Source organism: Stegostoma tigrinum, chromosome 11 (genome assembly GCF_030684315.1).
Source record: "Stegostoma tigrinum isolate sSteTig4 chromosome 11, sSteTig4.hap1, whole genome shotgun sequence".
NCBI classification, from domain to species: domain Eukaryota; kingdom Metazoa; phylum Chordata; class Chondrichthyes; order Orectolobiformes; family Stegostomatidae; genus Stegostoma; species Stegostoma tigrinum.
The window spans coordinates 61,834,140-61,906,228 of NC_081364.1; the positions used below are offsets into that span (position 1 = coordinate 61,834,140).

The following is a 72,089-nucleotide window of genomic DNA, read 5'->3' on the forward strand; positions in this document are numbered from 1 at the left end:
GACTTGGGGGAACCCCACTCTCTCTAGCCTACTTAGTGGGACATAAGGATATAGCAGCGACCGGACAGAATTAACCTAATGAGGAGACTAACAGACTGAGCAACTCAATACCAGCGAAAGGTAAACAATTGGGCAGTGTGAAATAAAGCTCTTCATTGTAAAGCATAATTCATAGCTTTGCTGCCTCAAAATAAGGTCACACCCTGGTTCACTGTAGACTCATGCTGTGTAGTCTTGTCAAAGAGAACAAAGAAAATGACAGCACAGGAACAGGCCCTCGAAGCCTGCGCCAATTGAGATCCTCTGTCTAAACCTGTCATCTATTTTCTTTGATAATAAAATGTGAGGCTGGATGAACACAGCAGGCCCAGCAGCATCTCAGGAGCACAAAAGCTGACGTTTCGGGCCTAGACCCTTCACCAGAGAGGGGGATGGGGTAAGGGTCCTGGAATAAATAGGGAGAGAGGGGGATGCGGACCGAAGATGGAGAGAAAAGATATGTGGAGAGGAGAGTATAGGTGGGGAGGTAGGGAAGGGATAGGTCAGTCCAGGGAAGACGGACAGGTCAAGGAGGTGGGATGAGGTTAGTAGGTAGGAGATGGAGGTGCGGCTTGGGGTGGGAGGAAGGGATGGGTGAGAGGAAGAACAGGTTAGGGAAGCAGAGACAAGTTGGACTGGTTTTGGGATGCAGTGGGGGTGGGGGGGGGGGGGAACGAACTGGGCTGGTTTTGGGATGCGGTGGGGGAAGGGGAGATTTTGAAGCTGGTGGAGTCCACATTGATACCATTGGGCTGCAGGGTTCCCAAGTGGAATATGAGTTGCTGTTCCTGCAACCTTCGGGTGGCATCATTGTGGCACTGCAGGAGGCCCATGATGGACATGCCATCTAAAGAATGGGAGGGGGAGTGGAAATGGTTTGCGACAGGGAGGTGCAGTTGTTTATTGCGAACCGAGTGGAGGTGTTCTGCAAAGCGGTTCCCAAGCCTCCGCTTGGTTTCCCCAATGTAGAGGAAGCCACACTGGGTACAGTGGATGCAGTATACCACATTGGCAGGTGTGTGGAATGTCATCTTGGGCCCTGGGATAGGGGTGAGGGAGGAGGTGTGGGGTCAAGTGTAGCATTTCCTGCGGTTGCAGGGAAGGTGCCGCGTGTGGTGGGGTTGGAGGGCAGTGTGGAGCGAACAAGGGAGTCACGGAGAGAGTGGTCTCTCCGGAAAGCAGACGGGTGAGGATGGAAAAATGTCTTGGGTGGTGGGGTCGGATTGTAGATGGCCGAAGTGTCAGAGGATGATGTGTTGTATCTGGAGGTTGGTGGTGTGGTGTGAGAGAACGAGAGGGATCCTCTTTGGGCGGTTGTGGCGGGGGCGGGGTGTGAGGGATGTGTTGTGGGAGACGCGGTCAAGGGCGTTCTCGACCACTGTGGGGGGGGAAAGTTGCGGTCGTTGAAGAACTTGGACATCTGGGATGTGTGGGAGTGGAATGCCGCCTCATGGGAGCAGATGCGGCGGAGGTGGAGGAATTGGGAATAGGGGATGGAATTTTTGCAGGAGGGTGGGTGGGAGGAGGTGTATTCTAGGTAGCTGTGGGAGTCGGTGGACTTGAAATGGACATCAGTTCCAAGCTGGTTGCCTGAGATGGAGACTGAGAGATCCAGGAAGGTGAGGGATGTGCTGGAGATTGTCCAGGTGAACTGAAGGTTGGGGTGGAAGGTGTTGGTGAAGTGATTGAACTGTTGGAGTTCCTCTGGGGAGCAAGAGGCGGCGCTGATACAGTCATCAATGTAATGGAGGAAGAGGTGGGGTTTGGGGCCTGTGTAGGTGCGGAAGAGGGACTGTTCTACGTAACCTACAAAGAGGCAGGCATAGCTGTGGCCCATGCGGGTGCCCATGGCCACCCCCTTAGTCTGTAGGAAGTGGGAGGAATTGAAAGAGAAGCTGTTGAGGGTGAGGACGAGTTCGGCTAGGCGGATCAGAGTGTCTGTGGTGGGGGACTGGTTGGGCCTGCGGGACAGGAAGAAGCGGAGGGCCTTGAGGCCACCTGCGTGCGGAATGGACGTCCGTGGTGAAAATGTGTTGGGGTCCAGGGAATTGGAAGTCCTGGAGGAGGTGGAGGGCATGGGTGGCGTCATGGACGTAGGTGGGGAGTTCCTGGACCAAAGGGGAGAAAATGGAGTCCAGATAGGTGGAGATGAGTTCGGTGGGGCAGGAACAGGCTGAGACAATGGGTCGACCAGGGCAGGCAGGTTTGTGGATTTTGGGGAGGAGATAGAAACGGGCCGTGCAGGGTTGTGGAACAATGAGGTTGGAGGCTGTGGGTCGGAGGTCCCCTGAGGTGATGAGGTCATGAATGGTGTTGGAGATGATGGTTTGGTGCTCGGGTGTGGGGTCATGATCGAGGGGGCGGTAGGAGGTGGTGTTGGAGAGTTGGTGTTTGGCCTCGGCGATGTAGAGGTCAGTGTGCCATACTACCACTGCACCTCCCTTGCCTGCGGGTTTGATGGTGAGGTTGGGATTGGAGCGGAAGGCTGCCCGTTCTGCAGGGGAGAGGTTGGACTGGGTGAGAGGGGTGGAGAGGTTGAGGCGGTTAATGTCTCGACGGCAGTTGGAGATGAAGAGGCCGAGGGAGGGTAGGAGGCCTGGGAGTGGTGTCCAGGAGGAGGACTTGTGTTGGAAGCGGGTGAAGGGGTCAGTGGAGGGAGGGTTAGGTTCCTGGTTGAAGAAGTACGCGTGGAGGTGAAGGCGGCGGAAAAACTGTTCTATGTCCGAACGTGACTGGTATTCGTTGATGTGTGGGTGGAGGGGGACAAAGGTGAGCCCCTTACTAAGGACTGACGTTCGTTCTCAGTCAGTGGGAGGTCTGGGGGGGGATGGTGAAGTTGCGGCAGGGCTCAGTATGGCTGTCTTCTCTGGGGTTGCTGGCTGTGGGCGGAGCGATGAGGTCGTTGGCTGTGGGCGAGGTTCCGGCGGTGGGAGGAGCTGGGTGGGCGGAAGCAGCTGCGGTGAGGGTGGTGTGTGAGGTGTTGTAACTGTAAGTGGAGGCGGTGACTGCAGCAGTGGTCCCGGAAGTGGTATGGCCGGCGGAGGCGGATGTGATGTCATCGGTGGGTCTCCAGCCGTGTCCTCATGGTCAATGGCGGCGGGCGCGTAGTGGGGGAGGGGCAGGGACAGACTCGGGATTTGGGAGGTGCAGGAATCCTCTTGTGGGAGGCAGGAGCCAGTGAGTTTGTTGTACTTAACGAGTTTTTGGTGTCCAGTAAAGCTGAGTGGAACTGGGTGTTAAGTCTGTGGATCCTGCGGAGGATAAAAAACAGCAGAGGTCCTTTGCAGGTCTGGGAGAGGGAGGCTCTGAGCTGGGGCAGGCTGGATCTATTTTCTTAGGGTCTGTATCCCTTTGCTCCCTGCCCATCAATGTACCTGCCCAGAGATAACCTAAAAGATGCTATTGTGTCTGTCTACACGTCTGCTGGCAAGGCATTCCAGACACCCACCACTCTCTGCGTACTTCCACTTTGAACTCATGACCCCTAGTAATTGAGTCCTCCACTCGGTTGGGGGGGGGGAAGCTTATTGCTATCCACCTTGTCTATACCTCTCATGATTTTGTAGACCGCAATCAGGTCCCTTCTCAAACTCTGTCTTTTCTAATGAAAATGATCTTAATCTACTCAACCTTTCTTCATAGCTAGCACTCTCCATACCAGGCAACATTCTGGTGTACCTCCTCTGCACCCTCTCCAAAGCAACCACATCTTGGTAATGTGGTGACCAGAACTGTATGCAGTACTGTAATTGTGGCCAAACCAAAATCTTACACAACTGTAACATGACCTGCCAATTCTTGTACTCAATACCCTGTCTGATAAAGGAAAGCATAGTGTGCTGCCTTGACCACTGTATTGACCTGTGTTGTCACCTCCAGGGAACAATGGACCTGAACACCCTGATCTTGTAAGTTTCTATTAGATCTCCCCTCAACTTTCTAAACTCTAATGAATACAATCCCAGCGTTCATCGTACGTTAAACCTACCATTCCAGGGATCATCCATGTGAACCTCCGCTGGACACGCTCCAGCGCCAGTATGTCCTTCCTGAGGTGCGGGGCCCAAAATTGGACACTACTCTAAATGGGGCCCAACTAGAGCTTAAAGTCTCAGAAGCACTTCGCTGCTTTTATTCCAACCCGCTTGAAATAAACATTACAATATTTGCTTTCTTAATCATGGACTCTACCTGCAAGTTAGCTTTGAGATTCTTGGACCAACACTCCCAGATCCCTTTGTACTTACGCGTTACGAGTTTTCTCACCATTTAGAAAATAGTCCATTCCTGTATTCTATTTTTCCAAAGTGCAAGATCTCGCATTTGCTCACATTGAATTTTATCAGCCATTTCCTGGACCACACTCCAAAACTGTCTAAAGTTTTCTGCAGCCTCCCACCTCAGTACTACCTGCCTGTCCACCTACCTTCATATCATCGGCAAACTTTGCCAGAACTCCCCCAATCCCTTCATCCAGATCATTAATATATAAAGTGAACAGCTGCGGCCCTAACATCGAACCCTGCTGGACACCACTTGTCATCGATTTGCCATTCTGAAAAAGAGCCTTTTATCCCAACATTCTGCGTTGTCAGACAGCCAATCCTCAAACCAAGCCAGTAGCTCACCTCGAGCACCATGGGCCCTCACCTTACTAGGCACCTTACCAAGGGCCTTTTGGACGTCTAGATAGATAACATCCATTGGGGTTCCCTGGTCTAACCTACTTGTTAGCTCTTCAAAGAATTCTAACATGTTTGTCAGGCATGACTTCCCCTTACTAAATACGTGCTGACTTGTTCTAATCCGACCCTGCACTTCCAAGAATTTAGAAATCTCCTCCTTTAACGATGGATTCTAGAATTTCACCAACAACTGAGGTTAGGCTAATCGGCCTGTAGTTTTCTATCTTTTGTCCTGATCCTTCCTTAAACAAATGGAGTTACAACAGCAATTTTGCAATCATCTGGGACTTTGCCTGACTCCAGTGACTTTTGAAAGATCACAACCAAAGCCACCGCTATTTTCTCAGCCACCTCCCTCAGAACTCTAGGATATAGCCCATTGGGGCCAGGAGATTTATCAATTTTTAGACCTTTTAGCTTTTCTAGTACTTCGTCTTGTGTAATGCCTACCATACTCAACTCTGCCCCCTGACTCTCCTTAATTGCTGGGATACTACTCATGTCTTCCACTGTGAAGACTGACGCAAAGTGGTGTCCAGGTAACTCTTCCCCCTCCCGGATGTGCCACAGAGTTTGAAGCCCAGATTCCAGATCGTTTACTCTGATCCGGAGTTCTTCCAGCAACCAACACTGCAGATGTGGTCGCTGCCGTTCACAATGGGATCAACCAGCTCCCACATCATACGGCTACAGCACATCACCTGTCCAGCCATTATTAATTACTTAGTTAAATTCTACAATTTATGTATTAAATAATTTCTAGTACTTCTCTGCTGTGGTCTTATTCAATTAAGGAATTAAACTTCAATCAATCATACGATACACAAAACATGAATTGAAAATCCTTACCTTAACAACACATGAGTCCCTTCTCGGTTAGAGCTCCCGCTCTTCCTGCCTGCTGGAACAGGAATGGAGGGCTCTGCCGATCGAGGTAGGTTTTTTCTAAACTTGAAAACAGACATTCACCCACCAGTAGGTCTCTGATCGTCGCTCCTGCTCTTCCTGCTGCAAGTCTGTGGACTCCTTAATTAGGTTAGAGGAGGAGGATGGGAGGGAGGCCCTACTGTGTAGGACCTGGGGCTTCGAGGTAAGTGCTTAAATAGCATTCACTTCGCTTGTCAACTGCCTGTCTGCTCTGACTTCACCCAGCTCCCTCCGCTCTCTGCTGAAAAAAGGAACATAAAGACTTAAAAAGTTCATACCTAATTCTATTCAAGCAGGAAGCTAAAGGCAGTGTTTTTCTACCTAATTCTCATTGGGCAGGAAGTTTTACGACCGTGTCTGCTTACCTCTGTAAGCAGATAAACAGCATTAATTTAGAGAGAATAGAAATCATTGGGATGTTATCCCAATAACAGCACATTGCGAGTAAAAATGAGTGATTCTAGTGCAATTCTTTCAGCTATATTGTGTAATCGAATGGCCTCTGTATATCTAGTAGACACGTGCATTACCATCATCAAATACTGATTCCTGCCTTTTATTTTAGGGGTGGGGTCCTGTACAATCAATTATGATTCTTGTAGCAGGGTCCTTAAATGCTGGAATGGCTGTTACAGGTGCAGGTTTTATCAGTGCTTGAGGTTTTCCTACTTTTTGACATAGCTAACAAAAGTCAACTATATCCTGAAGTAGTTCAGGCTTGTGAAAATGTTTTGTGTATTTTTGCCCAAATAGAATAAAATGTGCTGTACCTTTTGCTTAAGGCCAGGAGTACTTAAGTACAAATTTTAGATATGAAAAGAGAAATAAAAAAAGTAGGTTCTTTGCTTTAAACTGGCGATTGTACAAGTTACACAGAGATACTAGGTTGTAGTAACTCAGTGCAGGGGCTTTTACATATGGAGCTATGATTGGCTGCACCAAACCCCAGTCTTAACACTCATGCCCGCATTGCTCCAATCCTCCAGTCTGCTCCTCACTGCCTCTCAGCTGTCTCTCTCTAGGGTAGGCTTCCTCTCGGACCTGCTTCCCTGTGCCGGGCTCCGTCCTGGAAAACATCTCCCCCAGTCCCGTCTGGGAAAGCCCAAGTCATCAATTGTAGGGGGAATGCAGAAAGGAGGAGAAAAAGAACAGGCAGAGCAGAGGAGCTCCAGCTGGAGTGTCCAATTTTATATATGAAATGGAACCCCTCTTTCCCACACCACTCTGTTAGCCACATATTTGGCCCTCTTGCTCTCGTGTCCCTGTGCCAATTTGTACGTGACTCAGGTAGTATTCCAGAGGTAGTAACCCTTCAGGACTTGTTCTTCCATTAAGTCCCTGATAATCCCTAAATAGGTCTCCTGTTCTAGTCCTGTCTGTGCTGTTGGTCCAGCCATGAACAGCAACAGCTGGATGCTGTTCTCCCTTTCCAATACCCTTTCAAGCTGGTTAGAGATGTTCCGCAACCCACTATATGGGACTCACGATGCTACTTAAAGGATGCTGTCTATTCCTCTGTTTACAGAATCCCATAGAACTACCATTTGTCTTTTTGCTCCCCCACACACACCCTTGAATGGCTGCCTGTACCATGGTGCTGTGATCAGCTGGCTCATTCTCCCTACAGCCTTATTCCTCCGACACTGGGCAAGCTTTTACTCCTCTTCAATAGTATTGACAGTCTCTCTGCAAAAGAGTTATAGCCTACATTTAAGTTCCAGCGTTTGGCCTGGTCTTTTGGCTCACTTACAAAATGGATTGTGGCACCGCATCAACAGATATGCAATACAGCACTTGAAAATAGTGCTCTGTTTCTTACGGTGGCTCCTGTAGATCATAACACTGCACTCAATTTCCGTGCTAATGTGAATGAATGGTATTTGTTCTTCTTACAGTGAGAAATACAACAAAAAGCTTTCGTTCCTTGCCACAATACACTGCCATTTTGACAAGGATAAGAGGGGGAAAAAATGAAAGATATAGATGAGAGAAGTCTGTCTATGTTGGAGCTCTGAACCACTGTCTATGCCAGGAGTCATAGGTCTTCAGGTGCCATCTTTCACCAGTGCACCGGACCCACCAGAGTCTGAGTGCTCCTCAACTTGTCGATGAGTCTGTATCACAGTACGTGATAGTAAATCAGTGAAAAGTTGTTTTGCGTGTGCTACAGGCAGGTTGTACTGTAGAAAATGCATCAGCGTGGCAGAACAGAGTGCAGAATGCAGCCTGACAGCCACGGAGAGAGAGAGAGATCAAAGTTAGCGTTTGACAGGTCCATTCAGAAGTCTGATAACAGCAGGGAAGATGTCTTTAAATCTGTGCGCATATTCAAACATGTCTTCTGCCCGATGTCTTTGGAGCAGGGGATTGCATTCTTGCAGGAAGGTCAGCAAGCTGCGGAAGTCTGCGGGCTTGGATTAAATGTTGATTGCAAGGCAGTCACCAGAGATGGAGACAGAGCTCCAGGAAGGGGAGAGATGTGTCTGAGTAGCTCAGGGTGAGGACAAGTTCGGCTAGGTGGATGAGGGTGTCATTGGAGGGGGACTGGTTGGGTCTGTGGGACAGGAAGAAGTGGAGGGCCTTTAGGCCATCTGCATGCGGAATGCAAGTGTATCGGGAGTGTACGCCCCTAATAAAGATGAGGTGTTGGGGACCGGGGAATCGGACGTTTTGGCGGAAGTGGAGGGTATGGATGGTGTCCCTGACACTGGTGGGGCCTTTCTGGACCAGGGGAGAAAATGGAGTGGAGATAAGTTCGGTGGGGCTAGAGCAGGTGGAGACAATGGGTCAGCCAGGGCAGCCAGGTTTGTGGATTTTGGGCACGAGATAGAAACGGGCAGTGCGGGGTTGGGGTACGATGAGGATGGAAGCTGTGGGTGGGAGGTCAGCTGAAGCGAGGAGGTTGTGGATGGTCTGGGAAGGTGATGTTTTGGTGGTCGGGGTGGGGTCCGGATCGAAGGGGCGGTGGGAAGAGGTGTCAGAGAGTTAGCGTCTGGCCTCGGTGATGTAAAGGCCAGTGTGCCATACCACAACTACACTTGCTTTGCGGGTTTTATGGTGAGGTTTGGGTTGGAGCGGAGGGCTGCGCATTATGTGGGGGAGAGGCTGAGGTGATCAATGTTGCAATGGCAGTTGGAGATGAGGTGGAGAAATAGGCATGGGGGTGAGGCAGCAGGAAAAGTGTTCAATGTCCAAGTGTGAGCAGTATTCGTTGATGATCAAGGTTGAGTCCTTTACTGAAGGACTGATCACTCATTTCAGTGAGGAAGAGGTCTGGGCAGGGTGCAGGGTTGGGGGCTGTGGGGATGGGGTTAATGTTGGCAGTGGGAGCGGTGTCCTTGATGTTAGCGATCCCGGTTTTGGTGACTACGGTGTGGTTTGCAGTTCAAAATGCAATGTGACTTGTGGCGTCAGTGGGTGATGTGGTTACCACATGGTCAGCGGCGGTGGGTACATTGTGCGGAAGTCCCTGGGGTGGGTGGAAGAGGCCTGTGTCTGGTAGTGGGCACCGGTATGTTAGTGCACTTCAGGTTTTTAATGTCCAATTGTGAGTTGAGGTTGAGGATCCTGCGAAGAATGAAAAACAGGGGAGGTCCTTTGCAGGTGTGGGAGAGGGAGGCTCTGAGCCGGGGTAGGGTTTGATTGTAGGCCCAGGAGATAATGGAGCACTGTGTGTGTGTGTGTGTGTGTGTGTGTGTGTTTGACTACCGAAGAGAAGGCCATTCTTGAAGGATCTGGAATGTTTTGTGTGTAGCGGCTGTCATGGTCAAGGCCAGATTGGGAATGGCCTGAATATAGATTGGAGTCCATTGCGGATGATCAGGTTCAATAGGCTGGTACTCAGGCAATGGGGCTGTAGTACCTGGTTTGCTTACCAGAGGGTTGCAGTGTGCGAGAGACCCACTGAGATCCTTGCGGAAGAGAGGAGGATAACTTCACAGTAGGCATCCTTCGAACAGTTTGGGTTTTGCTCATCTCTTTCAATGGTCTCTAACTCGAGGTGAGCTGCCATTGGTGGAGGGGCCTCATGCACAAGCAGTGAAGGAGTTTGGGAAGATAATGTGAGAAGGCAGCCTCATGGAGAGAGAGTCTCAGTGCACCTCCTTAAAACTGACACACAAATCGTCATTAACTAGACTACCCTGATAGTGTTCCTCTGATTTGTTGTTAGTGGCATTAGCTTAGAAAACAAGTTGCGCGAAGCAGTAGAAACTGGCCCTATCGACAAAATCTCATTGTTAGGAAATAAAACTTCCCAAGGCACCACTCTTGCAGGAGGCGTTCTCTCAGAGAAACTGGTCAGAACACGGTTCCTAAAGACGCACGCTACCGCCACACCATCTGCCCTGCCAGAGAGAAATGCAAGGGCGGTTTTATTTTCAAAGCCTTCAGTCTGTCGCTACCAGTAACTACTCTTCAACTTTGTTTTATTTTGCGTTGTATTAAATTTAAGTGGGAGGCCATTCAGTCATACAGTCCATTTAGTCAACAACTACTGCTTTTAGACAAGAATTGGCTTCGTCTTCGGCTCCCAAATGGGTGCAGTGAAAAGTTGTTGCTGTGGGCCCAACTACTTTTAATCGTTCGTTATAGAATTGCAAGAGTGACAAAATAGTCTAGCATAGGAATATAAAGTTTTTACGAACTACTTAGAATTACTCAAATGTATCTTTTAAAAAAAAACTGAAATGACAATCCTTCTCACTAAGTCATCGCCTGCTAAGGTTCAAAACTCGAGGTCTAGCCGGCGTCTGGGTGAGGGTCAGCTTCCAGGACTTGTTGCTTCCCTTGCTGGGTTCCAGCTTGCAACTTCCTCCTGGACCCGTCTCCGAGATTGGCCTGGACTCAGGCTCGTCTCCTGCTCTGGCGTGGACTGGGACGTGCCTACTCCAAGCTCCGTTCTCTCCTTGTAGGTTGAAGTTAAACGTTGGGGTGGGAAAAGGGGAATGGGCAAGAAAAACTGCAAAGAGAAGGAAGAAAACCAGGAAAAAATAAAGGACCTTTGTCTTCCTTCATCAAAGCAGTGATTAAACATTGGTCTTTACGTTCTTTTGACTAGCCACAGGTGTAAGTGTTTTAAATTAAATCAATGTAAGAACAAACTTCATCTAATGAATATTATATTTTTATCCTTAAATTTTCCCAAAATCAGCAAGGGATTCTGATCAGTATATGCAATAGTCTCACATTACTGGCCACGTGAATGTTGAAATGTTACAAAGCCAACCCCAAAGTCAGGGTCCCTTTCTCAATGGTGCAACATTTCTTCTGATGAATGTTCAACTTACGGGAAAAATATCCAATATCTTTTTCTATGCTGTCGTCTTTTTGCAAGGGTACAGCACCAAGTTGTCTTTTTGCAAGTGTAAGGAAGAATTTAATTGCGTGAGGATATACATCCCAATGAGCAGCTGGATGACAGGTCCTGCCCATAAACAGGCTATTAATTGTTGGGGACCAAATGCAACGTGCGTAATTTTGATCCTGTCAGCTCCTGCTCCATAAACTGTCCTCACTGTCTCATCTAGCGGGACTTTGGTTTTATATTTCCTGCGGTAGGCCTGTCAATTTTGCCGCCCAGGGCTCCTACCCTCGTGGTCACACCAGGTAAAGCCAGGAGCAGCATGGAGGCATACGGGGCAGGTACCTTCGGTTTTCAGTCATGTTGAGCGGTTCTTGCTGCTGCTGGATGGACTGCCTTCTAAACTGTTCCAGGAAATCGGGATGACTCCCCACCATGGGGAGGGTCTCCTTCCTTAAGGCTTTTTCTGCTCTGTTCCTGTTCTTAGACTAATGATCCCCCTCCCCGCAGATGTAACACTTGCCTGGGTGTGTGTTCTCGGTTTTTCCAGGGCTCCCGGGAGGGTTTGTCCCACTTGTCCTGTCCATGGGCCTCGCACTTGGGCCCCTACATCCCAATCGAGCCAGTGGGCTCGGTCACCCAGTTATGTGGTGCCCCACTGGACCCAGTCTGGTTTAGTGTGCTTCAGCATTTTAGAGAGCTCCACTTTAAGCCCGGCCATGAAAAGGAGATTTCAGCGGGCCTATAGTCACAGTTTTTGAAATCTCTGTCATCCTTCACTCTTGGCACCCCTGCGTTTTCCTAAACTTTTCTCCATATCCCAGGACTTCCTCAGTGCGGCCTTTTGGGCTTTAGGTAGACTATTGTCCCTGTAGCCACTGTTTTATTTCTGCTCAGTCACCCTACAGCTCCTGCTCGTATTCTCGAGGGCACCTTTAATTCTGCATTGAGGCAGCGTCCTTCCCTCTCAGCAACACAGTGACAGTCAGAATCTGTACCCCATCCCAGGAATGGAGCAGGTATATTCCCCTTCACCAGTCTCAGCTTTCCCAGATTTTTCTTTGGGTGATGTTTTTTTTTTAGACCACCTGTCAATGTTTGCAGGCGTCGAAGGTACATGTACAGGGTATTTTTCAGGCTGCTTCACTGGAATACCCACCTCTCAGCCTCAGCATTTTCTCAATTTTTACCTTGTTGGTTTTAAGCTACAGATTCTGTACTGGCTTGGGATCTGGGGAAGAAAGTAACAAGACTGTCAGTTCATCTTTCAGCTTTTTATTCTCTTCTAAAAGCTGGTTTATAAGCTCAGCTTTCTCTCTTTTGGATCTTTGCTTCTGTAGCTGTTCATGCATTGCTTTCACTTGACCTTTTAAGATTATTTACTTCTGAACCGTGGGCTGACTGGGTCATGATTTAATTTCTTTGGAGTTGTGCCATCAACATGAGGGATTGTTTAACCCTGGCCGCCTCTTCCTGCTGGGTCCAGACCCCATTTCACATTCTCCAGGGACTCTTGTCCTTTAGGAACGTTATATTTCTGTTCGGTTCTATTTTGGGTCTCCCCTACGATCTATTTCAGGCAATTTTGAGCCTTCTGGCTTTAGACAGGTGGGATCCGAGAAGATAGTTAACTCTCAAAAAGTCTGGGCTGCTTTCGGGGAATGGATGATGACTGAGAAAGAAGCTGCTTGCCTTCTGGCGTCCGTGAGTGGTCAGTTTTGATGGTGTCCCCTGCAGGGCCCCGCCAAGTTGAGATGGCGTTCAACGAACCATTCAATTGAAATTGGAGTGGTGAAAATAGTCTCTTGCACGTTCACAGCAGCACGATGTGATGCGAAAATAGAATCCCAAAATCCTAGCTGAGAAGTATCCTCTTCAACGCAGTTTATGCATACAGCGACACTTTAATGCTTGGTTGAGTGCTAGGCCGTGCCTGTTGTACTGAAGTCTGTCCTGCACGAAATCAGAGTTTGTTTAAACACTTGTACTGCGGTCAACCAGCTCCCCCACCCAGGGGCTGCAATGTCTAATTTCCCTGGATAGTATCTGCCAGGTCTCAAATCTGTTCCTGTGTTCCTGGGCCAGCACTGCTGTTGTTTATTTTTCCTCCTCCATGCGCAAACAGTATGAAGGGGCTTCCATTATTAGGTATTCTCAGTGCTGGTCCCGTGTCAATGTTGTTTGTTCCTTTGAATCCCGTCTTCCCTTCAGGATATCTGTCAGGTGCTGGGCCATTTGGGGAGGTGAGTCAACGCAGCACTGGTTAATATAACACAGACCCAGGAGGTGCCTTCCATTCACAAACAGGTTATAGGCAGTTTGGCAGCCTGTATGACTGTAGTCCGACTGTGGGTCTCCTCCCTCTTCCTGTAGGAGGTTTTCTGCACCAGATAAACCATCTCTTTCTGGGTGACCTGAACCTTTTCGTTACAAGCTTTACGGTCTTTTCATTGCAGGTTATTTCGGAGAGTGGTGAAAATAGCTTCTTTCATTGCACATTTGCGGCAGCATGGTGTGAGGCGAAAATGGAATCCCAAAATCCTTGCCCAAAAGTAGCATCTTCTATACAGAGTTTATGCATATGTCAACATGCTAACGCTTGAGTGTTAAGTAACGGTTGTTGCCCAGGAATCTGTCCTGCAGGAAATCTGAGTTGGTTTAAACATTTCCTAAGTGTTAGCTGTTATTGCAATGACTTTGGAATGTCTGTCTGGTTTGTCAATGCATAATCCAAAAGCGGTTAACTCTGTTATCTCCAAAGTTAGGATGTTGGTAAAAATGTATGTGTAAAATAAAAGTTTTGGACTTATATCAGTCATGGCTGTCCATGCCTTCTGCTTGCTGTCGCTTATTCATGCAGTTTCACAGATTCGTCTATTACAGCAGCGTTGTCAGTTTCATTCACACCTCCATTCGTTTGAAGTCTCGCGTTTCTGGCCAAAGTGCTGCCAGTTTCATTAGGTTCAAGGTTGTTTGTATATGTGACGATTTAAAAACTTAAGGTTTAGTCTAATACCGTAGAGTCTGAAAAAATGTGGCATTTTGCTTTTAATGGAGAGCGCTAATCCAGTTAATCTTTGATTTTTACAGCCGTGCCAGAGCTAAGGAGTTTGGGGATCCCTCGTGTCAGAGGCTAGATTTTAGTAGGAAAAGCACTACTTTTATTGTGGACGTGTAAAAATGTTTTAACCTGTACACAGCGAATTACATGTGATTGCACCTTCTGAGTGGAATATAACTGGATACGGTAATGTGCTTCTGAGTCAGTCTGAATGGGCTGTGTCTAGTACGCAGTTACGTCGTTAATATTACCTGCAGTCGTGAACAGTGATATAGTTCAGAATAATGACATGAATTATGACACCAATGTATACTTTTCTGATGAGTGCGCAAGCACCCCGTTTCTTGGCTAACATCACGTCAAGGGCAGTTCGGTTCTGCAATGGCATATTTCATAGGTGACCATTTCTGCCTTTACTTTGCTGAAAGCACATGAGGTTATTATTGGCCACTTGCTCTTAAGTTCCAGCCACGTTGTTAGAATTTTAAGATACCCTGGCAAGGAACAGGCAAGTTAAGAATTTGGAGCCTGCCTGCCATTGAAATGTCACGTTTGTATTGCAGTGGCATTGTCTGCAGGAGGGATGCTGAGAACAGTGTCGGAACAGGACCACATGGGCCAAGTAACATGACCCTGTTCTGGTTGGGTGTAGGCAGGCACAGACTCTTGTGACTGTTCATAGAGTAGGTGCCCTTGTACAGGACGCATCGGGTAATAATCCACTTTACCAGCGTTGTTACGTGAGGTTCCTGATGGTCAGGAGGGTAGGGCCACCCTGCGTGAGGAGAGACGCATTTAGGGATCCCGTGGTCAAGAAGAGTGCCCTGGGAAGAGGGTGTGTGGGAGTGTTACAACCCTGGGTGCAGATGCTAAATCCCGTAGGCGTTCTTTCTCCATGGTTTTCAACTCTCATTCAGCAGATGGAGCCGTCAGGTCTCCCTGCCCCTGATGTGTTAGTCAATGTGATGAGGGGGGCGGTGCTGATCATTTGAGGTGGTACCATCCTGTAAAAGGTGGTCAGATTATACCCTGCTGTTTTCCATTGTGCCCAATCTTGGTCAGTGTTTACTCAGTACTTCCCACGATTGGTATGATGCTATCCCTATCTCCGTTTTGAGTTATTCTCTTTATACCCATTTGCCTATTTCTGAAGCATTAGAGGGGATGTGGTGCATTGGTATCCCTGCCTTAGAGCACACAGGGATGCGGGTGCAGACCCAACATTTGGAAACATTGTGCCTTCTAGCATACAAGTGTGATAAGTATAAAAACGAATTAACGTTCAAATTCCACTTCTCCACTCACCTATCAACCTTTGATGGGATCAAAAGGAAGAGGTACCCACAGAGGATTAGTGTTTTCATATCTTAATTTCAGCAGTGTTCGTAATTACAGTCTGTATCACTCAACCATATCACATATTTAAATGTGACCTTCATATGTCGCGGTTGGTGTCCTGGGGTTTGAGGGTCCTGTTCGTTGGTGTGTACAGATGAGTCTCTTAAAACCTGCGGGGGACAGAGAGAGAATAGAAAACTAGACTCACCCCATTAACCATTACTCTTAACTGTGTAGGCTGTCTCCATTTACCAACTCCATTTCCATTAATAAGTGCACTTCAGTTACCATAAGACATAGGAGCAGAAATTAGGCCATTTGGCCCATCGAACCTGCTCCACCATTCAATCATGGCTGATAGGTTGCTCAATCCCATTCCCCCGCTTTCTTCCCGAAACCCTTCATGCCTTATATAATCAAGAAGCTCTCTATATCTCTGTCTTAAATGTACTCAGTTATCTGGCCCCCACAGCCTTCTATGCAGTGAATTTCATGGATTCACCACTCTGTGGCTGAAGAAGTTTCTCCTTATCTCCATTCTAAGAAGTCTTCCCTTTACTCTAAGGCTGTGCCCTCTGGTCCTAGTCTCCCCTAGCAATGGAAGCATCTTCTCAACGTTCTCTCTGTCCAGGCCATTCAGTATTCTGTAAGTTTCAATTAGATGCCCCCTCATCCTTCTGCACTCCAATGAGTATAGTCCCAGGGTCCTGAAACGTTCCTCATATGTTATGCTTTCCATTCCTGAGACCATTCTCGTGAACTTCCTCTGAACCCGGTCCAAGGCCAGTACTTATTTCCTGAGAAATGGGGCCCAAAACTCTCCACAGTACTCCAAATACGGCCTGACCGGAGTCTTTTAAAGTCTCAGGAGTAAATATCTGCTTCTAAATTCAAGTCCTAGCAAAATAAATGCCAACATTGCATTTGCCTTCCTGACTACTGACTCGACCTGCAAGTTTACCTTGAGAGAATCCTAGACTAGAACTCACAAGTCTCTTTGCACTTCAGACTTCTGAATTTTCTCCCTATTTAGAAAACAGTCCATACTTTTATCCTTCTTACCAAAGTGCATGACCTCACACTTTCCCATGTGGTACTCCATCTGCCACTTCTTTGCCTACTCTTCTAACCTGTCCAAATCTTCCTGCAGCCTACCCACCTCCTCAATATTACATGTCCCTCCACCTATCTTTGTATCGTCTGCAAACTTAGCCAGAATGCCCTCAGTTCCTTTATCTAGATCGTTAATGTGTCAAGTGAAAAGCTGTGATCCCAGCACTGACCCTTGTGGAACACCACTTGTCTCTGGCTCCCATCGCGAGAAAAACCCCTTTATTCCCACACTCTGCTTTCTGCCAGGCAGCCAATCTTCAACATATAACAGCATCTTGCCTCTAACACCATGGGCCCTTATCTTACTCAGCAGCCTCCAGTGTGGCACTTTGACAAAGGCCTTTTTGGAAGCCCAGGTAGATAGTATCCACTGGGTGTCCACTGCCTAACCTGCTTGTTACTTCCTCAAAGAATTCTAGCAGATTTGTCAGGCATGACCTCCGTGATGAAGCCATGCTGACTTTGCCGTATTTTACCAGGCATTCCAAATATTCAGAAATCTTATCTTTCACAATGGACTTCAAATTCTTAACGACCGAGGTTAGGCTAATCGGCCTGTAGTTTCCTGCCTTCTGCCTCACTCCCTTCTTAATTGCGGAGTTAGATTAGCAATTTTCCAGTCTTCTGGGACCCTCCCTAGCTCCGGTGATTCCACAAACTCTTCAGCTATCTCCTTCGGAATTCTGGGATGTAGTCTGTCTGGTTCAGGTGATTTATCCACTTCACACCACCCCAGTATTTCTAGCACTTTGTTCCGGCGTGGACCACGACATCTGGATTCTACCCCTCCCGCTTCATAATCTTTTCCAGCTGGTCAGAGATATCCCTTATTTTGGCACCAGGCAGGCAACACATCATCCGGAACGCTCGATCCTGCTTACAAAGGATGCTATATATGTCCCTGACTATAGAAACCCCTACAACTACCGCCTGTCTTTTCTGCTCCCCCTCTTGAATGGCCTCCCATACCGCGGTGCAGTGGTCATTCGGCTCATCCTCCCTACAGCCCTTTTGCTCATCCACACAGGGAGCAAGTACCTCGTATCCTGTTGGACAAGGTCAGGAGCCGAGACTCCTCCTGTTCCTGACTGCATGATCCCTCCACCCTCGTCGGTCCCTGGCCACTGACCAAATTTGAATTACTCAGTGTACCAGGTGTGACTGCCTCCTGAAACAAATCGTCCAGGTACTTCTCCCCTTCCCGGATGTGCCACAGTGTTTGAAGCTCTGATTCCAGCTCATCAACTCTGAGCCGGAGTTCTTCAAGCAACCAATACTTGCTGTAGATGTGATCACTGCAATTCACAATGGAATCAGCTAGCTCCCACGTCATACAGCTACATATAATTTATTATAATGAGTTAGTTAAATTTGTTGATAAAGCCTTACCTTACTGTCTCCACACAGTCACTTTCTTTTGGTTAGAGGATGAGAATGGGTGGGAGAGACGACACGTGTAGTATTTTGGGTTCAGACAATGCCCGAATATAATAGTTTACTTCCTGGCTCGTGCACTCTCCACTCCCGCTGTGCAGGACCCTCGGTCCTTGCTGGTCTAATTGCTGCCCACGAAGCATGTGCGTGTGCTTACAGGGGGATTTTAAGTAATCCCAGACTTAGGCGCGCACACGTGCCCACGCCCCGATTAAATCCTGGGGGAATGTCATTGCTTGTCTTGTCATGCACTCGTTAGCCCAGTGTTCCTAGAGTATGTTTCCGTCTGGGACATCAGAATGGCTGGTAGGGAAAATTCATTAATCCTTTTTCCTATCATTGCCTTGTTCGGAGCATTTTTCAGTGTTGTACTCATCATCTCTTGCATCCCCAAACTCTGACACCTTTGTGTTACTCCCAGTAGTTGACATGCTTCCTTCAGGCACTTCACAGTGAATGTATTTGTAGGGGCTGTTTGCAGAATGGACCACTTTGAACCCCAGCCTATTCTTCCACAGTCCTGCCCTGCCAGTTTTCCAACTGCAGCAGCTTCTATTTAAATGTTTTATTATTTCCCAGACCTTTGTTCTGTTCCTACTTTGCACATGGAACATAGAAAAGTACAGCACAGTACAGCCCTTCGGCCCACGATGTTGTGCAGTTGATTAATCGTAATCCAAAAATAAAATAACCTAACCTACATACCCCTCAATTCACTGCTGTCCATGTGCATGTTCAGCAGTCACTTAAATGTCACTAATGACTGCTTCCACGACTACCACTGGCAAAGTATTCCATGCGCTCACAACTCTCTGGGTGAAGAATCTCTCTCTGATGTCTTATGTTTCGCGGTAACCTCGGTAGCTACAGACTCAAGGTATGGTCGACTGGACGCGGACAACTAGGCGCGAGTTGATGCGATCGGTGACACTAGATGATAGCGGACAAGCTCCAGTCCCCAGCTAGAGTCGCACCCCAAACTTACTGACGCAGGAAGAGAGGACACGAGGCCTTTAGAAAAAGAGCTTTTACTGTCTCAGTCCGAAGACACAAAATGGACACAACTCGTCTGTATTTATACATTAGGAATGACCTCGACTAATCAAATGCGGAGTAGTGTACTTAAGCGTCCATCAGCCAATGAGAAGCGAGCTTATTGATAGGCGGTCTTTTCAGCCGGGAAAGCAACATGGCAGAAACGGCGTGAAAATCTCGAAACTCAAACCTTAGAAAAAGCAAACAGTGTGCAGTGAGTAAATGACACATCTTGGAGATGGAAACTTCCCAACACTTACCCTCTTTGAAGACTGTTCGTAACGTACAAGCTTTTGGTTCACCTGGAGGTGCTGGGGCTGACGACGTCTTCGATCTGTCCATCTTTCGGTCAGAGTGCCGGATCAACCAGGGTTTCGCGCTCAAAGTTTGTCTCATCTGGTTCCGTCGCATCTTGTGGTAGCCGAAACGCATCTAGCAACACGCCAAGGGGAATTTTCACCGATGTTTCTGCTGACTCTGCGGCATGCAGCTGGCGAAGTTGGTTGCGATGTCTCGACCAGAGGGAATCACCAACTGCTACATTGTACAGCACCTTCCCTCGTTTTCTTAGAATCCGCCCTTCAATCCACGGGTCGTGCTTCGGTTGGTAGTCACGAACATACATGTGGGAGCCAACTGCAAAGGGAGATCTCTCCGGTGTTTCGGTCTGTTTTGCATTGCTCGGAATCACGGCGTGGTTGACCATTCGCAGGTTTTGACCCGTCAAGGCTTCCACAGGGGATTGATGGTCAGGCAGAGTTTCGTTGGGTGTGGACCGATACACAAGTAGGAATCTCTGCAGTATCTCGACGGACATCCCCTCCACTCGAGCTTTAAGCGGGGTTCGTTTGAAGGTGTCAATGAAGTGTTCTGCTTGGCCATTGGATTGGGGGTGGTAGGCCGGAGAGCGGATGTGCGAGATGGCATGAGAGCGGCAGAACTCGGCAAACTCACTAGACGTGAATTGTGAGCCATTGTCTGTGACGATAGACTCTGGTAAGCGATGTTGACTGAAAATTTGGGCCAGGGCTCGTACTGTCTGCGTAGTCGTTGCGGGTGCCAAGGGGACGATCTCAGGCCACTTGGAAAACGTGTCGACCAGAATCAGAGAGGACCCGCTGTTGATAGGCCCCGCGAAATCCAGATGAAGGCGTGACCATGGACGTTCTGGCCACGACCAAGGCACAGGTGGCGTTCTTGGGGGATTCTTGGCTGCTTGTTGGCACCAAGGGCAGTGTTTGATGAAGGACGTGATGTCACCATCCATACCAGGCCAATAAGCGAAGCTGCGTGCAATCGATTTCATCTGAGGGGTACCTGGGTGGGCGGAATGAAACTGGCGGAGAACACGTAAGCGGAGTGTCTTGGGTACTACAACTCGGTCTCCGAACATAACACAACCACTTACAATGCACAGTGACTCACGGCGATGGAACAATTGCTGCATCTCGTCGCTCAGTGAGTGGGCTGGCCATGTATCTCCAACATAACGGATGGCTTGTTGTAGCATTGGGTCCGCCTGCGTCACTTGTTGGATCTCAGTGATGGTTACCGGTAGACCGCGAATGGCGTGGGTCGGGTGGTGGATGGCACAGACATCCGTCGAAATGACAGCCTCTTCGTCAGAGGTGGGATAGTCAATGAGGTGAGAGAGAGCATCATCTTGGCCAAAATCTTGGGTGCGCCTGTATTGGATGTGAAAGTCGTAACCGAGGAGAATTAGCGCCCAGCGTTGGAGTCTATTGGCTGAGTGTGCCAGGATACCTGTTTTGGAACCAAAGATGGAGAGTAGTGGTTTATGTTCGGTTAACAGGGTGAACTTAACGGCCGTAGACCAACTTGTGGGAACGCTGCACTGCGAAAACCAACGCGAGGGCTTCTTTCTCGATTTGGCCGTAACGTTTTTCTGCAGGAGTTGGAGTCCTGGAGGCGTGCATGATCGCTTTCTCGCTGCCATCAGGGAAGACATGAAGGATTACGGCACCAACACCATAGGCAGAGGCATCAGCTGCCACTACAGATGGTAACTGCGGATCATAGTGTGTTATGAGGAGATCAGATGTGAGCATAGACTTCAGCTGACAGAAAGCTGCTTCACACACACCCGACCAGTTCCAAGGCACGTCTTTTCCAAGCAGGTGCTTTAGCGGCGCTGGGATGTTGTGTAGCGATGGAAGGAACGCGGAATAATAACTGATCAATCCCAGGAGCGAACGTAGTGAGGGAATGTCGTCGGGGTTGGCATCTGGTGAATTGCGCGAATGTTTTCTGGATCAGGATGGCGACCAGAGGCATCGAAGATGAAGCCAAGGTACTTACACCGACCGGAGGAAGAATTGGCACACTTCAGGCCGGAGGCGGAATCCATTATCCTGAATGTGCTGAAGAACAGCTTCGGTGCGACACCGCAACTCTTCGGAGGAACCAGCGATGATCAAGACGTTGTCCAGGTATGCGGCCACACCTGGGATGCCAGATAAGATCGTATCCATTACCTGTTGGAAAATAGCTGGGGTGGATTTGACACCAAAAGGTAGACGCGTGTATTGGAAAAGGTTCCGATGGGTGTTTATAGTCAATAACTCACGGGATTCCGGTGCGACTTCCAACCGGAGGTATGAGTCAGCGAGATCGAGCTTGGCAAAGAAATGGTCTCCGTTCAGGATAGTGAACAGGTCGTCCGGAGCCGGCAACGGGTAGTGGTGGTCTTTGAGGGCTGCATTAAGCCAGTAGAGAAATCAGCACAGATGCGGAGCGAACCGTTGGCCCTTGTGACGACAATAGGTGCTGCCCAAGAGGAGCACGAAACGGGGGTTAAGACTCCCTGGTGTTGGAGGCGTTGTAGTTAAGCGGGAACCTGCGGCAATGAGGCGTATGGTACCGGTCTGTTAGGGTGGAACTGGTGTGGCATTAGGTTGGAGTTGTAGCACAGTTTGTGTGGCGGAGCGGAGTCCCAAGCCGTGTTGGAAGACCGATGTGAATTGTTTCACAATCTGATTGGACAGGACAAGGGGTGCAGCAGGGGACTGCGCCTGGTTGCAAATTGCATTGAGCGGTAAATCAGCCAAGCCCAGAAGGTCAAACCAGTCGAGCCCCGAAAGGTTGAGATTCGACGCAGCGATGTAACATGTGCCGTTGAATGTTTTGCTGCGGAAGGATACGCAGCAGTTGAGGTGCCCACCACAAGCCCTGATGGCAGTTTTGGAGGTATCTCGGACTGGAGATCGCCGGAGCTTGCGCCAAATTCTCTCAGAGAATGGTGATGTCGGATTGCAGTGTCCAGCTGCAACTGGACCGAGTGGCCGTTGACGTTGACCGTGATGTACTTCTTTCAGCCAGGGGCATTGACTTGGAAAGTTGCCAGCAGGCTTCGGGAAAAGGCAGCCTGCTTTGGGGGCTTGGGTGCGTCAGGTTTGTTGGCTTGTCGAGATTTGCACTGGCCACCTTTTGTGACCAACCGTATTGCACTGGTGGCATTGATGGTGCTTGAAGGGGCAGAGCCTGACAAAATGCCAGGCCTTGCAGTGCCAACAGGGGTGCTTCAAGCCGTTGTGAGAGTTCAGACCAGAATGCGACGAGCCAGAAGACAGACCAGAGGAAGATATGCCAGAATTGAAAGGACCGGAATGTCTGGTGGCCTGGCGAACTGCATGAACTTATGAACCCTCTTGGCCCCCAGATTGGACCAAAGCGGTGCCATGCTGCAGATTGATCAACCATTGGTATTCGTCCGTGATGGCGACGAGAGTCAGCGTAGGGTCCTGTTCCAACCGATTGAGAAGGCGCACGCGGATATCTGCAGATTTAGGGATCTGGAGACTGCATCTCAAGCTAAGTGCTTTGAACGTCATCAGTGAGCGATCTTAACTTGAAACGTTCACATTCACAGTTAACTATCCCAACATGTCAGAAAATCACCTGATTGATTCCGGTAGCATACGCTGAACGACGACTGATCACCGAAGTGCTGCTTGAGCAATTGAACTGTGGCATCAAACGACCTATGCGCGGGTTTATCTGGCACGATGAGGTTGCAGTACTTGTCCAGCTCTGCTCGGCCAAGTTTACGAACCAACAGCCGGGCTTTCCATGCATCATCCTGACCAGCGAAGTCGACACACAATAACTCCTCGTAGTGACGGAACCAGGTATCCAAAGTAACATTGGCCTCTGGGTTGTGCCCAAACTCGGTGATGCTGTTAGCGATACCATCAACAGAAGGCGGAATACTAGTAGATGCTGCCGGTGCCAGAACCCTGGTCTGCGCGAGCATCTCCATCAACTTTAACTGCTGTTTGAGTAGAAGCTGCAACTTTTCTGGGTACATTTTTTGAACACCTCGTGGCCAATCTGTTATGTTTCGCGGTACCCTGGTAGCTACGGACTCAAGGTATGATCGACTGTACGCGGACAAGTAGGTGCAAGTTGATGCAAGCGGGGACACTAGATGATAGCAGACAAGCCCCAGTCCCCAGCTAGAGTCGCACCCCAAACTTTCTGACGCAGGAAGAGAGGACACGAGGCCTTTAGAAAAAGAGCTTTTACTGTCTCAGTCCGAAGACACAAAATGGACACAACTCGTCTGTATTTATACATTAGGAATGACCTCCACCAATCAAATGCAGAGTAGCGTACGTAAGCGTCCATCAGCCAATGAGAAGCAAGCTTATTGATAGGCGGTCTTTTTGGCCGGGAAAGCAACATGGTGGAAACGGCGTGAAAAACTCGAAACTCAAACCTTAGAAAAAGCAAACCGTCTACAGTGAGTAAATGACACAGATCTTGGAGATGGAAACGTCTCCAACACTCCAGTCCACTTTTGAGCTCCCCAGAAGGCATTCAAATGTCTAAGTATCTGAAGCCCTCCCTCCTGCACCAGCTGCGCAGCCACGTGTTAAGCTGCACTCGTTGACTGTTCCTCACCTTGCTATCTTGTGGCACCGGTAGCAAACCTGAGAACAGTACTCTACTCGTTCTGCTCTTCAGCTTCCAACCTAGCTCTCTGTAGTCCCTTTTCAGATCCTCAATCCTTTTCCTGGCTATGTCATTGGTGCCAATATGTACCACGATTTCTGGCTCCTCACCCTCCCCCTTCAGCATCTTGTAGACCCGATCGACATCCTGGACCCTGGCACCTGGGATGCAACACACCTTGCAGGAGTCCCGTTCCTGACCACAAAATCTCCTGTTAATCCGTCTAACTATTGAGTCTCCTACGACTAGCTTTTTTTCTACTTTCCCCCCTTCCCTTCTGAGCCACTTACCCTGCACTTGAGGAGGGACCCACCTCCCTGTACATTCTCTCAATTTTCCCTTCAGACTCTCAGATGATCCACAGCCCATCCAGCTTCAGCTCTAGTTCTGTAACTCGGTTTTCAAGGAGCTGGAGTTGGGTGCACTTCCTGCAGATGTGGCCAGCGGAGACGTGTCGTGTGTCTCACCTGCCACATTCTGCAGGAGGAACATGTAACTGCCCTAACATCCATACCCCGCTAATCTGAAAGCTCACATAGTACTAAACTAGGAAGAGAAACAAAAAAAGAGAAAACATAAAAAACGAACCAAGTCTACAACCTCTTATTAAGGTTAGAGGAGGTGGGTGGGAGGGAGACTCTGCTTTAGAACGCACTCACTTAAAAACAATCACTCATTTCCCCAGCAAGCTCCACTTCTTCCCATCTCTGCTCCCGCTCTTACTGCTGCCCGAACTAAAAAAATTTACTCACCTATTTGGCAGCCCTTAGTCCTCGCTCCACAACTGCCGCCACGAAACTGAATATAGTTTACTTCCCAGCTCGCGCACTGTCCACTCCCACTGCGCAAATCATGTAGTTATCTGTTAATATTACCTCATGAGGTTAATCCCATTCTGGCGCTGGTATTTCTCTTTGTCCTGGATGTCCCTCGGTCCTGTTGCTCATTCCTGTCTACGAATTATGTGCATGTGCTCATAAGGGGAATTTTAAGTAACCCCAGACTTAGACACACACATACACGCCCCCACCCCGATTAAATGACAAGACAAGCAAATGTCATTGCTTGTCTTGTCATGCACTCGTTAGCCCACTGTTCCTAAGGATGTTTCCGTCTGGACCATCAGAATGGCTGGTAGGGAAAATTCATTTAATCCTTTTTCCTATCATTGCCTTGTTTGGAGCATTTTTCAGTGTTGTACTCATCATCTCTTGCATCCCCAAGCTATGACGTCTTTGTGTTATTCCCAGTAGTTGACATGCTTCCTTCAGGCACTTCACAGTGAATGTATTTGTAGGGGCTGTGTGCAGAATGGACCAGTTTGAACCCCAGCCCGTTCTTCCAGAGTCCTCCCCTGCCACTTTCCCAGAGTCTTATAACTGCGACAGCTTCTATTTAAATGTTTTATTATTTCCCAGACCTTTATTCTGTTTCTACCTCGCACTTGCCAGAGATTTTTGGTTTTTATTGTGATTCGATTCCTCCCCCCCACTCTTATTTTAACTTTTTTCCTCTTGTTTCACTTTGTTTACTGGCTTTTTTCCCCATCTTTTTTCTTATTTCATGTTTTCTTCTGATTTCACTTTTTCTTCTCTCACTATTACGTGTTGTACCACTGGGGCTCGTAACCCCCTCCCTGTTTCACACATTCTTGCATTATTCTGCACCCCCTCATGCTGGCCGCCCAAGATCTGGCATCTTGCATTTTTGCTCCATTCTAAAAGTTTGTTTCGCTGCCTGACTGAAGCCTCACTAAGTGCCATGGTAGCTGGAAGGAGTGGTAAATAAACATACTCACCCTCTTCACTTCTGTAAGCAAGTTAATTTTTAGTGTAACTATATGCAACTACTTCCAATGTCAGTGTTCTGTAATTTACAGGTTGTGATCAATCTATCTTGTTCATGGCATAAGGCAAGGTGTCACCTAAGACTACATAATCTTCACATTAGCGTTTGTAAGGCTTGTAATATATCCTAGTTATGTATTGAAAACAACTTACACGATTAGAGCATTTTTAGCCAGAAACTCTTAATACGGCTGGTAGTTTCAAAGAGGCAACTGTTTACGACAAAATAACGTCAGCTGTTTAACCTAGCTGCTGCTTAAGGATCTAATCTAGCACCTGATGTTATTCATTTACTGGGACAATCATCCTTTCATGAATAAAGCTGGAATTGGTCATTTATCTGTCCTTAGGCATCCTTATATCAGAACTGCCTCGGGTGGGAACGTAGAGTGTCCTTTCGCTGACCACCTAGCGGTACTGTTCAAAGGTATCATTGTATGTCAGTCTGTAAGCAGGCTGCCTCGTTTTGCTCAGCTTCTGTCTGCGACCTTGTAAGCAGACATGGGCTGCTTAGTGTGGTCAGGTACGGGCCACTGCTACATCCTCAACTTGTATTATCACACTATCACTCCGACACAGGAGTATAGTGAAAAGCGTATGATGTCACCACACAAGGTGCCGTCTTAAGTACAAGTAAAACATAGAATGAAAGAGCAAAGTTAAACACTACAGTAATTCTCAGCTTTGTTTCCTTTTTCTACTTAAACGTTACAGTCTTGACTTCTAATATTTCGAAAGCCACGCTTTTCCCCCCACAGTCCATTCCAGGAAACCCCATACTATGCCACGAAAGAAGCAATAGCTGATCCTCATGGGCTATTGGTTCAGGCTTACTGCGTTGCCACAGCTGACCAGTGCTGGTTGCAGGGGCTGCTTTACCTTTGCAAGCTAATGCCATTATCTTGAGTCCTGCGCTGGGGCCCACCGCCGTCGAAGACTCTCCCTTGCTGGTGCCCCGACTCGCCACTGGACCCAGAGTTGCTGCTTTTAAAAGCTCCCTGAAGGCCCACTCCCTCGGTGCTGGGCTCGCACCTTCCCGAGCAGGCAACTCCTGCACACGCTCAGGAGGCTGGGCCTGCTGTGTGAATGTCGGAAGGCTTTGTCTCCAGGCAACACCAAAGCAGCCAGGAGGAATGGCTGGATCTGTTCCAGTTTGGGCTAGGAGTAGAGCTGGCTCTGGGACTACCTTGGCCAGACCCTTCAGAGAACCAAATTGGCCTTCGTTGCCAGCCCGCTCAGCACTGTCGGGTGCCAACGCTGGGAAGGAGATCATTATCAACAGATAAGTGTAATAAAATAGAGAAACGAGAAGAGAGGGAAAGAAAATTAAAGACAGAAAAGCCAAGTAGATGGAGTGGGAGAGCTCTGATTCCCAACTAGCACTAGCAAATGTCCCCTTCGGGATTTTGGTCATCCTCAGGTTCATGTGCAATCAATCCTCGTTCAGAAGACATCCCAGTGAATCAGAAGTCTGAATCCCTGCCCCAATACCGTGTCCTCAGCCACTCCCTTATTTGCCCTATTTCTCCAACATTCAGTTCTACTATATGCAGTAGTTAAGGGGCTTGTGTGAAAAGGAGGGTTGGAGCAGACCAACAAAAAACAAATCAGTCAGAATGACTCAAAAGTCACTCGAAGCATTGCATAGTTTGAATAAATGTTTAAATCACATAATCATGACATAATAGTAAATGTAACATCATGACAGGAGGAGATTTTGACATTCCTATGTTGTTAAGGCAGGGGCTGAGGGCCGCCATCATTACCTTCAGGTGTAGTTGTCCAGGGTTATAGAGAAAAATAGTTCATCCAAAAGTGGATGGCTGTCGTTAGTTGTCTTCTGGCTGTTTCTTGGGGTTGGCGTAAAGAAGGCATCCAGTTTTTGCTGCTTTCCCTGTTTTCTTCCATGAAGAAGCTGTTCAAAAGATATTATTCCATGAACTTCTACCCTGTTGGATTTTACATTGTAATCATTGTCCTCTAAGGGCTGCAGCTGCTTCTCCATTTCCCTCAGGATAGAGCACAACAGAAGTGGAAAGCTTTTGTGGTGCTGCATCCTGGATTTCTTCATCTCCAGCTTCCACGTCCCCCTCAGTGACAAGTTGTTGTAGATCAGCAATAGAGAGGTCAAGCAGCTCTTCAACATTCTCGCTCTCCACTTCAAATTCGACTTGCTTTGCAAGATCCACACAATGTTCTTTGATTCTTGGGAGCTCCTCTGACAGATAAACACTTTATAAAACTTGAAAAAGTCTGGGAGAAGCTTCCACCAAACTGCATGTAAGTAATCAGTACTGACATTATCCCGAGGCCTTCACGATAACATCAATTACTTCCTTAATGATAAATCTCTTTGAAAATTGATTAACACAGTCCTTATCCATAGCTGCACCTTAAATAAGAAGCTGTTAAAGCTGCAATTGCTTCTTTTTCCCAGAGTTGAAGGAGAGAGGTTGTGTTTGGGGGTGGGGGGGTGGGTAGAAGTAGCATTTTGGTATTTTCAAGCTCACCAGTGGTTTGAGGATGGCTTGGTGCATTATCCAAGATGGGGAAAATCTTGAAATCCTTTTTCTATTTCCTGCCACATCAACAATAAGTTCAGAAAAAATTGCCCTTCAGAGTCTGAAACTTGAATACAGGCTAGGCTAGGACATGGAGGCTTATGACCTGCACCTGCGTGACTAGTTGCAGCTAGGAGCAACTGCATGATGAATGCTCTTGGTAACTTAGATGGCTTCTCAATGCAAGTTAGCACAACAAAATGGCTTCAAGGCTGCTAACTATTAATTCCGCTAGAGTTGCATAAATAATTAAGCCCCAGACAGTTGCAAAGAAAGATTAGCAGATAGTGCGCCCTTAGGAATACAGAAGTAACTTGATATGATGAGGAAGTACTAACCGCTCTGACTGACCTCCGGGTGCACGTGTGGCGGCACTGTGTTGCGAGAGGGGACCGAAGCATTGTGACGTAAGTTGTTTACCAGTTAATATCAATGGACCAAGTAGCTGCCTATGAAGCAATATTAAGCATTGATTGGAGATTGTTTGAATGTACCGTGTGATCACATCTTGTACCCTGCTTTAAGAAAAGTATTAAAATGTCTTTGTATTTAGTTGTGTGTGCAGCTCCTCCGACAAATACCGAAGTGCTCAACTTCTGTGTTTCTGGATGCTCTGTACCCGGCTGTATGAAGAAATGAGAGACTAAAGTCTTAAATAGCCAGACCAGTTGTGAGTGCTCGTTAATCCATCGCGGAACCAAGAGACCTCGCTGGGGTCTAGACTTTCATCTGGTGCCGTGACTTGGATTCTGTACAGCGGTGTAAGAGCCTTGAGTCCTCCACTGTTGAGCGTAGAGGAATTGGCTGGCTGGACGTGAGTATTTTCTCTGTTTGGTTTTCCTCTCATTCAAGTCGCGGTTGACTCGACCCTTTGCCGCCTATAGTCTTTAGTCCAGCCCGAAAAGGAATCGGTCTTAGTTGGGATTTATTGTGGAAAGATTAGAAGGGAGTCAGGGACTCCACTTAAAAGGTCGGGGACCTACGGAACAGGTATCCAGAATAGAGTCGGGGACTCTCATTTTGAATTGAGAGAGGAAGTAGACCGGTCAGGGACCTGAGTATTGAAGACTTCAAATGAGTTGGGGAATCAAGTTTGGTCAAATGGGCGTTGTCCAAATTGATTTCCAAATTGTCCTGTGAAAGGAAGCATTGCGATATATTATAATGAGACTCGGTTCTAGAATGTTGTGAATGTTTTCCGGAAGTTATTAGTTTGCTGTTGGTGGATAGGTTGTTGATGAATGAAAGTTTTCGGTTGAGATTATAAAGGAAGGTTGTTTTAAGACCGGTAATAATATAGATAAGATGGAAGATCCTTCTGCTTAGTTGGTGAAACTGTGTGGAAAGCATCTGGAAAAGTCTGAAGGCCTGTGCAAACTTTCTGGCGCCTTAAGTAAGAAATTAGGTGATGCACAGTGGCCGTTTGGCGGCCCCAAAAATAATCAATTGGTTAAATCAGCCCAACAATTGATTTGGCGACGAAACATGGGCAGGGGCAACAATTTTGTGATGAAAATCACAAAGAATTGGCCTTGAATTCATGGCAGGATTCTGCCACCAAATTGGGAATTGAACTGACTGATAATGGCACCATGAAATCAAATGAGGTCCCCAAAAACAAATGTGCTGGAGTCGAACGTGAACAGAAACAGCTGGCAGCTTTTTCCCCATAACTTCACATTATGGAAGGAATAGCGGTTCTTAAAACCAGCAAACCGGCCACCGCCAGCACTGAAGGCAGGCACATCAGGATTTTCAGTCTGCTTTGTTATATCTTTGTAAATTAATAAGGCTTTCTCCCAGGATGTTTCTTGTTATCATGCTTGCCAGCTTGCCCTGGCCTTTTGTGGGTAACACAGCAGAATTTGCAGACCAAGTGCTGTGCAGAATCTCTCTCGGAAACCGGGAGGGTCCTCGATGCCAGCACGGGGACCCTTAGGACAAAGGTCATGAAATAATCATGTTGGAATCTCATTACAGCCTGTTGAAAGTTTGCATTTTAGAAATACAGTTCCTCTATTCGTCACTGACATTATAGCCAACGGGTGTTGTCAGAACACACATTATAGCAGAACCTCCTGTATTCCTGCTTCCACTAGAACATGACAGCAGTAGTAAGCATTTCGTGAGGTCCTGCTTTTTCTAATCTCCTGCCTAACTTCCTATATTCACGCTGCAGAACCTCATCTCTTTCTCATCCCATGGCATTGATACCGATGTGTACAGTGATCTCCAGCTGCTTACAATGAGTACTAGGTTTTATTGTCTCACGTACTCAAGTTCAAAAGTACAGGAGTTCAGTGAAAAGTGTATAATGTCACCACATGGCGCTATCTTAGATACAAATATTAGGCACTAAAACAAATTAGGTACTAAAATAGAGAAGTAAAACAGCTGGAAGTTGTACAGTACAGTTCTATAAATCAAGAAAATTTATAAAGTTAAAAGGTGGACTGTCCTCCTATAGTCTGTGGTTGCTGTCTGCGTGGGTCGTTCTATTGCGCTGGGTTGATCCCAACCGGAGTTAGTAAGCCATCTGTGACAGGCTGACCATACCAGGCCCCGGTCGGCCAAGCACCCCATTCTGGCCGCTGCCCCCACTCTGCAGTGGCCCGCTTTCCTCTTCTACTTGTATCATTGGTATTTAAGGTTCTTGTGAAGATTTGCAGCTCGAGTTGTGGATGAGTTTGCTGGCCTGCTTGTGGAGCTGGCTGGTTATCATTCAGACGTTTTGTCTCCGTGCAGGGTGACATCACCAGTGCGGCTCAGAGGAAACCATGCTGTTCTGCTCCATCTAATAATTGTGTGATCTGGTCTGTTAAGTTGGGTTGTGTCATTTTTGATTCTGTTCTGGATGGGTTTGTAAATGGACTCCAATTCCACCAGGCCTGTAGGAATCTTGTGTATGTCTGTGGTTGTCTTGAGCTACGACGTTGTCCCAGTTAAATTGATAGCCTTCATTGTCCAAGTGAAGGAAAGTTTGTCATGTCTTTTTGTTTCTAGCTGGTGTTTGTGTGTCCTGATCGCTGGTTTCCCTCTAGTATGGCTGATGTAATGTTTGTTGTAGTAATTGCAAGGTATTTTTGTGTCATGGGTATGGGGTCTTTGGTCCTTTGTAAGTGTTTGTCATAGTGCGGCTGTAGGTTTGTGTGCTACCATGATTCCTAGTGGTTGTAGGAGTCCCGTTGTCAGTTCTGATATGTTCCAGGGAAGTGTGGCCAGTGTAGTGGGGTGCACCTTGTCCTCTTGGCATCATCTGTCTAGTAGACACGTGCCGATGAAGTTGTTGGGATACCTGTTGTTGGCAAAGATCTTAAATCGGTGTTCTTTCACCTTCCCGTGTAGTTGTAGCGTGTTGGCAGTGAGTTGTGGCTTTGTTGCTTATTAAGAGGCCATTGTTAGTTAGCATGGTGATGAAATGTCTGTATGATAACATGCAGGTCGGCGAGCAAGCCAACAACCTCCCCATTGGTATCTACGTGGACCACAACTGAATCTTGCTTCTCTTACAGCACGTCCCTCTGCAGCCTAGTTATCCTCAACACAGCCTTCGGGACTTAACCCTGGCTATGACAGCAGTGTCTATTCCCCTGACTCTACTACCCCTATTGTAATTACATTTCTGTTATTCTCCCCTCTTCAGTAGTTCCCTGTACCATGGTGTTATGGTCAGTTTGCTCATCCTCCCCACAACCCCACTGTCATCCATGCAGCAATCTCAAAGCCATTGGACAAGTTCAAGGGCTTTGAGGCTCCTTCAGCGCTAACCCCTGGATCCTACCCCCCGTCTTAATTGTTATCACAGCCTCCTGTCCCTGACCGACTGCCTCTTAAAACACAGCGTCCAGATGTCTCTGCCCCTCTGTCGCTGTGTTCGAAGTTCAGGCTCCAGCACATCAACTGAGTCACAGTTCCTCAAGAGACCAATATTAGGTCCTCATGTATTCCAAGGTTGTGCAGGTACAACACATCACCTGACTCTGCATCTTCGTTATATTCGCTTAGTTCTTAAGTTGTTATTTTTATTACTTTCTTATAGTCCTTTAGTTGGTAACCTGTAATTATTTCCCCAATATTCTTTCAACCCGGAAGTAACTTGTAATAGTCAAATGAGTAGCGATTACTAACCAATAAACTTAGTTTTCCCGTGAAATCTCCCTTGTCTCTGCTTTACAAGCCGTGAATCAAAAAATATGCCACAAGCATCTCTTCCCTTCTGCGCCGAATTCCCACACTATTTCCAAACGGCGTGACAAGACAGTTCCACTGGAATAGACTGGGAACAGACACAAGCATAGATTGGAATAGTCACACGCACCTGAATGAGCGCCAAACTGAAAAGTGTGTGATGTCATCTCTTGGCGCCATTTCAGGTACAGTGTACCTGGGTGCAGATACTTAGTGTTGTCACAATTGAGATAGTAAAGAAAAATAGTCCAGCATGGGAATACATAGTTTAAATTGTCCAGAATGATAATACAAAGTGTGTTCAAAGTGCTCAAGTCACAGTCCTTTTCCAGAGTCCATGCCCATCAGAACACGAGGCCTCACTGCGTCCACCCACTGGTCTCCGTACAGGATCCAGCGTCCCGGCCAGCCTGTGCTCACTCTGCTCTCGCTGTGCTCCTGCCCCAGCCATGATTTGCTCCCAGCTCGGCCTCTGCTCGCACCGCTCCTGCCCCGGCTGTGATTCCTTTCCAGGATTAGGCCCATGTTCACTCTGCTCCCGCTCTGACTGCGACACGGATTGGGACTAGTGCCCGTGCTCGCTGTGCTCCTGCTCTGACTGCGACACGGATTGGGGACTAGTGCTGTGCTCCGGCTCTGCGACACGGATTGGGGACTAGTGCTGTGCTCCGGCTCTGCGACACGGATTGGGGACTAGCACTAGTGCTCTCTGTGCTCCGGCTCTGACTGCGACACGGATTGGGGACTAGCGCTGTGCTCCGGCTCTGACTGCGACACGGATTGGGGACTAGCGCTAGTGCTCTCTGTGCTCCGGCTCTGACTGCGACACGGATTGGGGACTAGTGCTGTGCTCCGGCTCTGCGACACGGATTGGGGACTAGCGCTGTGCTCCGGCTCTGACTGCGACATGGATTGGGGACTAGCGCTAGTGCTCTCTGTGCTCCGGCTCTGACTGCGACACGGATTGGGGACTAGCGCCCGTGCTCGCTGTGCTCCGGCTCTGACTGCGACACGGATTGGGGACTATCGCTAGTGCTCGCTGTTCTCCCGCTCTGACTGACACGGATTGGGGACTAGCGCTAGTGCTTGCACTGTGACTGTGACACGGATTGGGGACTAGCGCCTGTGCTCGCATTGCTCCTGCTCTGATTGGGGACTAGCCCCTGTGCTCCCGGCTCCGGCTGTGATATGTCTCCCATGTCGGTCTGATGTTGAATTCCGTTCTCCGTGCCCTCCAGGTAGAGTACTTCTGGAAGTTACAAGTCGGGGGTGGGGTGTGCACGGGGAAGAAAAACTGCAGTGATAGGGGATAAAGGAGACAGAGCGGTAGATGCTGGCAAGCAGAGGGACTCTGGCTGGAACGTCTTACTTTGCCACCTTCCTAATCAGAGGACAGTAAATGCAGGACGGCGTAGCCCCAACAATCTTGTCGAAATAATATTTGTCACGTATTTATTAACTCAGTCTAGAAATGTTTAGGAAATCGCTTGAAAAGCACCCTTAATTTTCTGAATTATGTTTAAAGATGAAATAGTTTCTCTTGAAGTAAGAAACTTAATGGTAGTATTTTTTGGACATTATTCCAACAGTTTGTGCCCCTCTGGAAGTGTAGAGTTTCCATACTTTTTCTGTGTTGTGTCTTGTTGAGCAATGATCGTGTAATATAGTCATTCATATTTACTCTGAATGTGGATTATACAACTGCGGTTGGGTCGAGATGGGAATGAGAAAACATTTGGAAAGTATGATCTGTGGGAATAATTGATTGGATGCTTGATTTCTGTTAAAAAAAAAAGTAAAAAGCATTTTATCATGAAAAAAATGTATGCTATTTTCTTTATGCTTAACTTGGGAGATGTACAAACAGAAACCTGACCTTCAAACAGAAATCCGAGTCTTGTCTGGTCTAAAATAAATGGTAGACATCACCTTCCTGCACCACCTCTTGAGCCATGCATTCATCTGTCCTATTTTCCCATTTCTAAACATGCTGCGCATGGCATTGGCAGTGATGCAGAGATTACAACTGTTTTTCAACCTACTGCCAGCTTTTCCAATGCTCATGTCTCACTTAGCCAATACCATCGGTATCAACATGTACTACAATCCCTATCGCCCTCTCCTCCAGTTAAGTGTCATCTCTGACCTGAGCGTCAGGAAGGCAATGCACCATCCTGGAGTTGCGTCTTTGGCTGCCTGTTCCCCTGACTAAAGAATCCCCAATTGCTTTTGCTTTTCCCTCCTTCCTCATTCCCCCTTCCACTGTACAGTCAAGCCACTTGTGGAATCAGAAGCTTGGCACTGAATGCATTCCACCAAGGTACTGGCACCTTCATCAGCTTCCAAAACGGAATATTGGTCAGTGAGTGGGACCCCAGGGGGCTCCCGCACCTGCACTATTTGAGCGTTCTTTCTGGACTGTCTGGTCCCGTTTAGTCCTTGAGCTGTGGTGTGACCATCTTCCTAAATGTGCTACCCATGTGATTGTCAGCCCCGTCGATGTGCTATTATATTTTCAACGCTGCTCAAGCTCCAAGTTCTCTCCTGAGAAGTCATAAGTCTACAATTGACGGCTTAGACTGGAATAAATCTAGATAATAAATAATTTTTTGCCAATTTAGATCCTTTTATCTTCATCTATTGAAACACAGTTTTAATTTAAATAATTCAGCTTGCTGATGGCGTCATTCTTCAATTAATTTTCCATCAAATAGCGCACTATTTGAAGAGAAGCTGTTCTCTTCAGGGCTGGGACTGACTGTTCCCCTGTGACGACTTGTCCGCACGCTATTGTTTATTCTCTCACGATGGTGAGTGTTCCTGGCTCCAAAGCTGACCTTGCCAAAGGTCTGTTGGGAAAGGCAATGGGAGGGGGAGGATGTTGCAGATGTGCCTCTGTCCCAGCTGCCCTGCTCCTGTCCCTCCAACTGCTGAATGTCTTTGATCTGTTTGTCCGTGTGGTAAACCCTTTGAGGCCTACGGCACTAGTCACACTTCACAACTTATCAAGCACTTTTTCACTGAGCTTTGTCACGACCTCCTTGCACTTACGTCAGGTTCGTTTTCGGAGACCCTCACAGACTTGATGCAATAACACAGTATTGACCTGTTGGAAGAACACAAATCCTTTTATTACCAAGCAAGTACAAGCTGTGGAGAATCACTACTTAACCCGGCACAGAGTGCAGAATCTCATAAGTAATTCTCCTCGAGCAGCAGACAGTCCCCACTTTTTATACTTTACTAAGTACATGATACATAAAACAATTTCACATTTCACAATGACATGATACATGAAACAATTATTACAACAGACAAAGACAGGATACCAAACAATTATTACATCAAGAACATAAAAGACCAGGATATCGTATCGATTGCTAGTGAAGTGGCTGCTAATGGCAGGAGGTGATTTCAAGTTGTTATTAGGACAGATTGTAATTTCAAGTTACCAATGTGTCTGGCTGGAAAAAAGTCATTGCCCTGGCCCCTTTGTCAGCGACAGAAGTTACATGCTTCAGAAATCTCACCTTTACAGACGTTCCTCACTTAACCTTATTTGAGACAGTTTAACTGATTTTATTCAGTCCGGAAGCTTAAGACAGTGTCTGCATACCGATGTTTGGGAAGATAAGGAGTTACAAAGTCTTATACTGAATTCCTAGCTGGGCAGGAAGCTTCAGGGCAGTGCCTGCACACCTATGTGTAAGCAGATAAAAGACATTACTTTATAGAAGTGTAGAAATCAATAGGATGTTATTCCAGAAATCAATGGGATGTTATCCCAATAACATCCCACTTAGACACACTAGCGCCGCCACCTTTTAGGGAGCTATCAAAAGGCAGAAGAATGACATTGAGTGGAAGTGGCCGAGGATAGGCGGATTTTGCCTGTGGATTTTGAGTGAATGGTTGGTGCAAATCAGTGATTACACAGATGCGGAAGGATGACTGTCTTTTGGAAATCTGAGCCTAAAGTGTAAGTGCTCCTGGAGACTGGTATGGAGGATTTGAGGAAGGGGGAGGTATGCAGTTAGTGAGTGATCCAGCAGCTGAAAGGATAGTGGAGGCTTACTTCTCATGTGCTGCTAAAGTTGCTCCTCCTGCAGAATCTGCCTTTTCTCCATGGCGGAGTTGACAAACTCAGCAACAGTTGGGAATAGCTGTGGCATGAGAAATCCCATCCGGTCCTTGGATGGGAGCTCCCAGGCACCTGGTGAGTGTGTGAGGTTTTGCTGGGTCTTTTGACGAATCAGGACTGCACAATGATGTCCAACAGGATGGAGAGGTTGCTTCAGCACAATTCTCCCATTGCATCAGGGGTGATATAATTGGCCAACGAGACCAGGCGTTGGATGTTTTGAATAAGTATTGTTAGAATTACAGGACATGCTGATGGAGGCCTCTGTCCCTGGGAGTGTGGAGACAGTATGGGTTGGCACACATTCCCCATGTTTGGGAATTCCCTACCACATCCAGACTTGCTGGAGCTCAGCGATCACCACCGATGGTTACTGGCTTATACAGGAAGGCGAAGAGTGAATATGTTACTCACTTCATTAATATTGCTAGACAATGCAGGTGGCATGAACCAACAGCTACAACCTATTTGCACACCCACTGGGGTCCCATGACATGCCTTGAGTGGTCACAGAATATAAAAGCTTCTATCTCATTCAAGATAGCTGCTGATGAGGACTGATGCTAGCTAGGCATTCTGATCCTCCGCCACCGCCTCTGTGTCCTCAGCATGTTCTTGACGTCGGGTTCACTTCTGCAATGGTTAACCTCTAGAGTTTACGCTTGCTCCATACCCCATCTTATTCCTTTGCTTATCGCTTTACAGCTGTGCTGTCTCATCCCTGCTGGCACAGGCTTGCTGGCTTATCGCGTGCCTTTATCTTACTGGCTCAGGCCTAAGGGCCTGGGGAGCATTGCTCCATCACCTTTTGACAAATAAGACTTTTGCATTACTTCATCTTGTTTTCTGCATAACTTAGTACAAACTGGTTTCAGTCAGCTCAGACCAGTGCCCGGATTCAGACTAACTTGTTTTTAGTTTCACAAGCTGCTTCTTCCTACGTTTTGGCAATTTCAGGTTTTTTCTGCAGCTTCTATTCCCGTGTATCCCCCCGCACCCCAGCCATGACCAGTTTCTTTACTCGCAGCCCCTGGCTAACAGAAGCGGTGGCCACATGCTCTAAGGTATGAATTATGCTTCAATCCTGTGCCTCTAATCTACGTGAATGTAGTGATTGGAGCGAGGTCAGCTCATAGAATATGAGTTCCCTGATTGGAGATGTTAATGTGGTCCACTCAGGGAGCCCTGGCTGACAGGTGTAAAGAAGAGTGTCAGGGGTTCTGTTCACTCTCAGAGCTGGATCAGTGTCAAGGACTCCATACATGTAGTAGAGGGTGGGATACCAGCCGCTGTGCAGTTATTTCACTGCTGACTGGAGAAAACCACACACAACCCTCTTTAAATTGGCGTAGGCATTTCTGGCATCGTGCCTTTATTTGGAAAATCTGGCTCATTTCACCATGGTGTTAAAGACTGTTCCCAGTACGTGGAAAGAATGCACTATATTTTCCGTGCAGACAAAACGCAACGAGTAACTCTCCTGATAACGTGTGGACGTGCGGCTTTTTCAGCTATTGGGAGTCTAATGTCTTTTGAGGCACCAGGCACTAAAACCTTTAAAGAATTGATGGATCTAGCTAAGGAATCGTGCGACACTAAACCATCTCTAATTTTGAAATTCCGTCAGTTTTACGCAAATTGGAGAATGAGGGGAATTCAAATCAGGACTTACGAGGTTAAGAAGACTGGCAGAGATGTGATGTTGGTTTAACCCAAAACGAGATGCTGAGAGACAGTTTGGTACGTGCGATTAATGATGTGATCGTGCATTTGTTTATCGGCCACCCCAATGTGCTGTTATTATTTGGTGACACCAATCAGTAGCTTTTTCTTCTTAAAATTTTTAATCCCACCCAGATAGATTCAACCTTACTCTCCACAGATACCTCCACTGAGTTTTCCTTTCTTTTAACATGTCACAGTTTTCGACATAGTTAAACTCTCCTGCATGTTAATCTGCTTTCGCCCCCAGAAGAACTTCAGTTTGGAGTTGATGAGCTGGAATCAACCTCAAATAGTGGTACATCGGGGAGGGGGAGAAATACCTCGACACTTAGTTTCAAGAAGCTGTCATACTTTGCATAAGGACAGCAGGGTGTGACTGTGGGCGAGGCAGCTAGAGGGATCCTGCAGTCAGAAGCAGAGGAACCTCAGCCCTTGACATTGTCCCACAGGTATAAGGGGTACTTGCTGTCTCTGAGGATGAGGAATAAGGCTGAACATGGAACAGGAGGTCATTCAGGAGTGGGGGGAGCAAAAAGACAGGTGGTAGTTGTAAACATGTTTTGTAAGAAGGATTGAGAGTCCCACATGGTGCGTTGCCTGCCCAGTGCCAGGGTGAGGGACATAGCTGACTGGTTTGAAAGGGCATTGGAGTGGGGTGGGGGGGAAGATACAATTGTCCATGTTGTCATAGTTAGGGCTAGGAAGTACAAAGCATGAGGAACAAAATTAAGCATCGGGTCCTCAAGGGTTATAATCTCCACGTGACGAGAAGTGGTGTGGGAAAGAGGGGTTCCATTTGTTAGGCAATGACATCAGTATTGGAACCGGAGGGATCTGTACCATTGGGACAGTCTCCACTTGAACCAATCTGGAACCAGTGTTATAGTAAAAAGGATACATAGGCTGGTCACGAGGACTTTAAACTAGTGAATAAGAAGTACAATGGTAAGTAGAGAAGAAAGCAGATTAACATGCAGGAGAGTTAACTATGTCAAAAACTGTGACATGTTAAGAGAAAGGAAAACTCAGTGGAGGTATCAATAATGGAGCTGTTAGAATTCAAAAAGAAGGTATAAAAACTGATATAAATGTACTTTACCTGAATGTAGCATTCGAAACAAGGTAGGTGAGTTAAAGGCTAAAATTATTGCCAGTGAGTATGATTTAGTAGGCGTTACAGAGACATGGCTGCAGGATGATCATGACTGGGAGTTAAATATCCAGGGATATCAGACTATTTGGAAGGACAGACAGGAAGGTGAGGTTGCTCTCATTTAAGGGTGACGAGGGCAGTGAGAGATGCTGTAGGTTCTGTGGAGAGTAAGGTTGAATCTATCTGGGTGGGATTAAAAATTTTAAGAAAAAGCTACTGATTGGTGTCACCAAATAATAACAGCACATTGGGGTGGCCGATAAACAAATAAGTAATGCCTGTGAAAATGGTACAGTAATAATCAAGGGGGATTTTAATCTACATGTCGATTGGTTGAACCGGGTCAGTCATGGCAGCCTTGAGGAGGTGCAATAGATTTCTTGACAGTATGTAATGCAACCGACGAGGCAGCACACTATCCTAGATCTGGTCCTGTAATGAGACAGGGATAAGTAAGAATCTCATGGAAAGATAAAGGCGTACAAAGTAGCAAAGACCGGTGGGAATCTACAAGATTGGGAAAACTTTAAAGGTCGACGGCCACAAAAAAACTGAAGAAAACTAAGGTAGATCAGAATATAAAGAAGAGTTTAAGTTTATATAAATATATAAGGTAAAAAGAGTTGCTAAGATTAACATTGGTCCATTCGAGGATGAGAAGGGATTTAAGAATGGGAAATGAGGAAATAGCCGAGCATTGAACAGGTATTTTGTGTAACAGGCCAGTAATTGATGATGAAACTAAGGTGGTTGAGGTACTGTTGGGCAAGCTAATGGAGCATAAGGACGACAAGTCTCCTGGCCCTGATGGAATGCATCCCAGCATACTAACAGAGATGGCAGGAGAAATAACAAATGCACTCGTAATTTTGCTAAATTCGCTGGACTCTGGGGTAGATTGGAAAACAGCCCATATAACGCCACTGTTTAAAGGAGGTAGACAAAAGATGGGGAATTATAGGATGGTTAGCTTAACTTCTGTAGTGGAAAAAATGATTGAATCCACCATCAAGGAAGAAATAGCAAGACATCTGGCTATAAATTGTCCCTTTGGGCAGATGCAGCATGGGTTCATGAAAGGCAGGTCATGCTTAACGAATCTACTGAAATCTTGTGAAGACATTACGAGTGCATTGGCTAATGGGGACCCAGTGGATGTGGTGTATCTGGATTTTCAAAAGGCATTTGACAAGGTGCTGTACAAAAGGCTGCATATGATAAAGCTGCATGGCGTTGCGGGCAATGTATTAGCCCGGACAGGCGATTGGTTAACCACAGGAAGCAGGGAGTGTAGGTGTGTGTTTTCTGGTTGGCCAACAGTGACTAGCGGTGTGCCTTGGGGATCAGAATCGGAGCCGCAATTGATTACAATTTACATTCATGGTTTGGAGTTGGGGGCCGTGTGTAGTGTGTCATTGTTCGTGGATGACACTTAAGAAGAGGGGTAGAGCAAGGTGTGCAGAGGTCTCTGAAAGTTTGCAGAGGAATATTATTAGTTCGAGTGAGTGGGTGAAGGTTGGGCAGATGGAGTACAATGTTGATAAATATGAAGTCATCCATTTTGGTACATCTAACAGTAAAAACAGCTACTATTTGGATAGTAAAACATTACACTATGCTGCTGTGCGGAGGGTAATGAGTGTCCTTGTGCATAAATTGCAAAATGTTGATTTGCAGGTACAACAGGTAATGAAGGCAAATTGAATTTTGTCCGTCATTGCTAGACAGGTTGAGTTTAAAAGCAGGGAAGTTATGTCACAGCTGTATCGGATGCTGGTCGGGCCACACCTGGAGTACTGTGTACAGTTCTGGTCTCTTTATTTGAGAAAGGATGTATTGGCACTGGAGGGGCTGCAGAAGAGGTTCACTAGGTTGATTCTGGAGTTGAGAGGGTTGGCTTATGAGGAGAGTGTGAGTAGACTGGGACTGCTTATTGGAACTTGGAAGAATGAAGGCAGATCTTACAGAAATATATGTGTATGTAGGCAACATGTGGAGGGAATAGGTAAGATAGAAGCAGAGAGGACGTTTACACGGGCGGGTAGAATTGGAACAAGAGGGCTTAGCCTCAAAATGAGGGGGAGCAGAATTAGGATTGAAAATGAGAAGGAACTTTTCACCCAAAGGGTTATGAAGCTGTGGAATTCCCTGCCCAGAGAAGCAGTTGAGGCTTCCTCGTTGAATGTTTTTAAAGCTAGGATAATTTTTGGAACAGTAAAGGAATTAAGGGTCATGGTGAGAGGGTGGGTGAGTCGAGCTGAGGCCATGAAAAGATCAGCCATGATCCTATTGAATGGTGGAGAAGGTCCTGCTCCTGGTTCTTAATAGCCTCAACCAGGACATGTCCTGAAGAGGGTTCATGGCTCAGCCCACAGCAAAACCCCAAAACAAAACCGAACTTTGGACAAACGGCTAAACTTGCCTCAATCTGCGCTTGGAGGCCATTGCAGTTGCTGCTGGTATGCAGACTTGAGACGGTAATAGAGACCCAGTAGGCCCGAAGTGAATAAGAGAGAAATCACGGCGATATCCAGGAGCGTGCCTATCCTGGAAAGCCCACTTACAACTAGTTTGGAACAGTTAAATTGCTCAGCAACATCCAATTCGGAACCAATCAAAATAAATGTCTGGTTAAATGGTCACCCAGTTCTAATAGACATCAACACTGGTGCAGCTGTATCAGTCTTTATTAAAACTCAGTCTGGATGTCAACCGTTAAGTAACATCTCAAGTAGACTGAGAACCTATAATGGGGAACCTTTACAGATGAAAGGTTCAACTTTGGTTACAGCCTCTTAATGAGAAGCTGCTGGCTCAGCTACCAGTAATTGTAGTAAAAGGCAGCCTGATGGGGCAAAATTGGTTGAGAGCGATTCTACAGTATGGATCCAGCTGCTCTCAGTATGTTCCAGTAGGTCTTCCATCAGCTATCTTACTGGTGTGTATTGGTTTTTCTTGGCTGCTATGAATTTGTATTTGTATTGTAAGGATCTTTTGCATTTTCAGCATTGGTACAGACCTTTAATGAGGCTTATCATATACCCATGTCAAATTATTTTCAATGATTCATCTTTGCATATGAGTAATGACCCACGTAGGTACATGCTGAGAGCAGTGTACAATATTGGGAGACCCTACCCCCTACCAAACTACCTGGCAGCTGTTAAAATCCTAAGAATAGTGTTTACAACAGTTAACTACCTGGAAATCATCTTTACAGCACTGAAAAATGCATGAACAAAAACAAGTTGCTGGAAAAGCCCAGCAGGTTTCGCAGCACCTCTGAAGAAAAAAAATCAGTTAACATTTTGCGTCCAGTGACCCTTCTTCAGAGCATTAACTCTGGGTTTTTTTCTTCATAGGTACTGCCAGATCTACTGAGCTTTTCCAGCGACTTGTTTTTTCCTGATTTACAGCATCTGCAGTTCTTTTACTGAAAAATGCATCTTTGGGAACCAGAAATACTGCTAGACCAGATGGTGCCAAATAAACGAGATATGACTGTCATTTGCACTTGTTCGAATGTGACTCACTTGCTGCAGGATATACACTCCTTAAACAGAATTTATTTGTAAGCATTCTGTACCACGATTGTCCAGTAGATGGTGATGACGACCACAGAATGTTGATTCTGACTTGTTGAAGTGGTTTTTCACTCTGGAATAGAATTGTAACATGGTATCCTGTTTCAAAATTGATTTGTTATCTTCTATATGCCTCAAATATTAGTATACTCATCACATTCAGCGACTTCTGAGGACTGATTGCCCTTTGAATCTCCAAACTGATACCTTTAAGTCAGATTATAGCTTGTAATGTTACCTGTAAAAATTAGTTTTTGCTGAGGAAGACAAAACTTGATAGATGTGGGGCCCTAAGTTGTTAGGAACTATTCTATTTTCTGTGTAAAAGTTTTAACAAATGAAGCGATAAAATTTATAAACAGTTTGATTTACCTCCATTATACATTACTTTCAACTGTTGTTCCTTTGTGTATCTGCACTTTAACACTGTTGTCCGTACAACCCAACATATTTCACACAAACCGTAAAGCCTGTATTATGACCCACAGAAATAAAAATCAATCCATTTTAGTCTGTCCTTGAGGCCACACGCTGAACCTAACTATTGTGAAATGAAAGAGGTTGGTGAGCTAACTTAAAATTGGTCTAAAATGACTTAAATGAAGCAGCTGGGTCGGATTTTGTCCTGACCTCCATGTATAGGAGATACCTGGACAACATTCCACGCTGTCGGGTAAATGCCAGTGTTGGAAGTACACTCGTGAAGCTTAGGTAGGGGAACAGCATGTTGTGGAGCCCAAGTCTTGAGGGCTATTGCTGGAGGGTTACCGGGGACCATAGACTTTGCAGTATCCAGTGCCTCCAACTATTTCCGGATATCACCTGGAATGAATTGAAATGACTGAAAGCTGTTAATTCTGGGCACGACCAGAAGAGGTTGAAATGGATCAATGCAGAACTTATGGCTGATGATTGTTGTGAATGCTTCAGCCTTTTGCACTGATGTGCTGGGCTCCCCCATCACTGAGGATGGGGGATATGTGTGGAGCCGGTGCCTTCTGTGAGATGTTTAAATTATCCACCACCGTTCACAACTGGATGTAGCAAGACCTTGATCACCAAATTTTCAATGTCTTACAAATGTATCGATCTCTGTCTTGGGATGATGGAATGCTCCAAAAGTATTTTTTGTCTGTTTCCAGTATGTCCTAAATTTGATGTTAGCCACTTGTATCTAAGTACAGTCAAAACTTTGTTCTGCAAGCAGTACAGGCACATCATGGGCAGCACAGTGGCTCAGTCGTCAGCAGTGCAGCCTCACAGCGCCAGTGACCCGGGTTCGATACCACCCTCCGGCAACTCTGTGGAGTTTGTACATTCTCCCCGTGTTTGCATGGGTTTTCTCTGGGTGCTCTGGTTTCCTCCCACAGCCCAAAGATGTGCGGGCTAGGTGGATTGGCCTCGCTAAATTGCCCGTAGTGTTTAGGGGGATGGGTCTGGGTGAGTTCGTTATGGACTTGTTGGGCCGAAGGGCCTGTTTCCATGCTGTACTGATTCTGTGAAGGACATACAGATCATTAGCGTGCCCAGACAGAGCGAGGCACACAAGGTTACACTGCACAGGAGGTGCACAAAGCAAGAATAACATTATTTAAAGTTAGAAAGGTCCATTCATCAGCCTAATAATGGCAGGGAAGAAGCTGTTCTTGAACCTGTTGATGCGTGTGTTCAAGTTTCTGTGTCACCTGCCTGACAGAAGAGGTCTGAAGACAGCATTGTGGTGTGAGAGGGTCTATGATGATGTTGGCCGCCACCTCACCGTGATGAGAGGTATAAATGGAGTCTATAGGTGGGAGCTTGGTTTCAAATGCTTTACTCTCCAGTATTGGCTTTTGGTTTGTTTGCCAAGCTTGGCAAATGAATTGCAAATGTTTCGTCTCTAGTCGAGAAGACATCATCAGTGTGTAGGTGGGTGATTTCTCTGGTGCTCTCCTTTGCATAGGTTGCCTAAGTAGTTAATGTTCTCGATTTTGATTGGTAGATATTTTAGTAACCTAAATCAAGTGTTGTGTTATGGTTTGTCAAGTTGCCATTTGATTGGCTGTTTGGAGGTTGTTTGAATCATTTCTGCGTGCTAAATATCTACCAATCTACTAAAATATCTGCCAATCAAAATCGAGAACATTAACTACTCTTAGACAACCTATATAAAGGCGAGCACCAGAGGAATCACCCACCTACGCACTGATGATGTTTTCTCGACTGGAGACGAAACGTTTGCAACTCATTTGCCAAGTTCGGCGAACAAACCAACAGCCAACCAATTTACCCGAGCTGCCAATATTTTGCAACATCTGTCCAGTATTCACTGCTAATTTATCAGTTCTGTAGTCACTGACCTTCAGGCTTGTCATATCATCAGTTCTGCCCAAGCCACTTCATTTTGAAAGTCTCAAAGACTGAGAGATCAAAAACAACATCTGGCAAATACACTTGAGCCCAAAAGACACAAGCACTTTCTGTTTCAGTGAGTGAGTAACACATTTGTAGAGAGCCGTTAACATCGAGAAATCTCCCAAGGTATTTCATAATGAGGCTGATGCTAAATTGTGAAAGACATATCAGTAGAAGTAGATAGGTCACTGTGCCACAGCACTGTGCTTACTCTGATCTTCTGATTGAACTCCGTACTCCAGTATATCAGAATGCACTGGCACATGGCTTCAAAATTTTGGCAACACCACTTCCCATTGTTTTCCAGTTGGGAAAGCAACCTTCGAACACAAATTGTCATTTCCCATCTTCCATGCACATTTTGACCCAAGCTGTCACTGACACTATTTCACATGTTCAATTCTCAGCCTTTCTGTCAGCTTAAAGGTCTTCAACTTCCAGGAGATTATTTTCCTCCCTGATTTTCTTGTTGAAGTGACTGGCCTTCCTCTCACATTGCCCCATGTGATATTGCAAGATATTTGGGAAGTAAAAGAGCCTTCCCCAATTCCAAGTGAGTTTTAGAACAGGCAACAGTGCGACACAGTTACAGGCCCTTCGGCCCACAATGTTGCGCTGACCTATTATCCTACTCTAGAATCAAACTACCCTGTGCACTCTATGTTTTACTATCCTCTACGTGTTTTCTTCATTCATGGGAAATGGCTGTCGCTGGCTGAACCACCACTTTATTGCCTGCCCCTAGTTGCTGTTGGGGAGCTGCTTCCTTCGACTGCTGCAGTCCACGTGCTATAGGTAGATCTACAATTCCCTTAGGGATGGAATTCCAGGAATTTGACCCCATGGCGATGAAGGAGCGGTGATACGTTTCCAAGTCAAGGCTGATGAGTGCCTTGGAGGGCAGCTTGCGGTTGGCGGTATACTTTGTGTCTGCTGCCTTTGTTCTTCCAGATGGAAGCCACTGGGTTGGGAAGGTGCTGCCTAACTCTCGGGTGAATCTTTTGCACTACGTTATATAGATACTGAGCGTCAGCGGTGGAGGGCGTGAATACTTGCGGATCTGGTGCCAATCAAGCAAGGGGTGCTTTGTCCTTGTTGGTGTTGAGCTTCTTGAGTGTTGTTGGAGCCACCCCATCCAGGCAGGCGGTGAGTATTCCACCGCACTCCTGACATGAGCCCTGTCAGTAAAAGTGCACAAGTTTTCGACAGTAAGGAGCTGAGTTAATCTCCATGTTATTCCTGACCTGACCTGCTGTTGTACGGTAATCCGCAGCACGTGGGCTTCCAGTGATGCCAACACCATTGAAATGTCAAGGGGTGCAGTTAGATTGTCACTTGTCGGTGGTGGTCAGCGTGGCATTTTTGTGGCGCAAATGTCACTTAACGCTTATTAGCCCAAGCCTGGATATTGTCCAGATCTGGTTGCATTTGAACATCTCCTTCAGAAGAGTTGTGGATGGTGCTGAGCATTGTGCGGTCATCGGCGAACATCCCCATTTCTGACGTTGTGATGGAAGGAACGTCATTGATGAAGCAGCTGAAGATGGTTGGGCCCTGGGACACTACCTTGGGGAACTCTTGTAGAGATGTCCTGGAGCTGAGATGACTGATCTCCAACAATCACAACCGTCTTCCAGTGCGCCAGGTATGATTCCAACCACTGGAGAGTTTGCCTTCTGACACCTATTGATTCCAGTTTTGCTTGATGTCCTCAATGCCACACTTGCCAGTGAATCTCTATCTGCAGTTACCTGTGTGGGGCATCCGTCAGTCTCGAGAGACTATGGATCTGCGCCTGGAGAGTTTGATTCAGCTGCTGATAGCGCAGTGTCTGTTGTGTCTGTACAGTCCCACACGGGAGGGACAGCCTCGGTTGCAGCGACTGCATTTGAAGACACTCTCCTCCACTGCTGCTGTGTTGCTTTCTTTCCGTCGAGCGCGCTTTTCCTCAGTTTTTCCTCTCCTCGCTCCAGTCCTCTGCGTAGTTCCCATCTCCAGCGTCAGCGAGCGTTTGCAACGTCTTCCCATCTCTCAACATCAAGGTCTATTGACTTCATGTCCGTTTTGCAGACGTCTTTGAAACGAAGATGAGATCGCCCTCATGCTGTCCTGCCGATGGCCAGTTCCCCATGCAGCACATCTTTCGGGATCCTCCCGTCTGGCGTACGATGTATGTGACCCAACCAGCGGAGGCAGCGTCGTTGGAGTGGGGTGAAGAGGCTGGATGCCTGGGTGCAGGTGAGGACTACGGTGTTGGTGACTCGATCGGTCCACTTGATGCCCAGAATACAACTCAGACTGCGAAGGTGGAAAGCGTTGAGACGCCGCTCTTGTCTGGGGTAGAAGGCTCCAGGTCTCACTGCCGTAAAGCAGTGTGCTGAGGACGCACGCCTTGTAGACTGCAATTTTGGTGTTCAATGTCAGGTTTTTGTTCTCCCAGACTTTCTTGGTCAGCCTGGCAAATGTGGAGGCTGCTTGTCCGATCTGCCTGTTGATCTTGGAGTCCAGGGAGAGGCTGTCTGTGATGGTGGAGCCGAGGTATGTGAATTCGTGGACTACCTCCAGCTCGTAGTTTTTGATGATGACAGGGGGGTGCTCAAAGCCTTGACCCAGCACGTTGGTCTTCTTCAGGCTGATGGTCAGGCTGAGTTCCTGGCAGGCTCTTGAGAGGTTGTCCACGCGCTGCAGTTGCTTTTCAGAGTGTGCTGCCAACACTGCGTTGTCTGCAAGCAACATGTCTCTAATAAGTACTTCGTGAACCTTGGATTTTGCCCTCAGCCGGGACAGACTGAACAGCTTTCCGTCCAATCTGGTGTGGAGGTAGACAACATCAGTTGATGTTCCAAACGCGTGTTTTAGCATGACTGCGAAGAAGATGCTGAACAGGGTGGGGGCAAGCACGCAGCCCTGCTTCACACCGCTGCAGATGTTGAAAGCCTCCGAAGAAGAGCTGTCGAAATGAACGACGCCTTTCATATCCGTGTGAAACAATTGGACTATTCTAAGGAGTCTTGGAGGACAGCCAATTCTGGCTAGGATTTTCAACACGCCGTCTCTGCTGACAAGGTCGAATGCCTTCGTGAGGTCAATGAAAGCGATGCAGAATGGTTGTCTTTGCTCTCGGCATTTCACTTGTAGCTGTCGGAGGGAGAAGATCATGTTGATTGTGGAGCATTCTGTCCTGAAACCACACTTTAGTTTATACCTTTTCAGTGATGTTCTGTAGTCTGTTCAGGACCATGCAGGCAAAGACTTCCCCAACGATGCTGAGCAGCGAGATTCCTGTGTAGTTGTTACAGAGGGTGACAATGCAGTCTCTCATGTCTTGCGGCACCGTTCCATCCTCCCAGCACTGGCACAGTAGTTCCAGCAGGTGGCTAAGCAGAACTCCCTTTGCACACTTGATGACCTCTGGTGGGATGCATCCAACCCTCGTGCATTACCAGTGGGTAAGCTGTCGATGGCTCTGCTCAGTTCGTCAGCAGTCGGCAATGCGTCCAACTCCTCCGTGACCGGTAGGTATTCCACGATGTCTAACGCATTGTCCGAGATGCCATTTTCCCTGGAGTAGAGTTCAGTAATGCTCCACCCATCTCTCCATCTGCTTGCTTTTACCTTTGATGATCTCGTCTGTTCTGGTGGAGCTGTCTTGCTCTGGTTTGGACCGATGACTTTCTTGATCCCCTCATACATTCCATGTATGTTGCCTGTGTCAAATGATAAATGGATGCTTTTGCATAGTTGTAGCCAGTAGTCATTTGCATAGCGTCTGGCTGCCTTCTGTGCGTTGTTTCTGCTTGCAGTGTTACCTGGGTAGATCGGTGTTTGGGTTTCAACAGTGCAGCACGCTTCGCCTCAACGGTCGTGGTGAGCTCATTCGCGTTTGCCTCGAGCCAGTCCTGTGTCTTGCTCCACTTCTTCCCGAAGGTCTTCAACAAAGTGCTGTACATAGTCCCTTAGAGAGTCCCATCTCTGCTGAGCAGCACCTTCTGGTGGATCTGCAAGGAGGGCGTCCTCCAGTGACTTGATGAATACTGTCGCTTTGACTGAATGTTGGGTCGTAGTAACATTGATACGCTGCTTGCCAGCTGGCTTGGCGTAGTGCATCTTGTTTGGTTGGAGTCTGAGTTTGCAGCAAACCAGGGAGTGATCTGTGTCCGGCACTCTGAAAGGACCGAGTCATGAGCACACTCTTCAGGTGGCTGCGTCTCGTGAGGACCAGGTCGAGCTGGTGCCAGTGTTTGGATGGGGAATGTCGCCGTGAGACTTTGTGCTGAGCTTTGGCCTGGAAGTGCGTGTTGGTGACAAAATAGTTCGTGGAGCATGCAAAGCTCGAGCAGTCGTTGTCCATTGCTATTCACGTTGCCGATCCCATTCCGTCCCAGACAGGCCAGCCGGGAGTTGTGGTCGGCACCCACTCTGACGTTTAAGTCACCAAGTAGCAGCAACTGTTCCTGATTTGGGATTGCCTGTATTTTCCTTGAAAGCTGGCCGTAAAACTCATCCTTTGCATCTTGTGTACAGTAGAGGGTTGGGGCATAATCGCTGATAAGGTTGACAGGTCCATCAGTGGTGTGCAGTCGAAGTGAGAGTATCCGCTCCGATCCATCCTTGCTGGGTTCCACTATCTTCAACAGCGAGTTCTTCACGGCAAAGCCGACACCATGCTCCCTGGTCTCGTCTATGCCTTTCCCCTGCCAGAAGAAGGTATAGTCTCTCTCAGTTAAGGTCCCCGATTCTGGGAGCTTTGTCTCTTGGAGCGCTGCAATGTCCACTTGGAGTTGTAGCAGTTCGTAGTTAATCCCTGCCGTCTCCCGGGTGTCACTGATCTCTCGAAGGCCGTCTGACAGAACAGTTGTCATGGTCCGTACTTTGTAGCATATAAGTCTGCATTTTGGCTTCTTTCCTTGTTTCGCTGTTGTTTTGCTTGGTGCAGTGTTCTCAGTCCGTGATTCAGGATACTTGTATCCCTAAGCCCCACGCACTCAGTGGAGTGGGCTGACTGTGGCCAGACAGCACCTAATTGGCTGGGGGCTGCCCATCTTGAGGCGGGCAGTAGCTGTCCAGCGAGGCGCGATGGCCTCCCTCCAGCGCAGCTTATAACCAGTAAGACTGCTGCTTTCAGTGTTTTGCCACCGCGGTGAGGCGACGGAGTGTCTTCTCCAGGGCGCAGGCCTGGGCAGGGTTTTCTGAGCGATCGGCAGTTGCCCATGCAGCACATCTCCCCTCTCCACACCACCAGTGTTGTCCAAGGGAAGGGCAGGGGCAGATACAACTTGGCACTGGTGTTGTCGCAGGAGTTGCCAGAACGAGATTGGATATAACATTTTTCCTCATGGTTTACTCGCGAAGCCTTTGCCCTGGTTGGGAATGGCCGCAAGGCAGGGGAGGTTTAAAATCAGAGTTTTCCTTCTCTTAGCAGGGTGACTGTGTAGTAGGACAACCAGAGATGCACATGGTACTCCGAATGTGGCTTCACCCAATGTCTTGTACAGGTGCAGCGGCTTCACCCAATGTCTTGTACAGGTGCAGCAAGACATTCCCAACTCCAGTATCGGTGCTGCGACTGATGAAAGCAAGCATATTGAAAGCCTTTTTCACCACCCTGATCTACTGGTGATTCCACTAGGACCCTGTATTCGGAGATCTTTGTTCTTTCACATTTCCCAGGGCCATTGACTGTATAAGTCTTGCCCTGATTTGACTCATCCAATTGCAACTCCTTGCATTTGTCTAAATTAAACTCTTGCTTTTACATTACATTAAATTCTCTTCTGGCTTTGCCAGGGCATTGTGAAGCCTTCCCGTGTAAACAAAGTGGAGAGACTCATGTTTTTTCTCACTGAATTCTTCTTCATCGGTGACAAGGAAATACACCCTTAATGCTGGTCTCCATTCGCTGGGCAGGACTTAACAGCACTCCTGTAAGTAAAATCCTACCTCCTAACACTGATCCCACACAGGTCAACATCCTGCTGAACTTGACCACAAAGTAAGGTCTTGCTTCGTTCTTCTATTGTCTATCATTGTCTGGATAGAAGGTGCTGCCTTGTTAAGTTGGCGATTAGTATTTGTTCTGGCCCATTATCTCTAATTAAGAAAGCTCCTGAAGCTAACAATGTCAAGTTCTTTTCAGTTTGAGGTAATTGGGCAGAGTGAGGCCACATCTGGAAATCTTTTATTATGTCAGGCACGACCTACATTTGGACTCTAGTGCTGTTGGTGCTGGCATGGACAGAGTGGAAATTCTGTACCAAATACACAACATTGGGTACATCGACAAAATTCAATTTGTTTGGAACCCAGATGTATCATCACTAATGGGAAGGAACTCCTCTTCATATTGAATTTCAACTAACTGGAGAACAGACTTGAAAGGGACTTCTAATGGTCATGTAAGGAAAATACGTTGTGTGCTTCAAAACCAAGCTTTATAACCAAGTATCAGAGATAATGGGAACTGCAGATGCTGGAGAATTCCAAGATAATAAAATGTGAGGCTGGATGAACACAGCAGGCCCAGCAGCATCTCAGGAGCACAAAAGCTGACGTTTTGGGCCTAGACCCTTCATCAGAGAGGGGGATGGGGAGAGAGAACTGGAATAAATAGGGAGAGAGGGGGAGGCAGACCGAAGATGGAGAGTAAAGAAGATAGGTGGAGAGAGTATAGGTGGGGAGGTAGGGAGGGGATAGGTCAGTCCAGGGAAGACGGACAGGTCAAGGAGGTGGGATGAGGTTGGTAGGTAGATGGGGGTGCGGCTTGGGGTGGGAGGAAGGGATGGGTGAGAGGAAGAACCGGTTAGGGAGGCAGAGACAGGTTGGACTGGTTTTGGGATGCAGTGGGTGGGGGGGAAGAGCTGGGCTGGTTGTGTGGTGCAGTGGGGGGAGGGGACGAACTGGGCTGGTTTAGGGATGCAGTAGGGGAAGGGGAGATTTTGAAACTGGTGAAGCCCGCATTGATACCATATGGCTGCAGGGTTCCCAGGCGGAATATGAGTTGCTGTTCCTGCAACCTTCGGGTGGCATCGTTGTGGCAGTGCAGGAGGCCCATGATGGACATGTCATCAAGAGAATGGGAGGGGGAGTGGAAATGGTTTGCGACTGGGAGGTGCAGTTGTTTGTTGCGAACTGAGCGGAGGTGTTCTGCAAAGCGGTCCCCAAGCCCTCTGCTTGGTTTCCCCAATGTAGAGGAAGCTGCACCGGGTACAGTGGATGCAGTATACCACATTGGCAGATGTGCAGGTGAACCTCTGCTTAATGTGGAATGTCATCTTGGGGCCTGGGATAGGGGTGAGGGAGGAGGTGTGGGGGCAAGTGTAGCATTTCCTGCGGTTGCAGGGGAAGGTGCCGGGTGTGGTGGGGTTGGAGGGCGGTGTGGAGCGAACAAGGGAGTCACGGAGAGAGTGGTCTCTCCGGAAAGCAGACAGGGGTGGGAATGGAAAAATGTCTTGGGTGGTGAGGTCGGATTGTAAATGGCGGAAGTGTCGGAGGATGATTCGTTGTATGCGGAGGTTGGTGGGGTGGTGTGTGAGAACGAGGGGGATCCTCTTCGGGCGGGGGCGGGGTGTGAGGGATGTGTTGCGGGAAATACGGGAGAGGCGGTCAAGGGCGTTCTCGATCACTGTGGGGGGAAAGTTTGGTCCAGGAACTCCCCACCTACGTCCGTGACACCACCCACGCCCTCCACCTCCTCCAGGACTTCCAATTCCCTGGCCCCCAACACCTCATATTCACCATGGACGTCCAGTCCCTGTACACCTGCATTCCGCATGGAGATGGCCTCAAGGCCCTCCGCTTCTTCCTGTCCCGCAGGCCCGACCAGTCCCCCTCCACCGACACTCTCATCCGCCTAGCTGAACTCGTCCTCACACTCAACAACTTCTCTTTTGACTGCTCCCACTTCCTACAGACTAAGGGGGTGGCCATGGGCACCCGCATGGGCCCCAGCTGTGCCTGCCTCTTTGTAGGTTACGTGGAACAGTCCCTCTTCCACACCTACACAGGCCCCAAACCCCACCTCTTCCTCCGGTGCATTGATGACTGTATCGGCGCCGCCTCTTGCTCCCCACAGGAGCTGGAACAGTTCATCCACTTCACCAACACCTTCCACCCCAACCTTCAGTTCACCTGGGCCATCTCCAGCACATCCCTCACCTTCCTGGACCTCTCAGTCTCCATCTCAGGCAACCAGCTTGTAACTGATGTCCATTTCAAGCCCACCGACTCCCACAGCTACCTAGAATACACCTCCTCCCACCCACCCTCCTGCAAAAATTCCATCCCCTATTCCCAATTCCTCCGCCTCCGCCGCATCTGCTCCCATGATAAGACATTCCACTCCCGCACATCCCAGATGTCCAAGTTCTTTAAGGACCGCAACTTTCCCCCCACAGTGATCGAGAACGCCCTTGACCGCCTCTCCCGTATTTCCCGCAACACATCCCTCACACCCCGCCCCCGCCACAACCGCCCTAAGAGGATCCCCCTCGTTCTCTCACACCACCCCACCAACCTCCGGATACAATGCATCATCCTCCGACACTTCTGCCATTTACAATCCGTCCCCACCACCCAAGACATTTTTCCATCCCCACCCCTGTCTGCTTTCTGGAGAGACCACTCTCTCCGTGACTCCCTTGTTCGCTCCACACTGCCCTCCAACCCCACCACACCCGGCACCTTCCCCTGCAACCGCAGGATATGCTACACTTGCCCCCACACCTCCTCCCTCACCCCTATCCCAGGCCCCAAGATGACATTCCACATTAAGCAGAGGTTCACCTGCACATCTGCCAATGTGGTATACTGCATCCACTGTACCCGGTGCGGCTTCCTCTACATTGGGGAAACCAAGCGGAGGCTTGGGGACCGCTTTGCAGAACACCTTCGCTCAGTTCGCAACAAACAACTGCACCTCCCAGTCGCAAACTATTTCCACTCCCCCTCCCATTCTCTAGATGACATGTCCATCATGGGCCTCCTGCAGTGCCACAATGATGCCACCTGAAGGTTGCAGGAACAGCAACTCATATTCCGCCTGGGAACCCTGCAGCCATATGGTATCAATGTGGACTTCACCAGTTTCAAAATCTCCCCTTCCCCTACTGCATCCCTAAACCAGCCCAGTTCGCCCCCTCCCCCCACTGCACCACACAACCAGCCCAGCTCTTCCCCCCCATCCACTGCATCCCAAAACCAGTCCAACCTGTCTCTGCCTCCCTAACCGGTTCTTCCTCTCACCCATCCCTTCCTCCCACTCCAAGCCGCACCCCCATCTACCTACTAACCTCATCCCACCTCCTTGACCTGTCCGTCTTCCCTGGACTGACCTATCCCCTCCCTACCTCCCCACCTATACTCTCTCCACCTATCTTTTTTACTCTCCATCTTCGGTCTGCCTCCCCCTCTCTCCCTATTTATTCCAGTTCCCTCTCCCCATGCCCCTCTCTGATGAAGGGTCTAGGCCCGAAACGTCAGCTTTTGTGCTCCTGAGATGCTGCTGGGCCTGCTGTGTTCATCCAGCCTCACATTTTATTACTTTATGACCAAGTGTTACTTGGTCGATTTTGAATGCTTTAATATTTTAGGCAGTTGCAGATTCCATGATATTCACACCCAACCTGTATCAGTTAGTCACTAAGATGTTTCAGTTTTTGACAGCTTCGGCCTCCATTTCCAAATTTCCCAAAAACTGGCATTGTCAGCGCCAAGGGAAGACATTTTGTTCGTGCTAGGGTTATTCTCCCGGAGAATCCTGGGAGATTTACGCGCTTCATTGCGGTGGGAAAAGTAATGTAAGCTATTCATAATTTTCTGTGTTGGAAAAGTCAGAAGGTTACTGTGAAGAGTTTCTTATTGGCTTTTCTTGGAGGAGACTGGTCTGATGATATTACTGTGTGCCATCTAAGTCCTTAAGCCGGATCTTCATTGTCAGGAAATGTTCAGTTACGTTGGTTGCTTTCACCAGTTGTCAACTCACTTTTCTCAGAATCCTCAAAGTTCTCGGAAGCATTTTGTTTGCCACGACTTGACTTGTGTGAGTTAAATGGTGTAAGATACTGTGGTAACCCAACTCCTGTTTCAGCAGCAGTCACTCACCTTCCTCAAACTGTGTTTTATTTAGAGTCAAAAGTCATTACAGCATGGAAGTAGACCTATTAGTCCAATCAGACCACGCCGACCAGAATTCCAAACTAAATAGACCGAGCTACCTGTGCCTGGCCCATTTCCTCCAAACCTTTCCTATTCATGTCCATAACTAAGTGTCTTTTAAATGTTGTAACTATATCTGCATCCACCACTTCTCTGGCAGTTCATTTCACACACGAACCACTGTGTAAAAAATCACTCCATGTGTTTTTTTATTTTTCTCCTCTCCCCTTATATGCCCCCCAGTCTTGAAATACCCTCCCTAGGGTAAAGACACTTGGCATTTACCTTACCTATACTCTTCCTGATTTTGTAAACCTCTGTAAAGTCACCCTTCAACCTCAGTGAAGAGAACCCCAGCCTATGCAGCACCTCCTTATAACTAAATCTGCTGAATCCCCTCTACTTAATATCCTTCCTAGAACAGGACACAGTACTCCAGTACTCCTCACCAATCTCCAGTACAACCTCATTGTAACATTCCAACTCTTTCATTCAAAGGTCTGAGGAATGAATGCAAGCAATGCTTTCTCAACCGTCCTCTGTGCATCCTGCCGCTGCCCTGTTAACTGTGATTCCAGCCCCTTCTGATCCGTGTGACCCAGGCGAGGAACAGGGCAGGAGCTGCCAATGGTAGAGGTATCGCCACAGAAACACCACCCCTCTCCTCACCTCTAACCTCGCCAACCCCAGGCCCAAGTGAAGTCCTCATCAACCATGTACCTAGTGAATATAGCTCCCATATGTACTTGTGTAGAGTTCGAATTCTTTAAGACTGTTTTGTAAGTTAACGTGATCAACTGTTCATGGATCTTGCAATTGAGCTGAAATTCACTCTAAAATACCTTACCATTAGTAGAAACCAAATTGACTTACGAACGAATGAAGAGAAAACACAACAAATTACTGTCCTGTTAATTACCAGGTAAAGATAATAGAAAGAAAAATGAATTACTGGTAGTAAGCTTTTATTTGTACGCACAAAAAATTAGATGTCAAATACAATATTCAAGTACCCATTCTTTCTCCAATTGTATCAGAGATGATGGGAACTGCAGATGCTGGAGATTCCAAGATAATAAAATGTGAGGCTGGACGAACACAGCAGGCCAAGCAGCATCTCAGGAGCACAAAAGCTGACGTTTCGGGCCTAGACCCTTCATCTGATGAAGGGTCTAGGCCCGAAACGTCAGCTTTTGTGCTCCTGAGATGCTGCTTGGCCTGCTGTGTTCGTCCAGCCTCACATTTTATTATCTTTCTCCAATTGTGCCTGCTTTCTGGCTTTACCTTCTAAAGTTGATTGGATGCCTGTCTCTCGTTCCTCACAAGTTTCCCCAAAACACAAAGTTCTCTTGCTGTTACACATTTATTTGCTTTTTCTGCAACTTTAATAACTTTCCCTTTAAATGCTGCTGAACATGGGTTTTTTTTTCCCTAGAGCGCATTTTTACACAGTCACCAAGAAATTTCAAAACCTCAACTAGGTGTATGAGTGAGGCAACACAGTGCAGAGGTGGGGGAACATAGCAGGCCAGGCAGCATCAAAGAAAGCAGGAAAGTCAACATTTCGGGTCAGGACCCTTCTTCAGAAAAATGAAGAAGTGTCCCGACCCAAAACGTCAACTTTCCCTGCTCCTCTGATGCTGCCTGGCCTGCTGTGTTGACTCCGGAATCAGCAGTTCTTGCTGTCTCTAGGTGTATGACTGTATTCCACGACTGCCTAACTCTGACCTGATGCATCTTACACTTTCACGCCGAATTCTTTTTGTTTCGCTTCCATTTTCACTCATCCACTGATGTTTTAGTTTGACTCTCGTACAGTCTCACTGATCATTTCCTCATTGTAACATTCATCAGTATGTACAGGATGACTGATAAATGTTTATCTGTATTCTGTGAAGAACTGGGGTTGACCTATACAGGAGATATATGGAAGATTTCAAGCTTGTTCAGCTAACAACAGGGTGTTGACTTTTTTGCATGACATCGACTTTTACTCGAGTGTGGATGGTAACAAATGACTGTTAGTTTGTGCTGATACATTGCTCAGTGTTTGTCTGAGATTCCCAGGGTTCGATGATATTTATTCAGCCCTTCCTCTATATCCGTGAGGGTTCCATTCCTGAAAACCCCAACAAATGATAACTTAGTGCAGAGCGTAGTAACTTATGGTAAAATTAGGGTTAGGTTCCCAGATGCCGAGATGGACTTATTGCCGGAAAGTTTGGGTTTAAAATAACAAATGTGACTGGCATTGTGTTGATACTTAAATTGAATAATTATAGAATGTGGTAGATTCATTGGGGCCGACATTCCGTTTTTCAACTTATCCAATACTTCGAATTCGCGTCACACATACTCAAGTAGGAAAGTACAGGAGCATACGTTTACTAGTGCCTACCACCCAAAATGGGTTTCCTCAACCTCCCAAATCCCCAGCTTCCCCACGATGTGCCTGCCGCCATTGGCCATGAGGCCACTGTAGGAGCACCCACAGATGACGCCACATCCGCCACCGCTGGGGACACCACTTCGGGACAGCGAACGCCATCGCTTCTGAAGCTACAGCCTCCATCTCCGAGACCAACACCACAGAGCTGCTGCCTGCCCCACTCTGCCCACGGTTGGCGCCGCTCTGCCCATCGTGGATGCAACCCCGTCCACAGCTGGTGCCTATATTGCTCCTCCCATAGCCAGCCGCTCCTGAGGAGACAGCCATACTGAGCCCTGCTGAGTCTTCACCATCCCCCCCAGACCTCCCCCTGACTGAGGATAAACAGTCTTCAGTAAAGGGCTCACCTTTGTCCCACTCCTCCCACACATCAACAAATACCGGTCACATTTGGACATTGAGCAGTTTTTCTGCTGCTTCCGCCTCCATACTTTTTAACCATGAGCCTAAGCCTCCCTCTACTGACCCCTTCACCCACCTCCAACACAAGCCCTCCTCCTGGACATCACCCCAACTGCCATCGAGACATCAAGCGCCTCAACCTCTCTCCCACTCCAAATCCCCCCCCCCCCCCCAAACCCGGCAGAACGTGCAGCCCTCTGCTCCAATCCCAACCTCACCATAAAACACACAGACAAGGGAGGCACAGTTGTAATATGGTGCACTTACCTCTACATCACTGAGGCCAGGAGCCAACTCACCCAACAGCACCTCCTACTGCCCCCTGAATCATGACCCCAAACCATCGTCTCCCAAACTATCCACAATCTCATCACCTCAGGTGGCCTCCCACTCTCAGCCTCCAGCCTCATCATTCCCCAACCCTGCACCACCCGCTTTATCTCCTTCCCAAAATCCACAAACCTGACTGTCCTGGTCGACCCATCGTCTCCCCCTGCTCCCCCACTGAACTTATCTCCACCTATCTCAACTCCACTTCCTCTCCCTTGGTCCAGGAACTCCCTACCTACATAGGGTAAATACAGTTGCCATTTACCTTATGTATACCCCTCCTGATTTTGTAAACCTCTGTAAAGTCACCCTTCAGTCTCCTACAGTCCAGTGAAGAGAGTCCCAGCCTATCAGTCTAAAGCACCTTATCATTAGTTGAAACTAAATTGACCTCTGCACGACTAAAGAAGAAAACACACAATGAATTACATCTTCAGTCCGCCTCTCCCTCTCTCCCTATTTATTTCAGCACCCCCTTCCCCTCCCCCATTTCTGATGAAGGATCTAGGCTCCTCTGACGCTGCTTGGCCTGCTGTGTTCATCCAGCCCCACACCTTGTTATCTCAGACGCTCCAGCATCTGCAGTTCCTATTATCTCTCTCCAGTGTCACCACAGCGCCATCTTTGGAACAAATCTTCGGTATTAAAACAGATAAAGTTGAGAGATAAACAATAATCAACAATAAAGTTGAGAGATAAACATTACTGTTCTTCTATTGTTTGCAGGTGCTCCACTTCCAACTTTTCAATGAGTTTCATTGCCACCTTCTTGTGCTAAGGCAACTAGACCGACCCCTTGGCTTCAAGTGGGAGAGACAATCAATTTGATGAGACAAAGCAAGAGAAGGGGGGTAGACGGTGAGTATATCTCGGTTAGGGGGAGGAGGCACGCAAGTGAGGACTCACATTTACCTGCACCTCTGTGCATCTCCCATGAGGTGTAATGGCTGCCCCACCACATGCTGCTTAAAATTAAATAGTGAATTGCCACGAAAGAGGCGGCGGAGGCGCGAGTTTTGCCCAGAGGTGTTGATCAGTTAGTTGCTTTTTTTGTGGAGCAAATAGGCCGATTCACAATTTTGTGGATACAGAGGAATGACTGTTGTCCCATCTGCGCTGTCATCGTAGACAATTAGGAAGCGATATTCCTCCAAAGCTTTCCTACTCATGTTCCTATCCAAATGTCTTATAAATGTTGAAATTGTACCTCACTCAGCACCTGGTGAGGATCCGGACTCTGCAGTTGTTTACACAATAGGTGGCAGTGCACATTATTTAGTTTAAGACAGGACGTGGCTACTGATTTGTTGCATTAGGTAATGGTGTGATCCTGTCATAAACTGGACAGAGAGCCATCGGCACAACCTGGGACTGCCCAGATGATTGATTCCTTGATAACTGACCTGTACACTCTCATGTGCGTGACCCATATGAAACATTAATCAGGAATCCTCACCGTTAGGTGATGTTTTAGAATACAGCACAGTAGAGGCCGTTTGTCCCACGGTATTGTGCCGACCTATTACCTTACTAAGATTGGACCACCGTGCATACCGTACATTTTACTATCCTACATGTGCCTGTCCAAGAGTCGTTTAAAAGCCTGTAAAGTATCTGAGTCCACTACCGCTGCTGGCAGCGCATTCCACACACCCACTACACTTTGTGTGAGGAACTTACCTGTGACATCTCCCTTTTACCTTCCTCCAGTCACCATAAAATTATGCCCTCTTGTGATAGCCATTTCCACACTGGGAAAAAGTCTCTGACTATGTTTTATCAGAGTATATGAATCCATTGTGGACCTTATATTGGCTAAATCAACGCAGCTCAGCAGAGAAGCTGAAATTTGTGTGTGAAACTGTAGCTTCCAGTGCCAGACCACTAGTTCGGACTTGGTCTAGTTTATCAATAGCAGGAGAAAGTGTTCATCTGCAAGGCAATGTTTTAAAACCAGATCTCTCAAATCTGGAATGATGTGATAAATCGATAATTGTGAAGAAAGTGTTCCATGAGCACAGGTGGACAATTTCAGGTATGCAAATGTTAGTTAATCGCAGGGAAGTTTGCCTTAAACTGGATACAGAAAAGGGCATAACTTCATGGAAACTGAAAGTGCTTCCCTTTGTCAAAGCAGTGGATTGAAACTTACCCCAGCGTTTGAAGCAATACAAAGAAAAGACCAAGCCTGTTGTCTTCATTTTGCTGGTGTTTTCATGGATCACTTCCTAAGGATCTCCTGAATTAGTCTATCTGTTGTTCAGTGCCACAGCTCAGGTACCAGCTGCTTTGGAAAGACGGCATTCCCATTCTGGAGAGGGGCGTTTGTGGGGAAGGGTGAGGCGAATGGGGGAGCAGGTTTGCTTCAGAGTAAAAGTATGATGAAAATTTTGCATGCTTATGATGTAAGCAGTTTATGGGTGGAGCTTGGTGTTGTTTATGGTGGTAATAACTAGACACTAGTGAATGAAGTCCTGTTTAACCACACCTCTTTATGTTGTCAATAAGTATTCAGCTTGCTCCAGGATTGAGTCCAGTGTTTGACTGTGGTACTGAGAACCTGCCACTACCCTGCAGAAGCAACGAAAATGCTATAATTTTAGTTTGTCAATCTTATAGCAGAGGGAGTAGAGATAAACAGTACTAACTTGGAATTCTGCTTGTTTTAGAAGGGATTTAACTGCTTTGCAGATAGCTTTATCTTCATTAAGATTCCTTACTGTGTAATGCAGAATCGAGGGCAACATGATATCATGACCAGGAGCAGAATTCTTTTTAAAATCGTCAACAATTAACTTCTGATACTCGTACTGTCTCCAACAAACTACTGTCAATAGCTTCATTACAATGGGGACAAATCTATTTATATTCCCCTTGACTGTTAAAATTAGATCATTGATGTCTAATTGGTAGATGCTGTGGTCCGGACTGCCCACTAATTTCTTCGCTAACTTCCTGTCCTTCGAAAAATAAATCGAGCGTTTTTTTTAAATGTGGGTTTTTTGTTTCATACTTTTATTGTGAAAATCTTCTTAAAACAACTGTAAAGAGCAGATAACGATTTCAATTCAAGCCCCTTTTGGCCTCCTTTTGATTTGCCCATCATTGATCCAAGCTGCCCTCAGCTGTCTGCATCTTGTAGGTCTACATTGCATTGCACAGCATTAATAATCACAGCCAACCAGGTTAAAAGGTGAAGCTAACCAGTTGTGAAATTAGCGAACACCCCTCATAGCTCCTCAGTGAGAACAAAGAACAATACAGCACAGGAACAGGCCTTTTGATCCTTAAAGCTCCTGCTGACACAATTAGTGCTGATGATGAGGTCTTCAGTTTTGTGATGTCGATTGAGAGGTAAGTGATAATCAGGATAACTTGTCTACAAAACTAGTAGCATGGTATTTTCTTACAATGCCACAAACGCCAATAAATGCTCATTTTATGTCTCGTCTGAAGGATGGCACCTTTGTTAGTGTACAGTTCCTTCAATACTGCAGAGAAGTGTTGAACTTGGTAACTTAAAGGTGACAGTACTACAACTGAGCCATGGTTCCCGCTAACCTCAGACATACTTCTGTCTGAAATTTATCTGGCTAGGTTGATGCGGCTTTCATGTTTCATTCTAAACCAAAGGAACAGGTTGTGTCACAGAATGCAACATGTATCACTTGACGGGAGGCAGGAATGTACGGTTAGCGAATGCATTCATGTCTCATAGGCCCCTCAGGGAAGTCGTAGGCCTAGTGATTATTTTGTTTCTTTGCTCAGAATCGTAATCATTTGGAAAGGATGAAAAGTAATTCAGAGGATGATGGGTGAGATTATTTTAATCTCCATGCCCTAATTTATTTTAGTTTGTCCAGAATTGAGTTAATTTTGAACTGTTTCTGTTTAATTAACCAGGGACCTTTTAACCCTTCCAGTTTGCATAGTGGGAAGCAAAAGAAGTTCAGCTTGTTATTAATGCTCTTATCAAAAGTTTGAAATCAGTGACCCGTCACTGTGTGCTGCAAAGCGATGCATTAGACTTTGGTCTTGGGTCAGTTAGGGCACGTGCATCGGAGACAAGTTTTCCTGGTTGTAGGTAGGGAATGTCTGACAAGAACTCTGCTTTGAGACTCCAGGCACATTATGCAGGACATTATCAAGGCTGCCAGGTGCATGAAGAGGAATTAGCAGTGTCAGGGTGTTGCACCTACCACACACTGGTTTAATCCTCCTATCTGGCAAAGAAACTGTGAGCCAACTCTTAGTAGTAATAAGAAATGATCTTTATCAACTTTAACCCGACTATTTATCATAACTAAATATGCTAACTAACAATAAACACTATAAATCTAATTGAATAGCTTATGTTTTAATTTAACTTCGAACAATCAAATACCACCACGCTAGATCTTCTCTCAGCTCCTCTTCACAGTTCCTTCATCTCGTGTTACCGTTGCCAAGGGCTCTTGGGAGGATCTTCGATCCCTACTCATGGATCGGTCAGGGCTCGGTCACCCTGATCGATCTGACCCAATCAGGTGTTGATGGTCCTTGGGCCCCCATTCCTGAAGGTGTTAGGGACACATAGGTAGCCTTTCCCAAATAAAAGGTGTGATATGCCCCTTTGTTAGAGAAAACCACTCCCGGTCGCTGCCCACTTCGACTGTCCATCCCACTACCCCTCTGACTCGTCTATCCTCAGCCGCCTCCAGTATCACAGTGACTTGGAACGCATCTTATCTTCCACCTGGGCACCCTACCAGCCCAGAGGACTCAACATTGAGTTTTCTAATTTCAAATAACCTTCCCAACCACACCCCGACTTTCCCTTCCAGCCCCGCCATCTCCCTTCCATTCCACCTTCTGACCTGACCCTCCCAGCTGCCATCAACCAACCAGGTCGTACCTACTACTGGTGTCTACCTATCACCACCATTCTGTCTCCATCCGTTTTATCTTCCCTGCCCCTATCCTCCACCACCCCATCCAGTCCTGAAGAAGGGTTATACCCAAAACATTGACCTCTCCTTCCCTCCAGATGTTGCGTGGCCTGCTGTGTTCTTCCAGCCTCCTGTTTGTCTACGTCAGTGAAACTATTCTCCTGGGAATGGGCTGGGTCAATTGTATTGGGCTGTGTGCAGCTGTTTCTAGCACAGACACTTCCTGACCAAAGCTTGGCTCAATTTCCCAGCATGCTTTATTTATTATTTGGTTTTTCATAAGCCCATCTGGCCACATAGGTAATATCCCAGGACTAGTAATTCAGAGACCCAGGCTAATACTGTGGGGAAATGGGTTCAAATGGGGTGGGTGAATAAGGAAGGGCCATTAATTTCACCCTCCTAACTCAGACACTTGATGCTATCACAAATTGGGGGCTGGTGCTACAACTCAAGACTTACAGATGAAATTGTAGAATCTCTACAGTGTGGAAACAGGCCCTTCGGCCCAACAAGCCACACCGACCCTGAGAGCATCCCACCTAGACCCATCCCCCTTTAACCCACCTAATCTAGGAATCCCTGAACACTACGGGGCAATTTAGCACAGCCAATCCATCTAGCCTGCATGAGGAAACCGGAGCACCCGGAGGGAACTCACGCAGACACGGGGACAATGTGCAAACTCCATGAAAGAGTTAGAATGGGTGAAGGGTCACTGGTTTCTAAATGTAACAACTTTAAATGCCGAATTGGAATTTTATTGCTACTGTGTGCATTCAATGGCTGTGCAATCTTCAGAACAATCAGGGAAGTTAATTTTTGAGAACTTGAGAAGTTCTTTCCCTCGAACATCTGACAAGGCACTTGGGATTAGGATTGACCCGACCAGAATCTTGCCGCGCGAAGGGGAGGGCAACCAGGAATGGCATTCGGAGTGCCCTTCCTTGAATTGGGGAACATCAGCAAGAGTCCAGTTTTAACGTACGTTGCTGGCTTCAATGCATAAGAAAGCTGGCTTGTCCTTTGTGATACCCGGAACATCACCTCTGTAACGACATCACAGCACCACCGGCCCTGCCCTGGTGAGGATGCCAGGTATGGTCATGCAGTGCCAGAGGAATGTGGTGCTACCCAGAAACGAATGGGAGTGACTTCTAAAGAGCCATGGCAGAGATGTGGGGGCAAGACCATTTGCGGCTGCAAGTAAGTAGAAAGAAGCTGACATTGTGTATTTGGATCCACATTAAAAGCTCAGCAAAAGTAACCTCTCTGAGATGCTTTGATAGGGTAAGGCCATTAATCCTGAGATATTGTATAATCTGGAACATCATAATATGTTGTGACAACATCCTGTTGAGGAAAGACGGCCATGCTGATTCATCTTTAAGTAAGAAAAAACATGGTGGTCAGACATTTGGAGTACAAGGTGCTACTTAAAAAAATAATTTTAGCTCTTTTTGAGCCTTGTCCTGGGTATACAGTGATTTTCTCACCTGAATGTTGTGGGCCCCCACAAGAACTTCATCAACTGAGCACTATTATTGTGAGGAAGAGATTTTCTAATCATCTTCCTGTTGCTTTATCCACTAAGCCTGCCCTTCTGTCACCAAACCAGTGCTGTGCATTGAAGCATGTCAAATGCATTGTCTTAATGGAAACTTTTAGAGTTGAACATGACTGAACCTGCACACAGTGGAACTCTGTGTGACCTGCACATGGAATCTGACCTTTGTAACCTGACAGCTACCTAACAGTGCTAGTCAAACTGAGCCTATGTGCAGAGTGGATTAGTTGGTATGCTCACTGCGGTTAACTCTTGAGAAACAGAAGACATTCACTTGAAAGAAGAGACGTGGTAGGGTGAAGAAGCTTGAAGACTTTAAAACAAAGGGTTTGATAGGTGATCTTGCTGGTGAAACTAAAACTGATACGGAGACATAGATTAAACAAAGAAATCACGCACATAGTGCTACGCAATATCGATTGTTTTTCTTTCTCTTCAGTATTGAGGGACTCTGCAGAACTCTGTTGGTAAAATAACGTTCTTGTGTCTCAGGATTCTTGCCTGTTCTCATGCACCACGTAGTCTGCCCTGAAAGTTTTGGATTATTTCATGTTGTGGAACATTGCGAAACATTTTGGGCAGGGCCCAGGAGTGAGTGGAGGTAGTTAGCTACCTGATGACTATAAAACTGGCAAGATCCTCACTGAGTTTTACATTAGCCAGCAGCATTCAAGAGAAAAACAGGTTTGGGAAAACAATACAAAAACAGTTTTCTACGTTCCTTATGTATGGAGACCTCTTGACTGCTCACATAGCAACTTTATGAAGACTCATGGTACAATATGCCCTCCCCTGCTGCTCGCTTGAGAACTCAGGGAGTTGCCTGACCACTCAAGTTTGTTCTGAGTATTCACTTAGATTCCAGGAGATCTGTACCTCTGTTTTTGGGCGGCTCTTTCACCTTGGAATGATTTATTTATTGTCGTGTGTATCAAAATGCAGGGAAAAGTTTTGTTTGCGAGCAGAACAGGCAGATCGCAGGAAGCAACGGACATACAGATCAACACGTTTTGGGCGGCATGGTGGCTCAGTGGTTAGCACCGCAGCCTCAGCACCGGGGACCCAGCTGCAATTCCAGCCTCAGGCAACTGTCTGTGTGGCGTTTGGAGCGTGGGTTTCCTCTGGGCACTCAGGTTTCCTCCCGCAGTCCAAAGATGTGCAGGCTCGGTGGATCGGCCATGTTAAATTGCCCGTGGTGTTCAGGGGTGCATGGGTTATAGGGTGGGATGCTGAAGGGCAGTTTTCGCACTGAGGGAATCTAATCTAATCTAAAAAAGACTCAGAGGCAACAAAGTGTGGACCTGGACGAACACAGCAGGCCAAGCAGCATCTTAGGAGCACAAAAGCTGACGTTTCAGGCCTAGACCCTTCATCAGGAAAGAAGACTTAGAGGCATACAGGTTACATTGCACAGGGCGAGATCAACGTTAGTAAGGTATGTTTTACAAATTTAGAATTTAAGCGGAATGGTTATAAGAACAGTTCGTTAGATCTGTTTGATCCAAGTTGGAAATTACAGTTCAATGGCAGTGACATCCTGCTGCTTGGTAACTTCCTCTTTGCTTGAAAGGAAGAGTTGGCTCAGTGATTAACGCTGCTGCTTCCCAGCACTGGGGACCTGGGTTTAATTCTACGCTTGGGCAACTGTCGGTGTGAAGTTTGCACGTTCTCCCCGTGTCTGTATGAGTTTCCTCCCGCAGTGCGGGTTAGCTGGATTGGCCATGCTTGTTGTCCAGGAATGTGCAGGCTGGGTGGATTTCCTGTGGAAAATGCAGGATTATCAGGTAAGGGGTTGGGAGGATCAGTGGAAGCATGGGTCGAATGGCCTGCTTTCACACTCTGGGGATTCTGTGTTTTGTGCAATTTTTATTTTAATATCATTCATTTTGTCTATTCCTAACTGTACAACACGTTGATTTTGATGGAAGGTTTCCAAATGTCCATAAAATCCAGCTCTGTGGAATATTCCCATGGATAATCTCCACAATGCTGTCAATTGTGCCGTGAACATAGTTTGAATTCTTTAAGAGTCTTAAGTAATGAGAAGTTCCATGAATAATTCATTGAGCCCTGCCCCATTAACAAACTGAAATTCCTCCATTTTTCAGTAATGGAAACGTAACACAAGCTGCATTAAGGATATTTGGTCCTGAATACAATACAGGCTCCTTAAAGGAGACATGGACAACAAAGAACATAAGTTCTACGAGCAGAAGTAGGCGATTCAGCCCCTTCAGGGGCCTCCTAATGCGATCATGGCTAATTTCATCTCGGCCTCAACTCCACTTGCCCTGCCCACTCTCCATAATCCTTCAACCCACTACTAATTAAAATCTCTCCCTTAAATTTATTCATTGTCCTGGCATCCGCAGCACTCCTGGTTAGTGAATTCCACTTTGAGAGAAGTAACATTTCCTCATCCCATTTAAAATCTGCCACCCCCTTCCCTGATATCGCAGCCTCTCATTCTAGTTTGCCCTTGCGTGAGGAGACATTCTCTCTATGTCTACTTTGCCACTCTCCTTTAACATTTTTCAGACCTGTATGAGATCTCTTCTAATACCTCTAAACCCCAGAGTATATCAGCCTAAACTGCTTGAGCCATCCTCTGAAGACAAAGCCCCTCAACTCCAGGAGTTAACGGAGTGAACTTTGTCTGAACTGCCTCAGGTAAGGCAACTCATTTGAAGGAGGAGCAGGATGCCTCACTGTTTCGGAGCAGTTTGCCAAGACTAGATGTCCTGTAGTGGTATCTCATCACCGGGTTACTGGTTAGAAAGAGAAGAAATACAACGGTTCTGCACTCTCAATTGACCCATTTCTTTGAGTCGCCTTGATCGTTAATGTCGGTCGGTTAACAAGGCGTTTCATGGTGTCAGAAGGTTGACCTTCCCCTTGTTTCAGGCTGGAGGTCACCCAAGGTCACATGACACAAACATTTAGGTGGCTTCGGCACCGCGTGGCACTTCCTTTGGTAACTTCTCATCGGCTTCAGTCTGGGTCTCCTTGAGGCAGCTTCTGTCGGTCTGTGACTCCATGCGGCATGTACCTCGGCATCGTAGTGTGCCCGGCCTGTGATTCTGACAGGGTTGGGTGGGGGGTTGCGGTGCAGGTGGGGGATGGTGGGTGGGGTGTTTGTTGAACCCAGAGCTGTGAAATGAACCCAGTGGGCTTTGCCTTAAATTTTCTTCTTTTATTTAATTTTCTTTTCATTTGTTATTGTGTGGCGGAAGTGTGCTTTTCCGGAAGTTATGTTTGTTTATTTATCTAATCCATTAATAAGATTTTGTACTTTTGAATTATTGCAATGCTGGACTCCCTTAAAAATTTTTCTAATTTTTTGTTTTCCTGTGAATTTGTGCTTGAGAACTGGTACCTTTGTACCCGGGATGGCAATGTACATGGTAATGTTAAACTTCTCATGTTACCTGTGAGCATATGTGACAGCAAAGCTAATTCAAACCCAATCAGCAGCTTTTTTGACTGGCATCTCTCACTCCTTACCCTCTTATTGAAGCTTCCATCGCCTGCCTTCCCACAAATTCGGCCTTCTCAACAGTCCCCACGTATGTTTGGTTAAAATATTTCAATTTGCTAAACTTAACAGTAACATCAACAAACCTCTGATCCTAGTCCCAGTGATAATGGGAACTGCGGATGCTGGAAAATCCGAGATAACAAAGTGTGGAGCTGGATGAACACAGCAGGCCAAGCAGCATCTCAGGAGCACAAAAGCTGATGTTTCGGGCCTGGACTCTTTCTTCTAATGAAGGGTTTAGGCCGGAAACATCAGCGTTTGTGCTCCTAAGATACTGCTTGGCCTGCTGTGTTCATCCACCGCCACACTTTGTTATCTTCGGTCCTAGTGCGTTTTGATATTTTTCTTGCAGATGCCTTTTTCTTGAACGTTTGTCCACTCTGTAACTGAGGCCTTGCATGAGCCGCTGGCTTGTTTCTCGTGATGTGCTGCATGTTTACAGCTCCCGTGTGCTGGGCTGTAAAATTGTTAATTCAGACTGAGCTCCAGTGGAGAGCCGTGCATGTACATCTGGAAGAAACAGATGTTACAGATTTGAGGCAATGCTCCAATATGAATGTCACCTATGAAGGGGATTTCAAGTGAATTCTGCTTGCTCAAAGTGCCATTAAAGGGAGGCTGTTCAGTTAATTTGTCCCAGATCCTCAACATTAGAAAGCGGGAAGTGTACGCGATTACTGATACCTATACCCAGCTTTATGTTTGTTCTCAAGAAGAGGCTTACTGGACTTAATGTTAACTGTTTCTTTTTCCACAGATGCTACCAGACCTTTTTCAGATTTCAGTTTAGCTGGCCGACTTCCTACTGAGAGAGACAGAGACGTAGGAGAGCCAGCCGAAACTGGGATGAAGGGGAGTGCATCAGCTCATTCATCTTAAAATTCTTGATCCCTCTTCAACCCATTTCCAAAGCATCCAAAAGGTAAAGGGCCAGGAGTAAATTTGGACTTATAGTGATTTACCTGCTTGCAGGCAATTCCTGTGCGCATCAGCGCCAGGGCTAGAGTGAGTCGGCTCTTGCGGGGTTCAACCCTGCAAACGCTTTCGGGAGACCATCGCTTTTGTAACCGCATAACTGGCACGGTGTATGAGTGCAGCGTGAGGGAAATTTACATTGTCCTTTCTGGTCAGGGGTCCACACGACCCGCCTGGCCCAACATGAGAGTGGGAAATCACTTGGTGTTTTATTGAGAAGAGCCTTAGCCAAGATGTAGTTTATTGCGTGATAGCGCGTTATGCTAATCTGGACTGTTTGCAATCATCATCTCATCCAACCGCAAAGTTATCCAAATACTGGTTGACTAACCATGTCAGGGGAGACCAGGAGAAGATTCCATTGGGCTGCCTGCACTCATGGTGGAACCCGAACAGAAGAAAGAATCTTCTGAAATTATCTCCAGTGGCATAAAAGAAATGTCTCACATGGCCTGGGGGACAAGTGTTCAACCAGATTTAAAGAAGGATGAACTGGGACAGTGCTGATTGATTTTACCAGTATTGCATTGAATGTGGGCCACACCAGGTGACTGAGAACACTCATTCTGAGTGCTGACAGCATTTCAATATCAGAAAAGATTTAGTAGTTGAGGCAGAAGATGTATGTTGGAATGGATCTCTCAGGGACAACAGGGTCTAAGTTTGGTGGTGTGCCGGCCTTTTTGAAGAGGTTGAAGCCCCCATATCACGTGTGAAATCTGCTATTACACTTCCGTCGTCCTGCCTGTCAGATCTGGAGCCAACACTCCAGTTTACGAAGCAAAGCAAGTGTGGAGACTAGGAATGAGCACTTAGAGCCCTTTCCAGAGGTAACCCATGGACCATCTTCAGACGGCAGGACGGTGAATAGCAGTAGCAGAGATAGAATTGAGAGAGCCGCCAATTTTTCAGTAAAGCAGCCGAGAGTCTGAAAAAGAAACGATGCATCATTGGTCAAAAAACCATAAACCATAAGCTGTCTACAGAGACAGACCAGTATCCACACGATTAGGACCTCATCAGGAAGAGGAAACTGGTTTACACACCCAGAGTGCTGCAAGAATTTAATTTGACACAGCAGCTGTATTCCATGATGGGCATTCACAGGAATGGAGGTCCTCAGGACCCTGTGCAGGGAATCCAGGGCCTTGCAGATAAGGTAATGGACCAACAATAAGGCCTACAAGAAATGATCTTCAGGAGAGGAAAGATGGAGAAACAACAACCTCCTGTTCTTCCAAATCTGACCAGAGACGGTCTTCAGGAAGAGAATATGTGCAACAGAGTCATGGGGGAGGGCTGGGGTGGTGGTCAATGTGGTGTAGTCGTGTGTATGGTTGTATAATGGATTAACAGTGGAGGCAAAAGCTTGGGGCTAGTTGTGTGCAGAAGGTAAATGTTCTGAAGGCTTTAAAGTTCATGTTACATTGGCTTCATGCATTTTATAGGCTGTGGCTGAGACCTCCAGCTTTTGGACAGAGCAGATGTATCCATAGCTCCCTAAGATTCTAGTCATTTCGACTGGCCACATGTATTGCTATCTCAGAACAGTACCTCTTCCATGGAGACTGCATGGTACTGTATACTCCATCGCTAATCACCAGGTAGGCCCCAAGACATAGCAAAAATGGAGGAAGATAAGTGGCAGCTAGAAAACAGCTTTTGCCCAGTACCGTGTGACAATAGGGCTGGCAGATGTCACAAGGGACCAGGAGTATCTGGAGAAAGGCTACAGAGATGACAGTGCCGATGTGGAAGACTGAAAAACATTTGGACTTGCTCCTGAGCTCCCACCGTGCCCCCTTTTTAACGTCATCGTAGTGAGTGCCGCTTAAGGGACTCTTCATCATTAACCCTTTCAGGCTGTGACACAGCACCCAAATCCGGTATACATTCTCCTTGATGGCAGAGTGCTAGCCGCACCATTATTCCTGATAAAACATTGCAGAAGCAATGAATGAGTGGATTTTATTGAGTCTGGAATATCTCAGACAGGTGATCCATCATCAGGCTGCTGCATTTTACGGGCGCCTATCACCTCACTAAATGCTTGGTTTTCAAACACGCTGGCAGGGGGCCATAAAAATTCCACCCTTGCAGGGGCCATAATTAACATAGGAAACAGCTTACTGCCTGTTGGACTTGTCAGTGTGCAGTGGGATGACGATCAGCTAATGATCCAGATGCTCAAACAACTCCCAGTCCACATTACAGGCTCAACTTCATAATGGGCCAGAATCAGGGAGC

At 47.1% G+C, this 72,089-nt stretch overlaps 1 pseudogene; it reads right to left on the reverse strand.

The window, feature by feature from the left end:
- Positions 1–19,283: 19,283 nt before the first annotated feature.
- Positions 19,284–23,261, reverse strand: LOC125460521 (uncharacterized protein K02A2.6-like; annotated as a pseudogene).
- Between the last annotated feature and the right edge of the window lie 48,828 nt (positions 23,262–72,089).